The 72,089-nt window shown below is 34.7% G+C and overlaps 5 protein-coding genes and 1 long non-coding RNA gene across 9 annotated transcripts; 4 read left to right on the top strand and 2 right to left on the bottom strand.

Annotated features, from left to right (window-relative positions):
- Positions 1–13,033: 13,033 nt before the first annotated feature.
- On the bottom strand, positions 13,034–16,435 carry LOC128194333 (uncharacterized). 3 transcript variants are annotated; one of them, XR_008245756.1, is made up of 10 exons: positions 15,896–16,435; positions 15,704–15,786; positions 15,519–15,612; positions 14,942–15,008; positions 14,717–14,794; positions 13,970–14,022; positions 13,746–13,808; positions 13,519–13,664; positions 13,358–13,422; positions 13,034–13,253 (listed from the first exon to the last, which is right to left on the bottom strand). It is a non-coding gene; the product is annotated as an uncharacterized LOC128194333 (long non-coding RNA). The 3 variants fall into 3 exon arrangements; XR_008245755.1 differs by having other exon boundaries at positions 13,746–14,022; XR_008245757.1 differs by lacking the exon at positions 13,970–14,022.
- Positions 16,436–19,591: 3,156 nt separating this feature from the next.
- On the top strand, positions 19,592–20,637 carry LOC108337538 (uncharacterized). The gene has a single exon (XM_017574092.2). It carries the CDS (start codon positions 19,718–19,720, stop codon positions 20,399–20,401), a length of 684 nt encoding a protein of 227 aa, XP_017429581.1. The 5' UTR covers positions 19,592–19,717; the 3' UTR covers positions 20,402–20,637.
- A 17,275-nt stretch (positions 20,638–37,912) lies between these two features.
- On the top strand, positions 37,913–38,428 carry LOC108336726 (putative gamma-glutamylcyclotransferase At3g02910). Its single transcript, XM_017573192.1, has one exon. It carries the CDS (start codon positions 37,913–37,915, stop codon positions 38,426–38,428), a length of 516 nt encoding a protein of 171 aa, XP_017428681.1.
- Positions 38,429–59,054: 20,626 nt separating this feature from the next.
- Positions 59,055–59,810, top strand: LOC108336727 (glycine-rich cell wall structural protein 1.0). Its single transcript, XM_017573193.1, has one exon. The coding sequence runs from the start codon at positions 59,055–59,057 to the stop codon at positions 59,808–59,810; it is 756 nt and encodes a 251-aa protein (XP_017428682.1).
- A 1,847-nt stretch (positions 59,811–61,657) lies between these two features.
- LOC108337384 (glycine-rich cell wall structural protein 1.8) lies at positions 61,658–63,183 on the top strand. The gene has a single exon (XM_017573904.2). It carries the CDS (start codon positions 61,715–61,717, stop codon positions 62,951–62,953), a length of 1,239 nt encoding a protein of 412 aa, XP_017429393.1. The 5' UTR covers positions 61,658–61,714; the 3' UTR covers positions 62,954–63,183.
- Positions 63,184–67,022: 3,839 nt separating this feature from the next.
- On the bottom strand, positions 67,023–71,676 carry LOC108338465 (ubiquitin carboxyl-terminal hydrolase 21). Of its 2 annotated transcripts, XM_017575365.2 has the most exons (9): positions 70,960–71,676; positions 70,751–70,871; positions 70,354–70,464; positions 69,976–70,142; positions 69,482–69,811; positions 69,242–69,364; positions 68,214–68,787; positions 67,924–68,121; positions 67,023–67,319 (listed from the first exon to the last, which is right to left on the bottom strand). In XM_017575365.2, exons 1-9 carry the CDS (start codon positions 71,344–71,346, stop codon positions 67,312–67,314), a joined length of 2,019 nt encoding a protein of 672 aa, XP_017430854.1. In that variant the 5' UTR covers positions 71,347–71,676; the 3' UTR covers positions 67,023–67,311. The 2 variants fall into 2 exon arrangements, with proteins under 2 accessions (XP_017430854.1, XP_017430853.1); XM_017575364.2 differs by lacking the exon at positions 67,023–67,319 and having other exon boundaries at positions 67,593–68,121.
- Between the last annotated feature and the right edge of the window lie 413 nt (positions 71,677–72,089).

Below are 72,089 nucleotides of genomic sequence, written 5' to 3'. Positions count from 1 at the left end.
GGTGGGTGAGAAGGGGTAGAATGATACATTTTAGGGTTAAAATAAATAATTAGGATTAAAAAGTAAAAAGGTTATTTTTGTAATTATAAAAGATTAGTTTTGTAATTCTAAAAATATGTAATAAAATTGGGGAGGTGGAGGGAGAAAATGTGGTGGTGGAGGGAGTAACACCCTCTCTTGTTTTGTAGGAGGGCCTAGTCAAAGAAGCCAAGAATTAGTCAAACTGGATTGGGGTTAACTGGGTAGAATTAGAATGGGCCAGTGTCGATTTGAAGTACATTTAGGCCATTTCACTGAATTGGGCTATATTTAGGGGCAAAATCTGTCAGCAGAAGAAATTTGGGCCCCTGCCTTGGATTGGGCTAGCTGTTCTATATTGAAAAAAAAAAAGGATTGGCCTGAACTTAAGAGGGACGACGCCGTTTTGGTGGGAGAGGTTGACACGGCCTTCCTTGGGGGTCCTTACCTCGCGATTCATTTGAAGAAAATGCGACTCATCATCAAGCTAGGGTTTCTTGAGAGCGATTCCAGAGAACGCGAGAGAAAAAGGCTCCACGGCCTACAAGATGTTGACACAGAAGATTGAGCAGCCAGAGAACGTAACCAGAGGATGACTAGAAGCATGTGCGGAGCTTGAACCGACTGCAAGAAGATGGAGATAATTGAAGGACTGTAAAGACTCGAAGCGTTTGTGATCAAAGCGACAAGATGAACTCCAAAGAGGTTCGTGAAGCTTCTAGAGTTAGTTTCTTGGTTCTTTCCCCTTTCCCCTTTTTTCCCCTTTCAGTTTTCCTATAAAATGGGAGCCCTGTAACATAGACTATATGTAGACAAATAGCGAGTAGTGGGTTTTGCCTTTGGCTTTAGGTTTCTAAACTTTCGTAGAATAGATATTCTGTTTACTATACTGGAGTCTTGGAGGATTACTTGGGTGGCAGACATTGAGATTCTCTGTAACTCTGGTACCTTGTATTTTCAATTCCATTTTGCAATAAGAACTTTTATGTTTCGATTTGTTTCATATTACATTTTTTGATTGCCCTTTTAATTTAATTTATATTTCTGCACATGAGTTTACTTTTCCAACACTATTGTTGATTCTATGTTTAATTGTGAGTTCTGATATTATTTTGGATTTTGTCTCTTCCCTTTTATGTATCCAGTAGTAATTTTCCTTGATGAAATACATTCTGAAATCACATCTTTGATTCATATATTCATTCTTGTTTTGTCCGATTTTGTTTGGTTAGATTAGGAAAATGATTGTGTTTACTCTTTTGTATGTCTTAGAGTTTAGGTTATGTTAGATTGGTCATTTTGTGTTACATTGTTTAGATGTTTTGGTTTTAGCCAATTCCAACCAAGATGTCTTCTTGAGACAGATTAAGATTCACATGTATCAAATGAATTAAGTAATCATTTTTGGGGTTGTTTTGTTCTGTGATTTTGAATGCTTTTACTCGATTTTCATAATTTTACATAATTTTGCACCTTTAATTCTGATTTCAGCTTTTACCCATTATTCTCTTATCACTTTTCTTTCAATTTTAGTATGTAAAATCTGTTCTTATTTTTAGCACATTATATACCATTTGGATTCTGGTTAGTTTAGATATTCCATTCATTGTTTCTTAGCATAGATTCTTATTCTTACTTTCTCTGCATCAATCTATATTAGGCATTAACCAATGCTTTGCATATCAATTAGTTTCTTTCTTAGATTTCATTTAATTTTTCTTTTCCCCACCTTGTTTTAGTAATTAGTAAATAATAGTTAGGACCTAATTCTACAATTCTACACTTAACAAATACTGAGTAGTTGGATTGATACCCTAGTTTTCATTATACTACATTAGTAAGATTAAGTTTTGTTATGTTTTTAAACGACAAAAAGCAGTTTAATATTAATCTTCATTACAATTTATATATACATACTAAATTAATATTTTAGAATTTATATATCAATTTACTCCATCTAAATATTCAAATTATTTATTTTTTATAAATTTAAAAAATTAGAAGTGTAAAAATGTAAAAAATAAAATAATTTGAGTATTTTAATAGAGTGATTTAATATATAAATTCTAAAAGAAAAATTAACATGTATATATAAGTTGTGATTAAAATTATTAATTTGGTTTCAAATTCAAATGGACCAAATTGGAAGGTTTTAAAATATAGGAAAACAAAATTGAATAAAAACAATTAAATATAAGAATAAATTGAAAACAATCACTCTCATACTGACACAACCATGACCTAACATGCAACAATTTATGTTTTTTTTTTAAATTAAATAATAATAAAAAATTATTAAAAAATTAAAATTTTTGAAATTTCATGAATTAAAATCTAATATGTATATATAACGTTTACCACAACTTAATGGAAAGAACCAAATTAGATCGTTTTAAAAAATTAAAAGACTAAAGAGACGAAGTTAAATTAACTGAACAAATACTATGACCAAATGTCTAATTAAGCACATATATTTCATAGGGAGGACACTCATCCAATACTCATTCTTTATTCTCATACTCACAAAATATTTATTCTGACTTATCTTTAAATTTCTTACCGTTGAACTTCCTCCCATTATGGCAAATCAGACTTCACATTTGTTTTACATATCAGACTAATCTACCTCGAATCAACCACATAAATTTCCTAAAAGAATACTTCTGAACCCATTCCAACTATTTTGATATATGAAAAGTGATGAAAAAGAAAATAAATAACATGTAAGGTAGTCCATATGGTAAAGAGATTTAGATGTTCATCATTTAACTATAAGTATACTGAGAAATCACGGTGAAGTAAGATGTGAAACTAAATTGCTTGGTACAGTTTCTCATTTTAGAGTACAGATTTTTTTTTTCTTAAATCCACATTTTGTCCCATATTTTGTTATACGTAATTTTAATCACTGTATACATTTTCATGACACATTTCGTCAGTTTTCTAAAACCAATTATTATTTTTATCTAACATTAATGTACTATCTAATCACAAGGACAAAAGTATTGTTTTGAAAAAACTGAAAAGTTAAATATGCATTTAAAATTTTATAAAAATAAAAATTAAAAATTTACCTAAAAAATGATATTTTAAAAGTGATACTCTATTATTTTAATATTAAAAAAGCTTTAATATAAAATATATTGTTATAAACGAGTTTTAATATTTTAAACATATTATATTTTTATATATTTTTTTAGAGTCATCTGCATTTTTTCTAAAGTTCTTGCATCTTGTTCATTTGATTGAAGATCGGAGACCGATTGTGTGATCCTCGCGGTGAGATATTCAACTCTACTTGATCAATTTCTTAAATAGAGTAAGTCAATTTTCTACCTTTCTCTAGCTTCACGTTCTTCAATGCATGTGAGGTTTTTTTTCTTAGTCCATGTATGGTCTAAGCTTTCTTTTGGGTTCTTTACTGATCAGTGGTTCTAATGATATATCTTGATCATGTTTTCGTGGTCTGTAGGTGTCATATGGTCTCTTTAAGCTGGGGAGCATAGTAAGATTCTCTAGAGCCAATTGTAGTTTCTAACAGGTAAGGGAAGTTAATGTTTTATCTTAGTTAAGTTATGATGTATGATCTGCTATTTAATAGACTATATAACTAATGTATGTTATTGATTGTGTTAAAGATGATTGTTATTACGTATGGAGTGTTTGAAATGATGGAAATTGGTTGAATGATGTAGTGTACCTTGTTGTTTATGTTTGGAATTGATTAATTTCATGAATGCTTATGTTGAAGTGTTTGATGGTATCAATTTGGTTAGAAAGTTGAGAAGAAGTGATTTGGACTAAGTTATAAGTCTTTTTTGTATAAAGATGGAGGTTTGATACATGAATTTTAGAAGTACTAGTCTAAGGTGAGAATTGGTGGTAAGGACGTGTTATTTTGGTCATTTGAAACTTGTTATGTCTATGTATTGTTTTTTTTGTTCGATGATCACCTAAATGGTGTGAGCTTATGGAGACATTCTTTTCCGTTGCTCCCAACTAGAGGTGATGATGAAACAGAGGGAAGTCAAATGGTTCTACAAGTGTAGCTCTAGTCCTTATGAAAACTTTAGTTATATATAATTGTTCTATCATCATCTATGTAACGTTTTATTTTAGTAGTATTATATTTAATAAAACAAGATGTCACAATTATTAGCATATCTTATTACGTGAATAAAACAAGTATTTTATATTATTTTGAATTTCATAGAGAAGAAAAGAATAAGAGGATTTTTTTTATATTGTTTTTTAATTTTAATATATTTTCATTAATATTTAGTAAAAATATAATACACATGTTATCACTTTTTTCTTTAAATGTAATTTTTGTTTCTGGTGTGTAAAAAAAGTGAATGCTTTTATTTTTATTTTTTTGTCAACAAGAATAAATATTTTTATTATCATTAAAAAAATTAATTTATAGAACATAAATGGTACCAAATTGTGTTGCTAATGTTTTTCTGAATAAATGAGAAAGAAACGTGTCCTTTTGGTCCAATGTTTTTTTTCCATCTAACACTAATGTGAGGATATAGCTATGTTATTAAATAATAACAAGCTGAAGAACAAATAAGAAACATATAAGTGGTTTAAGCGGAAATGTAATAATAAAGAAATGTACAATTTATTTAAAATTGAAGTCCTTACAAAGGGAATTAAAATAGATTGAAAAACCCTCTAAATCAAACTTTAAACTATGATGCCTTCACGAAGTTATTAAAATTGACTTTAAAAGTAGAATATTAATATTATATTCAGATATTAAAAAAAAAAAGAGAGAGGAGGTTATATGTATGATCAACCTAACTTAGTAGATATAAAGACAATTTTTGGGTCCGTGGACTTCACCAAGTACATGTCTTAGACATTATACTAAGAATAGTCACCATACAACATTTTCCACATTCAGCAGTTAATGTCTACACCTAATGCTGAATATCAAAATTGTATAAAAATTTAAAAAGACAAATCTAAAAGTTGAAGTTATATTTTATAAATTTCCTATACTAGAATGAAGATATAATATACAAAAGAAGAATTTAAAAATTGTAAAAAACGTATTAAGAAAGACAAATTAATTGACGGAATAGGTAATGTATAAATATTGTCACTTAATCAACCAAAAATTTGATGTTATGAAAAGGAAAAGCAAAATGTTGTTTTGATTTGAAGATGGCATTAAAATGTCCATGATTTTGCACATAAACTTTTTTTAAACATTAAATTTATTATTCCTTGGTGGGATTTAGTTTCATCACGTGCGATATCTACACTGAATTAGAATTAATGAAAGGATGAACCTTCTCCCATTGTTGTCATATGGTGAAAACAAAAGAGGAAAATATTCTCTGTCAAAATATTGAATGAGATATTCACCATTCGTAAATTCTAATATTTCTTAAATTTAATACGTATAAGGCAAATATATATCAGGATATTTATTGCATACTTTTTCCTTTTACCGAAAGGTTTCAAGAATAAATATGTTTTAGGTTTTTAAAGTATTATGAAAAATCAAAAATAGTTTCTCTTAAAAATTTGAAGTTGTTTAATGCTTTCTACGTTCAACACACGTGTTTGCCGATTTTTTTTTTTTATGAAATGAAAAATTCATTTTTCAGAATTAAATTCTAAATTTATTTTAAAAAAACTGAAACTCATGCATAGTCCAGACAAAATTAAGTTAAAAGAAATAAAAATCATTCTCATATAAACATACTAACACTGTTCGCATGAACAAATTTAACTATTCATGCAGGTTTGTGAGTGAGGAAAACAAGTGACAGCCCTGTTCGCTTTCGGCGATTTGTGAAGAGGGAAATGAACAGATTTGCGGGATAGGAGGTTTTTCTATCATTCGCATAATTGAGAAGATTTGCGGTGAATTAATAGGAAAAGGATTTTTTGCCCTTAAAACATTTCATAATACCAACTGCTAAAAACAAATATATTCGATTTTTGAAGTGCATAATCGATTCTAGTGATGGGTAATAAATAATAATGCGTAAATAGTGTGAGCATCACGAGTATATATTGTGGCTGACCGGGTTTGTTGGCTTTTGCATTCACGAGTGCACATAGCCTTCACTGTTGGTAATGAAGATGTGTTGAAGATGGGAAGGAAAGCTTGAATCAGGAAGAGACGTTGAAGATGGAGAAGCAAGGCGTGAAGGGTTGTTGTAGAAGTTCGGATGGCAAAGGTGTATTCGGTTACTGGGTTTTGCGTATTTGGTTACGCACAACAGTGAGAGCAAAGCGTAATGTTGTATTCGGTTACGCACAAATGTATTCGGTTCCAGGGTTGGTTTTTGCGTTTGTTTTCGGTTGCAGCCGTTGCTTTATGCAGTTCCAACAACCTTCATCGTTGTTCCACGGTTGCTCTCCTCGGTGGTGTGATTGTTTAAATGGTTGGTGGTGCACGTTGTGGGCGTGAAGAAGGACGACGACATGAAGAGGTCCATGGAGCAGTGGATGCATGAGGGCGAGATGAGGAGGTCGACCAAGGAATAGAGGATGGAGACTGTTTAGAAGCAATGCGTGAGGAAGCGGACGATGCAGCAGAATCATAGATGCAGCAGAATCGTAGAAGCAGCATGAGTATGGAACAACACCGTAACCGTTTCTTGTGTTTTTGTTGCAGGTGAAGGAGTTGTCAACGTTATGGACGTACGTAAAGGTGGTGGAGTTTGGTGAAGCCGAGTGGAGATAGGTGAAGCTGTTATGAACCTTGTACTGGTCTTTCTTTTAGCGTCATCTTCACTCTGGACGTTATCCCAATTCTCTCCACTAATCTTTCCTTTCCATCGCAGTTCATTCCACTCTTTCAAATGCTCCACACTCATCACCTTTAACCTTATCTCCTCTTTCTTTCGCCACAATCTCATACGATGTCATTTCCCTTCCCATCCAGAACTACCACCTCTCGCTCTCCAAGATTTCCCCTTACTTCCATCAAAAGAGGTTCTTCTTCTCTCAGGTTCCACAATCGTGGCCACGCCAGCATCTCAAACTCCATCGCGAATGGCGGAACGGAGCATCAGAAGCAACCGGTAAACAAGGCCTATCCTTTCCACGAAATTGAGCCCAAGTAGCAGCGTTTCTAGGAGCACAATCGCACTTTCCGAACCCCCGATGACGATATCGACACTACGAAGCCCAAAATACTACGTTCTTGACATGTTTCCTTACCCTAGGTTTTCAATCTTAGTTGCTTCGCGCTTGAAGTTTCTTTTTCTTTTGAATTGCGATTTGAATATTCGTAATTACTATTTTTTGCAGTGGAGCTGAACTTCATGTTGGTCATCCTCTTGGATATACCGCCACAAACAGAAAGGGGATTGCATTCCAGTATTGAGCCAGATGTAAAGAGGCTTTTGCATGGGAAGACATGTGCAGAATTGGAGGCTTTACAACATTGAATCAGAAATGCGTTCTGGTACAGCAAAGGTGGTTGAATACTGGGAGGCTATTTTAAAACATCTCCACATTTATAAAGCCAAGGTATTTCCCGTCACATTTCCAATTCTTTTCCATGGCTTTAGGCAATGGTTGGTTTTGACTATTATTAAATTACAATTAAAAATAAATTCATTTTACTAAAATAAAATTTGTGTACAATATTAAAATTAATTTTAATAATTAATATTAATTTTTTACTCTTTATAAACCCTTTTACAATTAAATATAACATTAACAATTATCATTTTATATTACATTAATAACTAGGGTTATTTTAGTAATCTTTAATTTCTATCAATTAAACAAAAAAAAATTATGTCACATCAATCAAATCTTACACTAATTCTCATAAACTTTACTTCCAAATCCACTCTCAATTACCTACAAATCCACTCAAACAAACAACAAAAAATTTACTCTCAAATCCATTCAATCACTCTCCCCCAAATCATCTCCACCCAAATCATTTCAAGAGAACAAAGCCTAAGAGAGAAATCATTGTCATCAACGGTTGCTTTCTTCACTTCCAACCCCAATCCAAAAACAAGAAAATAAATCACTCAATAACAAAACAAAAAGTTGTTAGCCTAACGAGCAAGTACTGCTAGCTCAACCAGTTGAGCAACTCTAGCCTAACCTAAACATTTTGCTAGCCCAGCAAACACAACACATCTAGCTCAGCGAAAGGATTTTATGGCCCAACAAGAGGATTCTGTGGCACAACGAGAGTGCATTTTTTGGAGAGGGTTTTAAAGTGGCGAGAGTGGAAGAAAATGTGAGTTTTGGATGTGGGAACATAGTTGAAGCTTAGGGACGCGGTGTGGAAGCATAGTTTAACTACTGGAATAGAGGGTTCTTGGGGCATGTGGGAACATCCTCTTCTCCCTCCTTCAGTCTCTTTCTTCTTCCATAGTCTCTTTTTATAAGCTTTGAGGCTCTTCATGGAGATGAAGAGTCAAACCCATCTTGTTCAGGGTGGATGTAGCTATTAAACTCTCTTGTACCTTATAAATGCTTTCATTATATATATATATATATATATATATATATATATATATATATATATATATATATATATACATCTTCATTTAAATGCTAATTTCTTGTTTATACTCTTAATGCTTGCGAGAATGATGACATTATTAGCTTGATTTGTGATTCGCTAGGTTTTGGAAAGAATCTAGTGAACCCTATACTTAAAACAAGAAATCTAGTGGGGGCTAGTGTCAAGGAATGGAGCTTAACCCATTAATTGTCTTAAACCTAAGTCCTAATGCGGGTTTGCTTGTTGGGTGATCAAGGGATTGACGATTAGCTAGAAAACCTAGGCTCTCTCACCTAAGGGATTAGGGTTTGACTGTTTTAAAGGATTGACATTGGTATTTGATGGAGATGAGATGATTTCGTGTGTGCAAGAGAGTGAACCCGGTTAAATCTACCCCTAACGTTACCATTCTATACTATTTCTAACATTTTTCCACTCCTAAGTGTCTCCAACTACCAAAATCCACCTTTCCTTGTAAATCTTATTTACTTTGATATAGTTGTAAATTCATGAACTATTCGTTAGTATAGATGAGTTACTAATCATATAATTAACTAGTATTACACGAGTCTCTTGGAAAAATCATACATGGTCTTCTAACCATTGTTTTATTACTTGAACGATTTGTTACGTTTGCCAAATAGTTTCACCCTTGGTCAGTAAACCAAGAGTACAAGGAAAAGGGCAAGCGTAGAGAAACATGGTTCTATATAGATAAAGATCTTTCCAAATAATTTGTAAACATATATAGTACTGAGAGACGGTTGATTCACCTTGTTTACGAGATTGAAGTTCCTCCTAGAGATCTATGATACGAAACTTATAACCATGGCAAAAATGCTGTAGAAGATCGTTCCAAATCTTATAAGTAGAGTCCATCCACATGACAGATTTGATGGGAAGAGACATAGAACGCGAAAGCCATGAGATCACATCTTGTTGCATCTTTTCCATGCTTCTTGAAGAAGAACGTCGTTAGGGGGAGGACAAGGAATGGTACCGAGAAAAAAAAATTGTTCTTGGTTTGTAGGCCCACAAGCATATCATGTCGCTATTGTTGAAAATTGGTGTCCGAGAAAGGAGGGATAAGAAGAATTAGGTATGAGTTTTCTCCAGGATGGAGAAAGAAAGGGTGGGTAAGGTTAGACAGATGATCAGAAAAAGAAATCAGAGTGGCTATTTGAGAAATAGAGAGAGTTTTAATATGATACCATGATAGTGTTTGACAAAATGTTCAAAGTTGAATTTCTCATTATTATTGAACAAAGAAGGAAAAAAGGTTTATATATATACAAAAAGAAAGAAGGGAAAAATAGAAACTAAAAAGATAACATAATCTAATTGATTAATAAATTAACAAAAAAGAGATAATTGTTATCTCTCACTCAGTAATATAAACAAAATCAAGTTATAATAAACTGAATTCAGTTATTATATATGTTAATATGTCCTTCTATTTTAAGCTTATCTTAGTTTTTGTTATGTTCTACATACCATTAGCTTCACAAAAACCTATAAATATATGTTAGATTTAATTATACATTTGGTCTTCATATTTGTTTAGTTGGTTCAATTTCGTCTCCTTATTTTTTTTTTGTTCAATTTAGTCCTTAAATTTTTTGAAACGGTCAAATTTGGTCCTTCTTGTTAACTTGAGGTTAATGTCGTGTTCGTACATATCACATGTCAATTCATGAAATTTTCATTTTTTTAAAAAAAGCATAAATTGTCACATGTCATGTTCATGTCACATGGAAGTGATAGTGGCACGGTCACTTGTGAGTGTTATTGGTAGTGATTGTTTTCAATTTAGTTACAATATTTAAAATTTTGATTCAATTTAATGTCTTTATTTTCTTAAAATAAACTAATTTGATGCTATTTAAGACTAAATTAGTAATTAAGCTTCATTACAATTTATATATACGATACTAAATTAACGTTTTAGAATTTACACATCAAATCACTCCCCCTAAACATTCAAATTATTTTATTTTTTTATAAAAATTACAAGTGTAAAAATGTAAAAATAAAATAATTTGATTATTTAAGTGGAGTGATTTGATGCATAAATTTTAAAAAAAATATGTATGTAAGTTGTAATTAAAGTTACTAATTTGGTTGCAAATTCAAAAGGACCAAATTGGATGGTTTAAAAAAATAGGAAAACTAAATTGCATCAAAAATTTAAATATAGAAAATAAATTGAAACAATCACGGTCATACAATAATGACACTAACATATGACATTATCACAGGACACAACTATGACCTAACATGCTACAATTTATGTTTTTTTTTTAAATTAAAAATTAATAAAAAATTATTAAAAAACTTCAAATTTTTGAAAATTTCATAAATTGATATATAACATGTTAGTATATAACATTAACCCCAACTTAATAGGAAGAATCAAATTGGACTCTATTAGATATATTATCTTTATTTTATATTTTAAGTTAGTTTGTTATTATTTCTAAGGCTTAATATCTCTTTTGGTCCCTCGAAAGAGGTGTTGTGTTCAAAATAGTCTTACCTTTTTTAAAAAGTAACAATTGGTCCCAACTTTTGAAAAAACTGCTTAAGTTAATCCTTTTGAAAAAAAGTAACAATCAGTTTTTTCAAAAGTTGGGACCAATTGTTACTTTTTAAAAAAGGTAGGACTATTTTGAACACAACCCCTCTTACGAAGGACCAAAAGAGGTATTAAGCATATTTCTTATTTGTATTTTGGGCTTAACCCATATTTCTTCTATTATAAATAGAGGACCCTATGTGTATATTCAACACAAGGGAGATTAATCTTATACATACTTTTTTAATATATTTAACATGGTAACTAAAGCCTAAGGTTCTTTTGAGGAAAAAAGTTTATGGTGCCTCTGTCACTAAATTTGTCGTTGTCGGCGGTGGCGCCATCTATTGTCGCCTATGGCGCCGTCATCTACTGCTATTGTATACTGTTGCCACTATCGATGTTCTAATTTTGACCGACGATCACATGGTTTTGATCGTCTCGGCTAGGCGACCATCATGTCATCAACGACGCCTTCATCGGAGCTCATATGCGCTCTTAGCGCCTTTTAATGTTATGGATTTGCTCCATTTTTCGTCGTGCATTGTGGCATGTCTAGTAGCAATTCAAAACGTCGAGATCGCTCATTTTCCTCTTTCAGGTTCATCGTGTGTTGTTGCACGTCCCGTCTCATCTCAAACAGCTATTCAGAGCATCGAGGTTACTCTTTTTCCTTTTTTAGGTGCCTTGATTGGAGAATCTTGGATTTTAATGGTCTCTCTCTCCTGTTCATCCATGGCTTCTTCCAGTGTTGTCTCTTATGACCTCTCTTTTTTGTCACCATTGCGTTTGACCCATCCATATATACTTTTTTTTTCATGGAAAAGATGATTTTTGTTAGTTTTTTTATAGCCGTGGTGGCTTTCCAACAATTACATCTTTATCCACGGGTGGCATTCCTCAATGGCAATTTGCAAGAAGAGATTTACATGGAGCAACCTCCCAAATTTGTTGCTCAGGGGGAGTCTTTTGGGTTGGTATTTCGTCTTCTATGTCGTCTTGCAAATCATTAGCGATTTGGTGTCACTCGAATGCATAAGCAGATATTTTCACTAAGTCTTTATGGATTATATTAGTAACAAGCTTGGTACATATATGCGCCAGCTTGAGGGAGAGTGTTAGATATATTATCTTTATTTTGTATCTTTAGTAAGTTTGTTATTATTTCTTATTTGTATTTTGAGCTTAGTCTATATTTGTTCTATTATAAATAGAGGACCTATGTGTATATTCAAAACAAGAGAGATTAATTTCATATATAATTTTTCACTATATTCAACAGACTATTTTAAAAAATTAAAGAAGTAAATTAAAAAAAATAAACAAATGAAATTAAACCAACTCAACAAATATTATGACCAAATGTCTAATTAAGTACATTGTTACATAGGGAAGATATTCATCCAATACTCATTTTTTATTCTCATATTCACAAAATATTTATTAAAGACTTGAGGGTCAAATTTCTTGCAATTGAACTTCCTCCCTTTAGCATATCAAAGCTCATTCACTACAAGAAAAAATTAAATTACATACCATCAAAATCTGTATATAAAACCCAAAATCCGTATATAATACTTGATTACATACAGCTTACATACGGACAAAAATCCGTATATAAAACTATCGTAGCTAAATTATATACGGATTTATCCGTATATAATTTATATACGGATAAATCCGTATGTAACTTATATACGGATATATCCGTATATAATATCCGTATATAATATATCAAAAAAATAATTTTCTTTTACATACGGATAAATCCGTATGTAACATAAAATAGAGAAAAAAAATATTTATAAAAAACAGAAAGCTTTAAAATAAACAAAAAAAACTTACAAATATAATATTATATAAGGTTATTGCTATTAGTTTCAACTTTCAACAAATGTAAAGAATTTATAATATATAATTATGCTTAAAACAAATAATTAAAACATAAAAATTTTATTGAAAGACTTTATAAATAGAGTTCAAAACAAACCGGCCCTTGTACAATATAGAATTGAATATTAACTAAACTATAATTTACACCTAAAACATAATCAAGCTCTACTCAGAAAGAAACTCTGAAACAATTGTTGCTAGCTCTGCAAATGTTGCACAAAATATTATTGGGTGGAAGACCTTCTTCAAGCTTGATGGAATCTGAAAACAAAGGGAGGGGATAAGAAATGACATAACTATAGTAGACTTGCAAGGAAAGCAGAAAGTAGAGACATCTATATAAAAGAGCCATAGACATTTCTGACCTCTTAGATTGAATCCTTTTGGCGGAACATAAACCAACTTGGGAACATATGTCATCAGGTTTCACCTACAGAACAAGATCAAACTCATTTAGGTCCAAAGAGTGAAAATGCAAATCGAAAAAATTTCACAAACCAAAAACCATGTTCAATTGGATACCTACCCCTGATACCAAGAGAATCTCCAGATATATCGAAGCACATATAGTTGGACTAGCACATCTCTAATAATGAAATTAGGAACAGATGAAACAACAAAAGAAATATTGAAACACACCATAATGGAACAACATTGGCAATTGAGATCATCCTACAGTTCACAGTAGTAACATTGGTAAGCATAGCTATCTACAAATATATATTGAGTGGAAACTCACAAAAAAGTACTCACCAGCTGCTTGACAATAGCGTTGCCAACTTTAATTCCCATAAAAATATTAAATTAAATAAATTCCTACAAAAATATCAAATTAAAATATCAAAGTAATAGGAGCGAGAATTTCTGCTGTGAAAGGAAAAAGAAAGTGAAGACATGAGCTGAGATTGAAGGGTAGTAGAAATGGGAGTGAGAGGTCATGATGAATACTGTGAGAAATAAGTTATTAGAGCAATTACAATGGTTGCAAGAACATGGCAATACACCACAAACACCCTTGGGTTCGTTCTTGCTGAGAAAACAAGTATATGTGAAAGTGGCAACTTTGAATGAAACTTTATTCCAATTGAAAAGTTAACAGCGAGTAGTCTTTAATTAAAAAACAATAATTACAGTCAAACCAATATTGGAAAAAAAGTAATAAAGTCATTTAATTGCAAATGAAATCTATAACTTTTAACATATCAATAACACATTGTTAAAAGAGAAAAGAATTAAAATGTATAATCAAACATTTTATCTAAAAAGAAAGAGAAATGCAACTATTCCATCATGAAATACTTTTATTATTTTTATAAATAATAATACATGATTTTTTTCAAATTTTGGCCCAGAATCCTATTAAAGTTGGAATGGAGACGGTGGTACCTTATATTCACTCCCATTATCTTAATTTTCTTTGTCTATTCATTAAACTTTTAGTAGCATTAGCAAAAAGGATGAACAAGGAAAAAATTAATAAAATACAACTTCATTATTTTTATTTTAATATTGTAGGTTTAATTCATTATTTTTCTAGTTCGTAAAATTAGCATAATTTTTCCTCTTTTTTACAATCATCTTTTTATCAACCTCCAAAAGAAACAAAAGAACATGTGTCAAAATAATTGGGCTAACAATGGCCCATAAAGACAGATAAACATCAAAAGAAAAGTTATTCTCATATTCAAATATCATTATTTACATGAGTTATTCATAATTCTTACCATATCAGGTAATTCTCTGATAGATGAGATTTCCATAAGAAAGCCAATTTTGCAATCAAAAGAGCTAGAAGTAATATCCTGGAAGAAAAGTTAACAGTCAGCTTAAAGTTGATAAGCTTTGGTACTTTAATTTTCAACTAGTTCATGAAGATTTGTGTTACAAGTGATCCCTAACCAATACATGCAGATTTGGCCATGGACATGATTTTTCCCAATTCATTGTACCTGCTGGTTAGCAACAAGGCCAGGGCACTTTTAGTTACTTTTATTTGATATTCTCCCTGTATATAGCCTGCAATCATATGTCACATTGAAGAAAATTGAACTTGTTTATGCATATCTAAGCATACCCTGCACCTTGGTCGATTATGAAATCACATAAGCAAACCAATTGTCATGTCCATTAGCAGGAATTGAGATCATCAAATCATTAAAATCTCCAAAATTAGGATTCAAAATCTCATAGATACAAATTAACTCATGAATCACTATGGTAAATTTCTTGTCTTATTAGTAAAATACAGCAGGGTACAAAAAAGAGTATGAATACTAGTAATGAAAGGTTACTTTGCCAAATTAGCTTCTAGGATAAAGTTTTCTTTTGTTTCTTCATTAATTAGGAAATAGTTACCAATATAACAGGTGGGTTTCACTTCCAAGCATGTTATACTTTTACTTGTAACAACAATGGTCAACTCATTAGGAAATAGTTACCAATATAACAGTAAAAACCTGAAGTGCCAATAAATACCACAAATAAGGCTAGCCACTGAACATGTTAACTCCACATAAAACTCCTTACCTGCATATCGTGTTTGCAAATAAGGATGAATCCATCGACTTGGTCAATTGCACAAAGTTAGGCTCCTGAATGCCCCTAATTAATCCATTAAGACCTAAGAACATGTCCAAACTAGGTCAGAGAGAATGATGAACAAAACAACATAACAAAAACCTCGTGAGAAAACAAATATCACCGAAACATACCTTACTACCACTTCGAATGTTTTCAAAATGCAACACCCTCGCCTCAATCGATATCTGGTAACAATGGAACAACGTCTTCCGAACTACACCACATATCGTTACGTGAAATAGGAAGAAAGAAGAAGCAAATTAGGGTTTTCGAGTTTTGCAATTTTAGGGATTTATGAATCAAAGAAGAAAGGGATTACTTACTAGATGAAGGAACTTTGTTAGCGTGACCGTGAGTGCAAAAAGAACGAAGCGTGATGGTCATAAAAGAGTATTTTCCTCTGGGACAAGTTTTCCATGATCTAAGGCATTTGCTCGTTGGTGATAGAGGTAGGAGCAAGGGTTGAGGTTCTGGCTGAAGAGCATAGCCATGGAAATGTGAGGAACTTCTAGAACCTTCGAGAGCCTCTACGCTAAGAGGTTCCTCCCAGCTCCAGGCTTCCCTATCATCACCCACTACACTCCACGCTTCGGCTTGCAACCCTGTGTGTCAAGCATGCCGTGTGTCGCACACTCCTCTTCTCGTCATCCTTGTAGTAGCACTATGCAACGGCCGTCGATCCAAACCCTCGGTTAGACCGGAGCACGAGGGCCCTCAACGGCACCGCGATCCCATTCCCTTTCTCGAAACCTCATTAACGAAAAACATGTGACGATGGTTTGTGATCGAGAGGGAAAGAGAAGAGAGGGAAAGCTCAGAGCGAAAGAGATGAGAGGGAAAGCTCAGAGCAAAAGAGATGAGAAGGAAAGCTGGGAATGGCGCGAGAACTTTTCAATTAATTCTCAGCGTATTAGGTTTTCACTTAGGGTTAAATTTTTAATTTTTTTATTATTTTTTAACATCCCTACATAATATCTGTATGTAATAGTTTTATTATATACAGATTCAGATCCGTATATAAGAATTCGTATGTAAATGACCTTTTTCTTGTAGTGATTTTTGTTTTAGATATCAGACTAATCTACCTTGAATCCTGATAAATTTCCTAAAAGAATCTTCTGAAATCCCATTCCAACTATTTTGATAAGTGAAAAGTGATGAAAAAGAAAATAAATGACATGTAAGGTAGTCCATATGGTGAAGAGATTTAGATGTTAATCATTTAACTATAACTATAGTGAGAAATTACACGGTGAAGTAAGATGTGAAACTAAATTGCTTGGGACAGTTTTCATTTTTGAGTACAGTTTTTTTTTTTCTTAAATCCACGTTTTGTCCCATATTTTGTTATACGTAATTTTAATCATTGTATACATTTTCATGACACATTTGTCAGTTTTCTAAAACCAATCATTATTTTTATCTAACATTAATGTACTATCTAATCACAACGACAAAAATATTGTTTTGAAAAAACTGAAAAGCTAAATATGCATTTAAAATTTTATAAAAAAAATTGCAAATTTACCAAACTAAAACAGACGAAGAATAAATTTAATTAGATTAATTTATTGGTTTTACTCACTACTAATCTTTATTAAATAATATTAATTATTTTACGAAAAGAAAAAAAAATATCTTTGTTGTATTATTTTCGTTCAGAAAACCTGAGTTTGAATCTCTCGTTTTTAACGTATCCAAACCCTGTTTCGCAGCGACTAATAAACTTTAAGGAATTAATTCCTACAGCATGCACTGTGTACTTAGAAATTATTGAACTGTTGAGATTTTAGGAAAAAGTTAGTGATAAACCGCACAACTAGTGATTCTTATATGTTTACTGATCTGATTATTCATAAAATAACATAACACTATATTATATACTAATATTTATAAATGGAATCATATACGGATACTTCTTTTTAATGAAATTTTGACTGCTATGCATACAATTCTTAAGAGCTTTGGAATTATTCAGTGATATGATGGTTGAATCGGGTGCCACTACGATGAAAAAAGAGAAAAATGTCGTTGTTCGGACCATTTCATCCATTGTCAAACCTTTGAAAATGAATGGTTGATTATAAGATTTACAAATTATTTTATTTGTTTTGAAAAACTCAACAGGTCAAATTTAGGGAACTAATTTTAATCAAAGCTTGTTCAAGAATTCTGGCGTCCAACTTTCGGGCTAAAGCCCGAGTACCACCGTTCAGAGTCCAAGGGCCTAAGCCCGTCCCGGTTCGGTATTTTTGACACGTGCCGACAGAATCCCGTATTGGTTTGGAGGGTGGAGAGGTGTCAGTGTGTTTTTTGCATCACTAGGGTAGAGAGAGAGTGACCTTTGCATGGGACTAAAGGCATGGTTTTGGTTTGTAGTTAGATAAAGTTTAACCATTGTTAATTTGAGTTTTGTAGAAGCGTTAAAAAAAGAGTCCTACAGAAGTAGCAGGAGAAGGAGCTGGATGCGATTTAGTGTACTTTGGGTGGGACATGCTCACAACGCCAAAGTAACAATATCTATTAAAAGCAGGCAAATGTAAACTATTAAACCCTTTACCCTAACCGTCCCTCTGAAAAGACCACCCAACAAAACATTAAACAAAATCCTTGTCGAAAAATAGCAACAACAGAAAAGCTTCCATCTTCAAATTAATGTCCATCACTATGTGGGGGCACCATAATTCTTTTCATACATGTCCACCTATAAATATTAATAGCTACACCACTTATTTCTTCTACTATTACGTTTCAATTTCGAAATATTTCTACTAGGCCTTTGGAAATTTTGCTTCTCTTACGAATGCAATCATAATTATTGGTGACTGACAGACACCGAATCCTGAACAACGCAAAAGTAAAAATGTTGCTCCTTCGTGGCTCCGTTTCTTCTTGTCTTTGCACGTGCACGTTGACACGCTCAAACCGAGCAATTAAGAGACACGGTTATTCAATGGCTTTGACCATTTTGGCGATGAGGCGTACTATATTGAATTTCGTAGGAACAGTTTCACTCATGAGAATTTTCTTATTATCTTTTTGACCTTAGAGGACTCCGTATGCTTTTAAATGCTCTTATTCTGCAATAAACAACTTGTGCTTTAAATAATTTTCATCTACCACAACAAATTCTGTTTTAAATTCAGAAATCCTCTTGTTAAAAAAATTATTCAAATCAGGAAGGAAGAAGACTGCCACTAAGTCAAAGTTTCCTCCACACCTGTTTGTTGCATTCATAACAATCAAATTTAAAATAATCCAAATCATCATCACTTCTGAATTAACAAAATCACAACCTTCATCAAAACAATATATACACGTGTAAAGAAGCTCGCAACTCTGGTTTAATTATTTTTCATGAAAAAGGCATCTAAACTAATTTTCGTTTACTTTCTAATTTGTTCAATTTTAAACAAATATATATATGTTTAGGTAAAGTAAGATATAATTTAAAATAGTTTAAAGTAGATATTTTTATTCATATATATTTGAGAAAGTAAACGCAGATTGATAAATACTAGTTGATCTAACTTTGTAATGTATAAATAGATATTAAAAAGAGTTTAAAAAAATGATGAAAGAAAAATGGGGAAATGTAAGTGTGCATTATTAAGTAATAATCTTGTTGGGAGTGGGACCAGTCCTGAGTTGTTGGGTTGCTTTGTAGTCCCATCTCAGATGTGAAAATGCATTCCTTGTGTCTGCAACGCTGCATTACTTTTTACGACTTAGAAGGTGTCAACACACATCCACTCTCAGCAATCACATTCACCTTTTCAGTTTTTGAAACGCACACACCACAAATCATTTTCTTTTTCTTTTATTTTTCTAATGGCTTTCCCGTTAATCATATCCCCAATTAAGGACCGAATCATAAAAACGCCGCTAACCCACTCACTCATTTCGACAAACCCGAACCGTTACCCAAAACGGGGCGTTTGGTTCCCTAACAGTCACTCACCCTGGTTAAAGTGCGCCCCTCGTAACGCTAACCATGGTTAACTGCACTCCTTTTAAATCCCCTCACCCTCTATGAAAGCGAGAGAGAAAAACAAACAGAGATAGAAAGAAAATTCACCAGAGATACATAGAACAAGGAAATTAAGCTCAAAACTAGAGAGAGAAAAAACTCCAAGAGAAAGAAAATGGCGTTGTACCTCGACGAAGAAGAAGTTTGGAAGTGTCCCAAGCATCCATCCAAGCGAAGAAGAAGCGGAATTTGCCCAATCTGTCTTCGCGACCGTCTCGCAACTCTGTGCCCTGATTGTGCTAACGTGCGCCCTTGTTCCTGCTATGCCACTAGCTCCTCCTCCTCTTCATCCTCCTCCTCCTCCTTCTCTCGATTGCCCGGCGGCTCTGGCAGCGTCGGCGGCGTCGGCCGCGTCCACAACCTCATCGACCAGGAGCCAGGACTCCGGCGCTCGCGCTCCATGGCGATTCCGTTTCTCCGGACGCGGTCGCGGTTCTCCGGTGGCGGCGACCGGGGTTTGGATCTCGACAGCGCTAGGGACTCGCCGGCGTTGAACGGAAGCAGGTCGGCGAGGTCGTTCTGGTCAATGTTCAAGTCGCAGAAGAGCACGAGAGGCGGCGCGCCGGAGCAGGAGTGGGACGCAAAGAAGATTTTGGCGGAGGAACGTGACGGCGACGGGAGCGTAAATCCGGTGATGGTGCGATCGAAGTCAGTGGCGGTTACTGCGGTTTCCGGCGACGGAGAATTGAGACCGCGGACGAAGGGGAGAGGGTGGTTCTTTCCAAGTCCGATGAAGGCTTTCCGGCAATCGAAGGTTTCTAAAGTGGTTCAGGAACGGTCTCCTTTGTATAGAGGTTGAAATTTTGTAGATTAAAAAAGTAATAATAACAATAACAAATACTTTATATAAGTTTATATTAACCAAAATATTAAAGTTTTATTTTGTTTCAGTATGGTCTTGATTATATTCTTCATCATCGTGATTGTAGTGCGATATATTCGGCTGGGAATGTTGAATTTGCAATTAGCAATACAAATACAATGGCAGAATGTGTATTATTATGATATCATTATCATCATTGTTTAGCTTCTAATCTATCTGCTTATGTAATATACTTTGTGATTTCTGAGTTTCAGTGGATGTTCGTAGGAGATTATGCAAAGCTCTTTTTTTTTTTGTGTGGAAAATTTGGCTATTTTCTTATGTTTACTATTATTTGGGTTAGTGCATTATTATAATGTGATAAGATTTATGAAATGATATGATATGTGTATTATATGATAGCACCAACTCTTGGGAGGGCGTGATTAGGGTGTATTGTACGATCTGGTTGTGAAGCGTTAACTGCCTTACGATTCATGCAAATGATCGATTTTTGATATGTTTGGTCCCACGTAACATGTGGTTCCAAGCTGATTAATCAATCATACAGTGGTTTAGGCTTAGTGTTTTTTCTTTTCATGCCTATCTATCTATCTATTCACCTTGTTTTTTAGTTTTTGGGTTTGTGTTATAGGCAGGTTTAGCCTTAATGTGCTTCGGTACGGTCTGTCCCTCCTCTTTTTCTTCCTTTCTTCTTCCTTTTCTTTTATTTCGTACGTCTCATTAACTTTTATTCATGCTTCTAATGGTAAATGTTTTGACTTTTCACTGCATAACCACTCCCTCTGTTTTATTTTATCATTGAATCAGCCCATCACACCCAAGGATTGGTACATAATGCTTTTGACGTCTGTGAACCTTGAGAATGTAAGGGACTTTAATACCATTGTTTGGCTCTGAACTTTTTTTAATGAACGTTGTTTATTACAACAATAGGAGACAATGTTGACTCTCCTATGCTGTCATTCTAAAATGAATAACATCATATCAAATTGACATGAAATAATTTTAAACTTGTTTCAACTTCTTTGACACTGTCATACACTTGCGCAGCAGTACCAAGTGAGCTAAGTTTTTTTCATAGATTCTGCAGAAAAAGGGTAGAACAAACGATAAATGATTCCAGTGGGTGCTTGAATTATTATTAGGTTTTTAAACTAAAAACGGTTGCTCCTATAAATTTTGAATTGGTAAAACTACTGTAATTAACTTTCTTAAATGGATGAATACCGTTACGTCTTTGAAAGTTTAATTATTTAGTTTCGAAAAGGAAAATGATATTTTAAGACATTTAAATTAAATTTATTTGACACTAGTCTTTCTTATTTTTTATTTGTTTCTTACGTTAAGGTTAAGTGGTATCTAGTGGTATCTCATCTTTTACGTTTTCTTTTCTATAACAGTTTACAAGATTCAATATAAAAACTTAATTCTTTAATTTCTTTTTTTTATTACTTCTTTTCATTCCTCCTTTTTCTTATTTTTTTTTATTTTATTTTTTCTCTTTATGATCTTTTTCATTATTATCTTAATTTAGGTGTTTGCATAGAATACCAGGTGAATGAACAGATCATATTTCTTAAAATGTTAATGATTGTTTACAGACAAAACCAAAGGTGTTATTTCAAGAAATTAAAAGGATACGTGGCCACCTTTTTTTAAAATTTGACAATTTCCTATTCTTTTAGAAGTTGCCGTCCATCATAATTTTTTTGCCAACTTAATTACATAGATTAAATGACTGAAGAGTTCAATGACAATTTTTTTAAAAGATTTGATTAAAAGTTTTAACCACGGAGAACTAAGGACCTATGATTAATTTAATCGTCATTTTACCGTACCTAACTCAAAATAACTATAGAAAACTTGTGAGTGTTAGTTTAGAATTATGCCTAAACTGATATAATGCTGGTTATTTAACTGAAGTTAACTAGAATAACTGTATTTAAAAAGGAAAAAGAAAATAATATAATCATGAACCGATTATACAAATTATTATATCAAATTAGGCTAGAGTTTTTATGAATCATGATGGAAACTATAATTAAATGAAACCCCTGATACTCAAATAGCTAGATTAGTTAGATGGAGAGATAAAACGAATGAAGAAAGTCGATACTCCAAGAAATAAAATAAAGGAGTTAAAAAGTAATATAGTGCCTCTAAGTAATTAAAGAAAGACAAAGATTATAATATAAGAATTTGTTTAAAAGAAGGAAGCGGATAGAATGTCTGTAATCCATAGAAAGAGAGAATTTGTTTAATTTCGTAGTGTCAGCGATGTTTTTTCTCTGGTTTGGTTTTTCAATGTGGTAGAATGGTTCTACCACTGAAGTTTGTATTTTTAGCCGTAAATGCATACATACATGATTGAATGATTCGTTGATTCCTCTCATACATCTCCAAATGAGATGTCATTCAACTACTTGGAATTGATATTCATGAATATTTTCCCAGACTTGAAAATTACATGCAAAGTTTGTATAAAAAGTACGAATAGAACATGGAAAGATCCACTCACAGCAATATACGACATTCTATAAAGATTCCTTGAGGAAAACAAGCGCTTTGATATGCATCTTGTGCTCATCTCTATACTCTAAAGGAAAAACTTACAAATAAATAAATGTCTAGAGTCACTTATTTTACCTTTTATCACGTGGGATTGCAATATTTTTAATTGCCTTTGAAAATTGCAAATCTTTAAGTGGATTTCCATCCCTTGGAGTAACACAAGCTGCCACAATATTTTATGCAATTATTTGGAAACTGTGCACATGAATTGGATCATCAAGACGGTTTTCAGATACTTTTTTTTCTTTCCTTGAGTCACATTCTACCGCTTTTATTTTTCAATTAGTACTTTTAATTGATTTGACCAGTGCACCAAATGGTTATGTGAGATAATATGCATTCGTTTGATAACTGAGACATCTGAGAGTAAAAAAAAGGTGACTTTTTCTTTTTTCCAGTTGTGAACAGAATCATAAATAAGCCTTGGTTTATAAAGATTAAAAGAATAAAATTATTAATAAATAATAAAAAATTAAAAAAATATATTATGTTTAAGTTATTTTAATAATTGAAGTCTAATTTTTTTGGTATAAAATTTATTTAATTTTAAAAGTATGTTAGATCTCAATTCTCCAAATAATCCAAATAACCGAAAGTAATATCTTTAAAATAAAATACTTTATTTAAATTAGATTATTATGTTTTAAGTTTTATTATAAGATGTCTAATATTTTCTAAATTAAATAATTTTAAATGAAAAAGTATTATAGGCTTTGATTTTTATTAGAATTGAAGTCTATTATACTCTTCATGCTTCAATTTTGATAATAAAAGAGGTTTATTCTAAGTAGTTTTTTTAAATAATTTTTTGTTTTTGTTTTCTATTTATATATCAAATTTGGAAAAAATCAAAATCAATCAGATATAACAATATAAAATCAGATAGAATCCATATATTATAAATGATACCTAATGTAAAGACCTGAAAAATAGGGTGTTATAGAGCAGGTGAATTAAAATAATGAGATAGATTATTTTACTTTAAAATAATCTTACAATATAAATTGAATTTTTATAAACACACTTCTCATTATTCTAAGAACACTTCATCTCTCTAGAACTCTATTCCTCAGAATTCTCTGACTTCTCTCTACAATTTCTCTCCGCTGAGTTATCTGTTCAATGATCAGGAGGTGCCTAGGCAATCCTGACGTTGAGGGCTTCGTTTTGGACCCATCAATTTCGTGTTCTTCAGCTGGTAAGTGGTTTTCATTTCTGTCTGTTCTTCTCTGGACTGTGAGCATGCAATGATTCTGTATTGCATGTGGTTAATGGTTCCTCTTTCCAATTTCTAGCTCAAATTAGGTTCTAAGTGTTGTTATCTATCACCAATTGGTGAGTTGTAGGTTTCTGTTGAGTTTTCGTGCAGTGCAAGGTACGGTTGGAGCGTTTTTGTGTTTGGGGTTGTTTATCTCTGAGGTAAGGGAATCTAGTTTGTGTTTCAATTATCAAATTGGTAATATATGTGGTAAATGTTGTGTTAAAATGTTGTGTAGTTAAAATTCCAGCTTGTGAGTGTATGTTCTTGAAATGTTAAATTGTGGAAATTTTGGAATGTTGTTGATGAACTGGTTTGGATGAATCTAAGTGCTGTGATTGCGCAAATTAGGAGTGGTTATTGTATATAATCTGTTATGGTGTTGATGAAGTAAAGTGTGAGGTGATTTGAGTGTGTTTAGTGTGTTTTAGAGGAAGTGAAGTAGTGAATTTGAGTAGTAATGGTCAAGGGCTGTTAGGGACTGTTGGGGTAGTGTAGATAGGTCATATGTGATTGGTTTGAGTCATCAAAATGGTCAAAAACAGGTTCAAAGTGGTAGAATTGGTTTTGAGTCTCTAAGTTGATGAATTGGAGGTTTTAGAGTAGAGTTTGGTGCATAAACACTTTAGATTGGGGTTAGGAATGTGTAGAATCATTTAGTCTAGTCCAATTAAGTATATACATCGTATTAGGATTGTTAGAAGTTGGCAAAGTTGAGTGGAATTGGTAAAGAGGGGGTTAAGTTGCATAATTCTGCAGAATTTCGTTCTGCAGATTATGCAGACTCGTTGTGTGAATGGATTCGCATAGCGAGTCACCTTGGCGAGGTGTTCTCTACCAAGACACTCGCATAGCGAATGGGGGCATTGTGCGAGTGAAGTGAGAGGGTTGCTCTCTGTTTGTATATCCGCATAGCGAATCTAATCGCTATGCGACTGGCTGGGGTCTGGAACCATTGTTCTTTTTATTCAAACAGCGAGTGAGTCTCGCTCTGCGAGTGTTTGGGGAGTCAAGTTATGTCTGAGGTTCTCGCATAGCGAGTTGGGACGCTATGCGAGGGGTTGGGGTCTGATGCATTTCACAGTTTATTCGCATAGCGAGTTTAATCGCTATGCGAGAGATCAAGAGTAGTTGGTCTCTGTCTAAGGTTTTCGCAAGGCGAGTTAAGTAGCTGTGCGAGAAGCTTATAACCTCGCTATGTGAAGGTGTGTGCTGTGCGAGAGGTGCATTTCTAGTTCAAGTTGTTGTGTGATCTTATGTTGGTTTTATATGAATCAATGAGGATTGTATGAAGTAAAGTGAAGTTGTAACATGTAATATCTGTGGCTATTGTTGTATGTTGTATTTCAAAGTATGTATAATGGACGTAATTCCATGATCCTCAAGGAGAGGAGACATGGTGGTGCCCTATGTTGTAATTCAAAGTGGAATCTCTAGTTGAGATTCAAGTAAGTTTAGAATGATCTGTATGGTAGCTCAATCTTGGGGGTTTTCCTGACGCTCCAATGGTCTTTCATTCTCAAGTAGAGAGGATTGATCCATGTCGTGAGGAGTAGCAGGAGGTCCTAGTCTTGGGTGCTTCCAGTATGACCCAAGGTGAGTGATAACGGACTAACCTCGTGAGTGTGGTAGGGTGAAACCCATTGGCAACGACTTTGCAAAGCAATAGAAGCCCCCACGAGTGCACGACCCGCCATAACTCGACAATCATTCTAAGTCCGGACAGTCAAAGTCAGTGTGGTGTTATGTGTGAAAGATTTAAGTGATGTGAATGAATAATATGCTTGTTTGGATTTAATTGATTTGATGATTAATTCTGTTTTAAACTAGCTTACCCTGTTGTATGCTTGTGTTTTGTATGATTCTGCTGTTTTTCTTCTGCGATGACCATCCTTTGGATGTGAGCAGCTGAAGAAGAGGTTTCCCTAGAGCAAGCTTTGGATGGAGGTGATGCTGCTGAGTAGTTACCTTAGTTCAGTAGAACCTTGTGTATAGTTTTGAGTAGACTTTAGTCTGTGTATAAAGTTTTAAATTTATAATTGTTTTTGGATGACGGTAAAGATATCACTTTATGTTTTAGATGGATAACTGTACAACTTTATCATGCATGTTGCTTCTCTTTAATATAGTTTACACTATATTTTTTTGGAATGTTACACCTAAAATCAACTGTTATAAAATTTTAAATAAATCACAAGCAAATATATATTTATTAAATAATCAGGATCAAATGTTAAATACTATTATATATCTTTATTATATATCTTGCACTAGTAAGTTTACAAAATCTTTAAAGGATTTGATATACTTTATTTATCTTAAAACTAAAAAGCACTTTAAAAAGTGCATTAGTATTTGATTATTTCATTTAAGTTTTGATAAAATCATTTATTGTATTTTTTTTTTCCTCTTAGCATTTGAACATAGAAAAATTGAATAGTTAAATTGATTTTCGTATAAATTTTATATTGATTAGAGATAAAGATAAAGTCAATTTACAAACCTTATACTTTACAAATTGATTTTATAAAAATGAGTTAAATTTAAATTTTATTTTTTTATCATATTATTTTTTAAGGTGTTATTGACTAATCAACGATGAAGCATATAAACATTTACAGGTGAAGCACTACCTCGGTGTAGGTGGTAGAAAAACATGAAGTGCCAATGGATATTTTAAGCTTATGAACACAATTTACTACAAACTAATAATTTATGTTGCTTAATCTAATAGCAATATTCACATGATGTTTCAACTCAATAACATTTAAAAGTGTTAGAAGATGGAAGAGAGTAGGAGGCTAAAGCCATCAGGATTAGGATCTCTTGAAGTAAGTAATTCTGACACTATAAAGTTAGCTTTTGTCAGGCAATATATGATAATATATATTATATTTTTCGAATAAAAAATTCATGTTTAATTTTATACTATATGAAAACTGTTGGTTCAAAATAATCACATGACTACAAATAAAATTAGATTTTATATGAAAAGCCCTTATAAAACCAGAACTAATATGAAAAAAAAAATCAAGCTGTCTTGTACACTGTAAAAGTAAAATGAAAAAGAAACGTTGGGCACGAGGTAAATACATATGAATTATTTGAGCGACGAGGATGTGAGATTTCGAAGAAAAAAAGAGTGATATATGAAAAAATGTGATGTATTTGAAAAGCTGCGGTATTTGATTGGTAAGATTATGAGAGGATACTGCTGCTGAAGAAAACAAAGACAAGAAAGCAACTCCATGAAAGGGAAACTAAGCTTGAATTCGTTCGTAATCGTTTTCAGTTCAACAAGAGAAGCTTACCGATTATTACTGCTGATTTTTATCTGCATTACCAAACAAATAATTGAGCAAAGTGCCAAGGCCTGACCCTTCTCTTTCTTTGTTACAGAGAATAATCAATAAACAGAACTTGTTCATTTTGTTCGATGCTCTAACAAACAAAAAAATGTTACATTTCCAATATTGTCATCTTATAAATGTTAAATGTTCTGTTTTCCATCCTTAATCTGTGCCAAATGAGAAAATAACAGAAGAAAAAATAGATAGGTTAATGTTGTTTGAAAAATGATATTTTGACACACATGAATTTTTTATATTTAATATTAATTTTTTATTTTTTGAATATCATTATTTTTTAAGAACTAGGAGGTTAGGTAAAGAAAAAGTAGGCGTGGGAAGAGAATCTTGGGTCTGACACGTGTGGAATGAGTGTGTGGTTAGAAATAGATGTATAGACGAAAATGTAGGAGGGGAGAATACGATAGGTCATGCCCCAATCTACCAAATAGCTTCATCAAAAGGCGTATACATGTTGCCCTTCTGCACCAAAAGCCTGAATCGATCAACATGCATATCCAGGCCATCTGTAACATGTTACGTAACCTGCTATATAAAATACACGACATAAGAAGTTTACAGTGATGGTTACCATACTTTTTTTTTGTTTGACTCTAGGGTTTATACTTACATTTTCTTCTTTGTCTTTCTTACGTTATTTCATTCTAACATTTTGGAGATGAAAACTTAAAGTAGAGCTTGGTCTGATATTGAACTTTGTGTATTATGTTAAACTGTTGAATCAAAGTTTCTTTGAAGATTTTATTTATTTATTTATACACCAGCAATATGCGCTTTTAAATTTTAGCCGTCAGGCTCGTTGAATTCTTCAATCAGATTGTTCTTAGATCTAGAAGGGTTTGCAATTGAGCGAGGGTATTTATTTAATGTAAAGTTTGATAATTAAGTTTAATTTTTTATGTCAAATTAGCCTGGATCACAGTTTTATATAATTAAAATATGTAGCGCGTGACCATAATAATTTCTTTCATAGTATTAAAAACAAAACAAACGTTACTATTTGATAATTAATTTGCTGTATTCTTATATAGTTATTTTGTCCACCAAATTATTACAAGAACTCTTTAATTCTTTTTTTCCTAATATTCACTAACATGACGTGCATTATTTCACTTTGATATTATTATTATGCTTTCAGAAAGATTGAAACCAATTTACTGAAATTATTTTTTGGAGATTCAATAACAATTGCACTAGAATTGTGTATTAAATGCTAACCAAGCAAAAAATGGCTATATATTTCTTCGGTTTGAATTGAAATTTTGGTTTTGAACCTTATACAACAGGCCACACCACATGGCGTGGAAAAGGCAAACTATTAGGATGTGTCTTTCATTTTAAGGGAAAGGCAGAAAAATGTCTTGTTTCATAGTCAATTACCGTCAGTCTTTCTGTCGGCCAGTTTCTATATTCATACGTCCAAGTCTGAAATTCTTCACATTATTTACACATGGATTCAAATCACTTCTTTCATTAAACTTGTTTTTCATTTTCCTTTTTTTTCTTTTCTAACTAAAAAACAAAAAATTATTGAAGAGAGGATAACTTTCCCTTTCTGAATTAATAATTGTTAGTTTTTATGAGATGCTATTTTTTAATTTAAGAGACAGCAAATAGACAGAGATGATTCGAGTCACATACACATACCTCTTCTGTCTATGCTCTTAGCTATTTTTAAGATAAAGATGTTCTGGTGGGCGTTGACATATACAATGTATGCATACAGCTGTTCAAGTTGAGGAATAATTAATCAATCCAATGCCCATAAAAACGAAAAAAGAAAAAAAAAACTTGATCAATAATTTATCTCTCTCTCTCACTATAGTAAGATAAGAGAATGAAGAGATCTTCTTGGTTTTGTTCTGGGACAATTATTTTTGTTTTCTTTTTAAGGTAAGTAGTGGATCCCATATACCCTGACCAGATTGTATTCATCATACTTTTGGAATGCGAAGCACTCATGATTTCATTTACAATTAATTTTTTTTTTCTCTTTGGGATAATTGTCCAAGTTACCTTCACCCAACACCCCTACCCACAAGTTTTTCTCCCGTAAGGAAGACCATAAAATATCTAGGACAAAGCAAAATCGTAACCATAATGTTTGGTCGTACCAACACTTATGCATGTTTTCAAAATCCAAAATCCAAAACCAGAAGTATCAGTACAACACAAACTTAATCTTTTGTTTAGACGAGAGAAGTGTCTACAAGATGCTAGCTAGGAAGATCTTCAAGCAAAATGTACCTACGTAAATTATTAGATATAGGCAGTGACTGAAACACTACAACATGGGAAGTGTTGCACATAACTTTCAACCATCATTATTAGATGGTGACATATATGAAGGGAGTCTAGAACAGCATAGGGGATATTTAATACTGGGCGAAAGTGACAAAAAAACTATGATCAGCATATATTATATGTAGATATAAAGTGATTTAAGTGAATACATGAGTTAACTTATTCGTTGTGATGTTGTTGGTAGTATGCAACAGTTTTAAAAGATAGAGTGACAGTGAATGGTAATTATGGAGGGTAGAGAAGGAAGATGCAGGAACATAGGTAGAAGGCGTGAGGAATAAGGTTGTGATTTTATGTTACCCCAAATCCAAGTGTTTGTCCCCACGCCGTGACTTGGGCCCACATTAAGCCAGAACATCTCATGTGCTTTCTTACTTATCTTACTCCAACACGTGAAGCTGTCCACGCTGGATTCGGGAATGCATGTATACCCTTACGTTCTTATTTTCTTTTGGATCATATAAATTTACATTTCATACGTATTATATAAACGTAAAATAATTATAAAAAAATTAACTTTTATATTTTTAAGTAAAAAATAAAAATAATAGTGTAAAATGAATGAAAAACATTAAAATAACATGATAAATGTCATAGTTACCTCTATGACTGATTGGATTCTGAATTTTGTTTGCAGAATGGTAAGTTCATTCGCAAAGGGAGTGATTATGTTTGTCTAGTTGTGGTCTTATAATTAAATATTACAGTAAAAAACGTTATATTTATATTTTCTTCACCAGAACTATCATAAAAAATGTCTTTATTCGGAGAATATGACAAGACTCTCACGTGATGCTCTCCATCCAGCTTATCAGTTTTCCCAGACGGCTAAGGATTTTTTTTAGGCGTAAGGCAATATTAAAATCAGTAATGGTAGGATGACTCATGCCTTTATATTCATGATACATGAATAAAATGATAATAAAAAAGTAAATATTTTTAATTTTTTTAAAAAGGAATAAGAAAAAGTAAAAAGAAAAGTAATATCAAATAAATACAAAAAGTTTATGTGTATCAAAAAAATATTTTTCTATTAAAGGTATTTTTTTCTCTTACTCAAATAATTTATTTAAATTTTTATAGTTATATTTTTTTAGATTTTAATTGTGATGTAAATTTACGTCTAAAATTGTTAGAATTAATTTTATTTAACATTTTTTAAATACTTAGTTCATGTCCTTTAATCTTTATTAATATATAATTGATTTTAAAAGTAATTTTTTATTAATTTTATATATAAGAATTCATTTTAACTTCAATAGTTAATATGATTCTATAAATTGTATTTATATTTTTAAAATAAGCTGTATTTTTATTTTTTATATATATAATTGAGAATGTCAATTAATTAATTTATCATTTTTAAGTCCTGTAATTTTTTTAAGATAGAAAATAAATCTAATATATCAGTATTTAAGGAATTATCCGTTTTCAAGATTTTTTTAATATTTAGGCTTTTCTTTCAAAATTATATTATATAATAACTTTATTATTTAATATTAATTAATAAATAATATTGTTTCGGTTATGTAGGGTCGAGGGACAGTCGTCCTGTCCTATCTTGCTCCGTATCATGATCGATTACGTCTCTCTACATGTAATTTCTAAATTGATCGGTGTTTGATCTGTAGAAGAAACTCTAACCCTCAAGTTAGACATGTTTCTCCATAAAGTCTTAAAGAATTGAATTATGTCAAAAGTCTTTGACATCAAACTTGTATTTATAGAGTTTATGGTAATCAAACATATTAATTGACCATTATTTACCGTTAATGTATCTATTAACCGTCCATTAATGACCGTTACGCAATTAATTATCATTTAACTACCTTCAACGGTTGTCTGTCCCATCGATCCTATTCTATCAATTGACAGTTCATCTTACTCTGTACCACCCGACTCATCATATAGTACAAATATCTTTATATATTTTAAATTATTAAAATTTATTCTGAAGTGCGATAAGTAATTGTTTCATAATGTATAAAAAAGTAATCAATATGAAATTTTGGAAGAGATTTTACAATGTCAAATTCAATACTTTCACCAAATTGTGTGTTTTATATAATTAATATGAGTTTTTCAAAGAAGCTTAGGTTTTATATTCATTTCAAAACCAATTTTTTTTAGAAAAGTCAATGAATTGTCAAACCCGATTTTCCTATACCTTTCAACAAAAATTGAAAAATAAAACTTCTTTTTAATTGTTCAATAGTCTAATTAGAGAAGACAATAGGCGGATGTGAGTTTAATTATTACATTATATTCTCAAAATAAACATTCATCTTTACTCATTCATTTGATCTCATATTCATTTGAATAGAAAATTACTTTACTCATTCATCATTCTATTATTCTAAATATAATTAAGTATTTTAATAAACAATAAAAATCTCAACTTAAAAATATGATATTATTAAATATTTAATGTTAGAAAAACAACATATTTTCTTTTTTCGAAAATCAAATGATTATAATTATATAAATATTAAATAAGAGTAAAAAATAATAATTTTCCATACCAAAATTAGATATTACTTAGACTTGTACTCAATCAGATCATTTTTAGTTAAAATCAAAATGAACTTCTGGTCCCTAAATCTAATTAATGCACACATCTACATTAGTTAATTGTAACTTTCAACTAAAAAGGCTAGTTGCAAATAATATATCGTACCAAGCAATCACTTTAGACAAATATTCAAATATTAATATCCAGATGTTTTGTCTTGCTCACCCATGTTTCCTTTCATATTAACGACCTTATCATATTCTTATTAATATTAAGCACAACAAGTTTTAATAATAACATCAAGAAGACTTTTTTTTCCAGTTGTTTAATTTCTTTCTTAAATTCTAAAAGATTACCATTAAATTTTACGGAGTTAATGAAATATTACTTAGAAAAAACTGACAAATTACTATAATTTTAGTCATTAATGTTTAGTGACCAAATTAATCGTAGAAACAAGTGGTGAAAATCTCAGACGAATTTAGAGACAAAAATTAGTGGGCAATTTGATGGCGAGATGAGTAACTAGTTTAGCACAATAGCGACTAAATAAGACCAATTTAGTAAACAAAATTACTGACATAAATAGTCAACATTTTTTTTATTAATTTAGTGATGAAATTAAGTCATTCACTATATTAATAACGTTTAGTGATTGATTATAGATAAAAAATTAGTGATCAAATTTACGGCGGAATAAGCAACCAGTTTTCTTGAAAAAATTGGTGACTAAAATTAATTATTATTTAAGTGATGATAAAATTAATCAGTTTTTACATTCTTATCATGTTACATTGTATGTTCTATATAAAAGTGGATAGCATACACACATTTACTACTTATGATTGAATAAAATAAATTTAAAAAATATTAATAGTAAAATAGATAGTAATTTATTATTTAATATTTATTTGAAAGATTAATTAAAAGAAAGTAATGCGATAAAAAGAATGTTATAGTATTTTATATTGAAATCATAATATATAAAATTAATAAATAGTATTGTAGAGAATTTTATATGTTATTTGATCACTAGTTTCATGACAGTATATTTTATTTTTTCTGTGATTAGAAAAAGCTGAAGATTTAAGTTATTGAGAAAGAATAAAGTGAAAATAAAGTACATGATTGACTGATATTACAGATGCAGGCATGAGGCACTAAAATTATGGTTGCTTTTTACAGGGCACCAATGTTCTTGAGACCAAGAACAACCCCAATCCCAATGATGTGGCAAATAGATCCGCAGGCCAAGGTGTCAGCAAAGCAAGGGTGAACCCACAAATCTCACCAGTCTCACCAGTCTCAGCAGGAGCAAACAGCATCAGGCTTATGCAATCCGCAATTCACAAGATAATATTGTTGCATGTATAAACAATATCTTCTTATGTACCCACCCACTAAAAATTCAATCTACTGTCTATTATGCTTTGTGAAGTACCCAGATGAAACAACAAAGGGACGAGGACACTCAGAAATTACTCAAACTCATATGATCCTACCAGATCAGTGGATGAACCAGTGTAGTCACATCTAGCTCCCAAGGCACCCTTCCCCTTGCGCCTCGTGGTTAGGACATCAACCTCATCCAAAACAGACCCAGTTATGACACTCACGTATCAGATGCAAGTAATCCATCAGAAATGGTCAAAGCAAAAAGATCATCTTCCAACTGGGTCTAATATATATATAAAATAAATAGGACATGGTAAATGTGTTAGATAAAAAACGGTAAGCTTTGCACAGGGGCAGCTGTAATGAGAAAATAAACCAAGAATTATAACAACTTAACAAAGAGTAATAATGCACCAAAAATTTAATCTCCTTTCTTGTGAAAATACGTAAGAAGCACCAAACAAATAGAAAAAAAAAATCTAAAACATAAAAAGACATTAACAATTTTTAATTGAAAACTCCTTAATGGAAGAGTAAAAATTAAAAGTCTTTTAGATCAAAGAAAAATTCACTTTTCAATGATAAAGTACAAAAGAGTCTCCAATAAAAATCTCAAATAGTGTTTTCAATTAGTCAAACTAACTAAGCATAAATGTTTACAATTGAGAACAATGAAGATGAAAATTCTCCAAAATAGAGTTGTATGCAATATTGTTTTCTTCCAACCTAGACCTCTAATTGACGATTTGAACAATCAAAATGAAGAATCATACGTCTAGAACTCATTATCTAAAAATCAACTTAATCCAACAGTGAACGACTTCACAACAATGAAAACACCAATTAAGACTTTTTGTTATGCAGGAAAGACTTTCTCTCATCATTTCTCTCTCACTTGGTTTTTCTCTCTCTTCAAATGACTTTACTTACTAATTTGACCACTCTCCACTAAAATAAAGTAAGACACAATGGTCTATATCATTTCGACTTATTTTCTTCGTAAGAAGGGAGCCCCAGTAACCCACAAATTTCTCCCTCACATCTGCCAATCGGCGATCTCACAACAAGCTTCAAACTTTCCTCTTGGCAATGTCTTGGTCATCATATGAGCACCATTATCATCTGTATGAAATTTAGTTAATTCCGATAGCTTAGCATCCAAAACATAATGTATCCAATGATACCTCACATCAATATATTTGGGATTTAGAATGAACAGTTGGATTCTTACGAAGATGGATAACACTTTGACTAGTACAATATAACGAGTATTTTCCTTGCACAAAACCAAGCTCCTACAAGAATTTCTTCATCCATAAAAACTTCTTACAAGTTTCGGTAAGTGCAATGAATTTTGTCTCAGTAGTAAACAACACTACATACTTTTACAACTTTGATTGTCAAGCCACAACTTCATCTACAAACTGAACCAAATAGCCTAAAGTGGACTTTCTGGAATCAATGTCTCCAGTCATATTTAAATAAAATAACCCACCAAAATAGGCTTATCACCTTGAAAACAAAGACTCAAATCACTAGTACCACAAAGATACCTCAAAATTCATTTCACAATATTCCAATGTTCTCTACATGGATCTGACAGAAATTTACTAATTATACCAACAATATGTGAAATATCTCACCTTGCACGTAGCATTGCATACATCAAACTATCCACTACATAAACATAAAGAAGTTTCCTCGTATTTATCCAATAAATAAAAAACTCTTATATAAATTTAAGTTAAGTATTTTTTTTTACTTTGTCTATTAAATCTTCCACCTCGATAAATTTATACATTATATTATTACATTTAAAATTAAATTACATGTTATAAGACTAATGGTAGAATATATAAGATAAAAAGTATAAAAAATGAAAGTAAACAAACTGACCAAATAATTTATTTAAAAATTTTAAAATTAATTAAAAATTCATATATTTGAAATTCATGATTAAAATTTAAACTATTTCGTATGTGATATTACTTCAACATCTATTTCTGTCAATTTTATTCACGAAGTTCTTTCATATATAATTTTGTCAAATACTAATAGTTTTCACTTAGTTGTGTTACAAAAATGATTTAGTTTATAAATTTACCCAGACTACGTTTTAATAATAAAAAAAAAAGTAGATGTATCTAAAATGTGATGTGTAAATCCTAGATTGTATCAAAAAATCTTAGTAGGAAGTACTAAAATTATTGTGGCAGTGGCATACCCGCATTATTGTTGAGTTTGGTATGTTGTTGTGTGCGTGAAGGGCGGCAGTTTCCAAAATCAGTTGCGGTCCTTAACTTTTTTGTAGGAAGAAAACCACAAAAAATTTCCTACCATTAACGGTAACATCAGAGAGATGAGATCCAAGGTGTTGGACTCAATAATTTCTCTGCCATGCCATCAAATCAGACAAGAAGCAATGAATCGAAGGAGACAGAGAGAGAAGAGTAGCCGAGTTATCCACATGCCAATCCTTTTCTCTCAACCTTTTCTGTACGCGTGCTAACCTAGATCACCACACACAACACTACCACATTCTCCAAACAAAAATACAATGTTTGTTGTGCTATCGTATGTACTTCCATGATATATATATATATAGGATGACATTACTATTCATTTTTCGGCACAGAAACTTCATCCATCAAAAATCATTATCCGCTCTCCATTATGTCACACCTATTTACTTAGCTCTGCATGCCACCCACCACATGCAATGTTCAATCCACCCAAGTTCGTTGCACTTTACTCATTTTTATTCTCAATCAAAGTTTCAGCGGATTAGGATCTCCTTCTCTTTCCATTTTTGTTTTTACTTACAAAATCCTCATTTCTTTTAATATTAGAATCAAAATATTTTCGAAAAACGGTGGCTTTGATTAACTCTAGTTAGGTATGTATAGTCTTCTCCCTGTCCAACCCAATCTCTGCTAACTTTATATGGGCCAAAATCCTTTGCGGCCTAGGCCCACAGAAAACGGAAATGGGCCTGAAATAGAGTTAAAAGATTAGAGGGTTACTCCCTACACCACCCCACTTTGCTTCCTCCACCACCACATTTTTTTAAAATTCCAAAACTATCCTTTATATTTTAAAATATCCTACACCCCATCTCTTTTCTTCAACGGATGTCAACATCCGTTGAAGAAAAAATGCTTCCACGGGTGCCACATCCGTTGCCTTTTTTGTTTTTTAGCTTTTAGTTTTTTTATTTTTTTTGTTTTAAATTAATATATAAATATTATTTAATTATTTTAAAATTATTACTTAATTATTTATAAATTAATTTTATTTTATTTAATAAAATAATAATTATTAATTTTAATTTATGTATTATTATTTAAATAATAATTAAAAAATTTATTATAAATATATTAAAACGGATGTGCCACATCCGTTAACGGATGTGGCGACATCCGTTGCATTTTTGTTTTTTAGTTTAGCTTTTTTATCTTTTTTGTTTTAAATTAATATATAAATATAATTTAATTATTTTAAAATTATTACTTAATTATTTATAAATTAATTTTATTTTATTTAATAAAATAATTATTATTAATTTTAATTTATGTATTATTATTTAAATAATAAGTAATTTTTTTTTATAAATATATGAAAACGGATGTGCCACATCCGACATCCGTTGCCTTTTATGTATTTTAGTTTTTAGTTTTTTAATTTTTTATATTTTAAATTAATATATAAATATTATTTAATTTTTTAAAAATTATTATTTAATTATTTATAAATTAATTTTATTTTATTTAATAAAATAATTATTATTATTTTAATTTATATATTATTATTTAAATAATAAATAAATTTTTTTTTTAAAATCTATTAAACATTTTTTTTTAAATAAAAATAATAAACTAAAATATAAAATATGTAAATAAATGTTACGGATGTCAACATCCGTTGAAGGTGAAACGGATGTTGACATCCGTTTTATAGAAGGGCAAATAAGATATGGGGAGGTACTGGGAGTGGTTGGTGGTGGTGGAGGGAGCAACTCTCAAAAGATTAAAGAATATGAAAGAGATGAAGAGAGAGGAGGAAGCGAATGTGTGGTGATGGAGAGAGAGAGCGAAAAGGCGAAACTGAAAACCCACTTGATATTCGCGTATGGCACGTTGAAGCGAGGATTCCCCAACCACTATCTGATGGAGGAGCTTATGAACCAGGACGACGCCGTTTTGGTTGGAGTCTACATGACTGAGGATTATTACCCGCTGGTGTGTGGACCTCACGGCATCCCTTACCTGATCAACCTCCCCGGGTCGGGGCACCGGGTGAAGGGCGAGGTTTATGCTGTGTCGGAGAGCGCGGTGGCTAAGCTGGACGAGTTCGAAGGCGTGAGTGCCGGGTGCTACGAGAGGTTATCGGTGACGGTGGTGGGGGCGGTGGAGGTGGGTGGGGGAAGGGTGGAGGCGGAGGCGTATTGGGGACACAGGAGGTTCGGGGAGGTGCTGTGGAAGACGAAGGGGGAGGTGGGGTTGAAGGAGTATGGGGAGAAAGAAGCGAAGGAGTACCTGAGGAAGGAGAACAGACCGGGCGGCAGAAACACTATTCTTGACCTTGTTCCTTAGTTTCTGTATTGTTTGTTTGTTGGGTCATGAAATAATCTGGGATCATTTCGCCCCAATCTTGATTTTTTAGTGATTGGTGTTATTTCTGAGTTATATAAATTATGTACACCTTGTTTGTCCATTTCTTAAAGATCAAGCATGAACATTAATACTCCCTTATGCAGTAGAATTGAAGGAGAGATTGATGGAATTATTTATATCATACATGCTGAAGCCCAAGGTTTTATCTGGGGCTGGGATTTCCCTGCAGAAAGAGTTGCTAAACGTATAAGCTCGCAGCATAGCATCAATGATATATTTCAAGGATGGTTGAAAACAGAGCAACAGTATTGGTGACACAAGTTACTGAATTTAATTAAAACGATAGACGGATTGCAAAACTGCAATTAGAGACTTGTGAGAATCCTGAGATTGAGAGACTTCTTCGCATGGGTGGAGCTCTGCCACTCCATAGTGTCACATGGATGGGGATTTGGCACAACGTTAGAAAATAATTAAATAGTAAAAAAATTAATACATAATAAAAAATATATTAATTAGATTCACTGAATATGTGTATCCTCATGTCAATCCTATCTATTTAATTATTGTATATGATTAAAGACTTTCAAAATTAATAATTTAATTATAAAAATAATTTTATTATTTAGTGTTATGTAGTAAGATATTTTAGATATTATATTACATAAAATATCTTAAGATATTTATAAAGCCACTAACCACATTTTTAGGTAAGATGGTTATTTTTATTTTTGCTTATAAATACAATGACTGGGCAAAAGTTCAGGTACGTTCTCTTTATGTCTAGAGACTCCAAATAATATTTCAGAGCAGTATCATAATCACTCTCTTGAGAGCTGAGGCTCCATAACTCACATCTGACTTGAGCGTCGGAGTATCTTTGCAGGTACCTCCCCCTCCTTTGGCGAGTATGAACAACAACAATTGGAAAAGAGCAAGCATCCCAGACAGCCAGGAGCAACAAAGACACACCGGACAAAGTTTACACCGAAACATTTTGGCGCCCACCGTGGGGCCGAGTGCCAACCCAAAGAAGCCACAAGAGGAGCCTCGGCCTTGACGAATCCCTTCTTCAGATAAAGCTATTGTCGCATCACCGCCAGGAATCTCCTCCGCGAGCCATTGACGCCACCGCGAGCATCTCTGCGAAATCGCGCCAGTGAGCACCTCCGCAAAATCACACCCCCTTTGCGGGTCAGATCCAGCGCAGAAACATACCTGTTCTATAGGCTCGTACCTCTGTATCCTTAAGTTCTAAGGAAACAGGAACTGAAATCTGGTGGATGAACAAAGACTCTGTGATCAGAGCGTGATTTACAGCTACATGATCTTCTCTTCCGTTTAGTGAAATCCCTAGCTGCAGAGGATCGTTTCTCAGCAGGCGCAGGAAAAAGTGGAACCCTAAATCCCCAAATTGAGCTCAGGTTCTCACTCTTCGTCTCCAATGGCAACCTCTCTTCTGAAAACTACACCCAACGTGTTCCGAAGACAGCCCCCAAATCGGGTCCGCCCATCAGCCTCCGTCGCGCCACCAGGCGCTGCCGTCACAGGGGCACCATGAAGTCATCCCCATCGTCTCCACGATCGCACAATCCGCAAACCGAAAACCCTAAATTCCCAAATCAGAGACAAGCCCTTTCGGCACCTCCAAGTCCGCCGCATTGTCCGACCCATCTTCCGCATCTTCCACAGCACCCACGGCATCCACGTGCCGTTTTGTTTCTGCCTCCACAACGTTCAGATTTCTAATCCCCATATGTCATCGACAATTTAGGGTTCCCGAATGAATCTCGGAGCAGATGGTTCCTTCTCTGTCATGGAAGGTTTCATCCAATCTCTCCTCTGTAGGGCCTCGGCCACCGTTGCCGAAATCCGTCGTCACCCATTGTGAACGCAGCAACTAATTTGGCCTGAACCCCACTTTTACTGAACCGTCCGATAAGTCCGACACATGGACTCAACGTCCCTCCAAGGTCGTCCATCTCCGATCGGCAAAAAGACTTCCTCATTGTCGTTCGACAATTTCCAGGTCGACCATCTCCTTGTCGTTCGACCATTTAAAGGTCGATCATCAAAGACGCGCCACCCTTCAAGGTCGTCCACCTTGGTCGACAGCAAGACTGAGTGTCGACCGTGACCGATCGACAAAGTCTTCCTCATTGTCGTTCGACAATTTCCAGGTCGACCATCTCCTTGCCGTTCGACCATTTAAAGGTCGACCATCAAAGACGCGCCACCCTCCAAGGTCGTCCACCTTGGTCGACAGCAAGACCGAGTGTCGACCGTAACCGATCGACAAAACCTTCCTCATTGTCGTTCGACAACTTCTAGGTCGACCATCTCCTTGCCGTTCGGTCATTCAGATCCACAAGTGTTCGCCCATTCGACTAAACTGATGCTCGCCCAATCGTCCTCAATGACGTTCGGCCCCTTGGCCTCCAACCTTTTGCCTCGATCGTTCGGCCATTTGCGTCTCAAGCAATTCCAGCATTTGTTTTCACGGCCGTTCGGCCTAAAGCGTTCGGCCAATTTCGTCTCACACGTTCGAGCATTCGTTCTCGCGGCCGTTCGGTCTAGAGCGTTCGGCACTTCGCTCGTCATTAACGTTCGTTCTCTAGCGCTAAGCCTCACGTGCCACTCGACCGCTCAACAACCAACACGAGCGCTCCAACATTCGGCCATACTCATAATCGGCCTTCTGACGTTCGGCACCTAGGCCTTAACCATTCGACACTTCGGCCTCCCTGACCATTAGCCATCCGGCCTCCCTGGCGATCAACCATCCGGCCTCCCGAACGCTCAACCTTTCACCCATTCGGTCTCATTTGTTCAAACATTCAACCTCGAACGTTCCTGCTTTCGGCCACTCAGCCTCATTGACTCTCGGTCTTTTGGCCTCTACCGCTCGACCATCCATGTGTACGAGCGTTAAAACAGTCGGTCGTTCGGCCTCAAAGGTATTCGCCATTTGGTATCAACCGCTCGACAATCCATCTGTACGACCGTTCAACATCTGTACGAGCGTTCGGCAACCTATGTGTCGAGCGTTCAAACCGTCCTCATGTTCGGCCTCCCTTCGGTTTCAACCGCTCGACTTCACATGCCACCCGGCCGCTCGACAATCTATGTGTCGAGCGTTCAAACCATACTCATGTTCGGCCTCCTGACGTTCGGCACCTCGGCCTCTGTGACGTTCGACCATTTGACCTCACCGTTCGACAATCCATGGTGACAAGCGTTCCAACACTCGACTATTGGGCCTAACTGACGTTCGGCCCTTCGGCCTCTACGGCTCGACCATCTATCGAAACGACCGCTCTACCATGAGATCCTATTGACGTTCGACCGCCAGGTTTAAAACGCTCTATATTTTTACATATTGTATATCTTATGCAGGTCACAGTAGACGGCCAACAGAAAACCGAGCGTTCTACGGGATACACTCCCTCTGGTAGTTGTTCGCCCAAGAGCACCCAGAACATCAACCGCTCGACAAACCATCTCCACGAGCGTTCTACGGGATACACTCCCATGGGTAACTGTTCGCCCAAGAACACCCAATACATTCGGGATACACTCCCATGGGTAACTGTTCGCCCAAAGAACACCCAGTACATTCGGGATACCCTCCCACGGGTAACTGTTCGCCCAAGAACACCCGGTATACCCTTACTTGACCCTCACCCTCGACAACTCATGTGTACGAGCGTTCAAGCAATCGGTCGTTCGGCCTCAAAGGTATTCGCCCTTTCATTTCAAGCGCTCGACAATGCACGACCATCCATGCGTACGAGCGCTCAAGCCGTTGGCCGTTCGGCCTCAAAGATGTTCGACCTTTGCTTTCAACCGCTCGACAATCTCTGTGTACGAGCGTTCAAGCAGTCGACCGTTCGGCCTCCTATTGGTTTCAACCGCTCGACAATCTCTGTGTACAAGCGTTAGAGCAGTCGACCGTTCGGCCTCCTTTTGGTTTCAACCGCTCGACAATCTCTGTGTACGAGCGTTCAAGCAGTCGACCGTTCGGCCTCCTATTGGTTTCAACCGCTCGACAATCTCTGTGTACGAGCGTTAGAGCAGTCGACCGTTCGGCCTCCTTTTGGTTTCAACCGCTCGACAATCTCTGTGTACGAGCGTTCAAGCAGTCGACCGTTCGGCCTCCTATTGGTTTCAACCGCTCGACAATCTCTGTGTACGAGCGTTAGAGCAGTCGACCGTTCGGCCCACTTTTGGTTTCAACCGCTCGACAAATCTCTGTGTCCGAGCGTTCAAGCAGTCGGCCGTTTGGCCTAAAAAATGTTCGACCTGTTCTTTCAAACCGCTCGACAATCTCTGTACGAGCGTTCAAGCAGTCGACCGTTCGGCCTCCTTTTGATTTAAACCGCTCGACAATCCCTGTGTACGAGCGTTCAAGTATTGTGTACGAGCGTTCAAGTATTCGGCCGTTCGACGCCATTAATGTTGTCCATTCGGCCTCAATGACGTTCGTCCGCTTGGCTTCAGTCATTCGGCCTCACATGCCACTCGACTTCTACCGTCCGTGGCCTCACGCATTCAGCTCCTATGTCCGCTTGGGTTCAATCATTCGGCCTCACATGCCACTCGACCTCTACGTCCGTGGCCTCAAGCATTCAGCTCCTATGACCTTCGGCTGTACAGCCCCTACCGCTTGGCCATCCAGGTCCTCACGTTCGGCCTCACTAATTCCCGCTTTTTTGCCGCTCGGCTTCACATCTTTTCGGTCCTTCAAACTCAACCGCGCGGTCATCCTTGGTTTGAAACATTCAGACCACAGCAAATACAGCCTCCCCCCTCAAACTCATAAGTCCTATAGTTACCACGTCCGTAAAACGGAATCGTTAACTCGGACTTGGGGGGCATGTTATGTAGTAAGATATTTTAGATATTATATTACATAAAATATCTTAAGATATTTATAAAGCCACTAACCACATTTTTAGGTAAGATGGTTATTTTTATTTTTGCTTATAAATACAATGACTGGGCAAAAGTTCAGGTACGTTCTCTTTATGTCTAGAGACTCCAAATAATATTTCAGAGCAGTATCATAATCACTCTCTTGAGAACTGAGGCTCCATAACTCACATCTGACTTGAGCGTCGGAGTATCTTTGCAGGTACCTCCCCCTCCTTTGGCGAGTATGAACAACAACAATTGGAAAGGAGCAAGCATCCCAAACAGCCAGGAGCAACAAAGACACACCGGATAAAGTTTACACCGAAACATTTAGTAAAACTGTGAGAACCAAAAAAAGATCTAATTCTTTTTTTCATTGAGAATTCTTTTCACTTTTATTAAATAGATATAAAGTTTTTATTCTAATATTTTCATTTGTATTCTGCAATAAATACATATTGCTGGTTTTTTTTTCACTCTTATGATAAATTTATAAACTAATTGAAAAATCTGTTAGATATAATTGAGAAAGAGATAATCTTTTTACACAAAAATGAACAATATTTTGAAGTTTTAACATATCCCAGTAGCGTCCAATTTTGTGTGGCCGAGGCCCTACATGTTACTAGAAAAGAGGAAAAAGACGAGTGTTTCTCTCTACACCTCACTGATTTCATCCTGCACCTCATTAATTTTGATATTTCTAATTTCAACCCTATCAGGAATATTTTGATTTTCAAAAAAGTTGACTCATCCATTGAATAATAAAAAGAAGCAAACCCTACACTCATTTCTCCACTCCAGTGTCGCATTTCACATTTTGAAAATCTTACACCCCTTTTTTCTCCCTTCTCCTCTTGTGTCGAATTTCATGTCTCACCCTATACTCCTTTGTTTCTCCTCTCCCAACTGTCGTCTCCTCCTCCCCTCCTCTCTCTCTCTCACTACTTTCACCATTTAATTTGAACTCATCCTCCCCTCCTGTCTGGTTTTTCGTTTGGTGGTTGTTTGGTATTGATGTGGGTGTGTGGTGTTATTGTGGTGGTGAGGTCTAGCATATCAGTGGTTGTTTTTCTTCGAGCTTAGCTTTGGCGTCCAGGTTAGTTGTTGTGTGATTTCCTGCTGCTCGTATATAATCCATGATTGGTTCTGTTAATTGTTGTTATTATGGTATTGGTTGGATGTTTGATCTGGGGTTGGGGTTGATTGATCTAGGATGTGATGTTTGGATCTAGGGTGGGAAGAGTATACGAGAGGGAGGGACGCCTTAACCGCACCTATAATTGCGGTTAAGGCACCGCCGCACATGAAAGTGCGCTTAGTGCTCGCGCAGAGCCGCACTTGGATGTACGGTTGAGGAGCGCCGCAGTTGGAGGTGCGGTTGATGCTGTTGACCGAAGTTCGCAAAGTGCGGCTCAGGAACGGCGCAGTTAGAGGTGTGACTGGTGTTCGCCGAAATTCGTGAAGTGCGGCAGAGGAGTGTCGCAATTGGATGTGCGTTGGTGATTCGCCGAAATTGGAGTTGCGAGTGTTGTTGTGCCAAGTTGACCTGCGGTGAAGTTTTTTTTTTGTTTTCTTTTCTTATGAAAAATTACGTTAATATATTAAATTAATTTTTTTAATATTATATATATATATATATATATATATATATATATATATATATTTGTTAATATGTTTTCGTAGTATGTTTTTTTATTTGTTTGGTAGTTTTTTCAATTTGTTTTTCTTATAATTTTAAATTTTGTATATAATATTTATTGTGTATATTTTGCTGTTTTATTTTATTTTATTTTTTTCTGAATTTGTTATTTATTTCATTAAATAATTATTATTATGACTAAATTTTTTATTTTTGACTTATTATTTTGTTTTTTAATTTATTTTTTATTTTTAATGTTTGTGTTATAATTTGTAGTTATTTAAGTATTATTTATGAAGTACTTTTTGTTGTTATTAATTTTTTTTTTCATTATTTTATTATTAATTTTTTATTTTTTATATTATTTATTATTTGTTTCAATATTTATTATTATGTAATTATTTTTTATATATAATTGGTTAATGATATAATTTGTTAATAATATAATTAGTTAATAGAAATTGTTAAAACTAGAGGTGTATCATCTTCTCATGGTGAGACTTCATCTTCTCGTGGTGAGGCTTCATCTTCTCATGGTGAGCCTTCATCTTCATCACATGATGAAAGGAGACGACCTACAGCATCTGCTCGTAGAAGACGCGTACAAAAATATCGTGTGGATGTTATTCATGAGGATGAGTATGAGGAGCTGGACGAAATTATACAACAAGGATATGGTGAGGACGACTATGTTGAGCAGGAGGATGTTCAACAACAGGATGACTATAGTGAGGAAGAAGATGAAGATGAAGATGAAGATGAAGGTAAAGATGAAGCTGAAGATGGTGGATTTCCAGGAGGTCCATGTGATACCTCCTTGCTTACACATTATATACATCATGTTGCATTTGCCATATGGCAAGGTCGAGTTAGTCATCAACCTAAATGTTAATTGTTCATTAATTGTTTATTTATTTTTGTTATATAATTTTTGTGTTTTTATGTAGGATCGAGGGGAGATCAAAGTGATGTCACATGGTAAAAAATTAAAACATTTTGGAATGTACCATGAGGCTATTGAGCCTTATGTCTGCATGTCGGGGTTGGCTTTCTTAGTCAACCTATCATACGAGTATGCCGACCATGGATTGATCGTTTCCGTTGCAGAGAGGTGGCATCTAGAGACGAATATTTTCCACCTCCCGGTAGGAGAGATAAGTGTCACATTAGATGATGTTTACAATCTGCTCCACCTACCTATCATGGGGTAATTTTGTAAGGTGGAGGAGTTACAATATGATGAGGCTCAATCTCATCTTATGGACTTAATTGGCGTCGACCGCGCCAAAGCTTCAGCCGAGATGAAACAGTCACGCAGTCCAAAAGTTAGGCTTAGCTGGCTTCGCGAGGTCTACCAGAAGTGCATTGGGCAAGAGCTTTGGGAGTGCGCTGCTCGCGCCTACTTGTTGCATTTGCTTTGATGCACAATTTTTACGAATAAGAGTGGGACATTGATTCAGGTCTCGTACCTCCTTTTGTTTGCGAGACTTGAATGCATGTGCAAGATATGTCTGGGGAGCAACTGCACTGGCACATACTTATGAGCAGTTAGGAGATGCTAGCTTCACTGTTGTCAAGCAAATAGCTGGATATTCCACTCTTCTACAGGTACATTTTCGTTTAACCAATTTTTTTAATATATTTTAGGAATGTATAAAACAATTTAAGTAATGTTTTTTGTAGAGTTGGATATATAAGAACGTTTCTGGCATGGGAAGAAGGCGAGTGCCGGAGAGTTACACAGAACTCGATCCACGGGCTTTACGATATATAGCTTCGAGGTAGGGTTGGAGTCTGACGGAGGAGCGGGCATATCTGGATGGGCTCACTTATGATGCAGTCATCTGCATCCATACATTTCGCACAAACATACTTGTCAATTCATGACCATATGTATGTTTTCAGGATGGATTTGACTAGGCGACATGATTCACCGACATTTGCCTGAACGTGTGTTATGTCAGTTCGGTTTTCAGTAAATCATACCACATTCGCCTAAGAGCCTTCTGATGCCAGACATTCCTACGATTGATCCAAATTAGTTGAGGTATGTAGAGCATGCCATTACTGGTGTTGCTGAAGCTCATGAGCCCTTTGCGTATGTTGATGGCTAGTGTGGTTTAGACGGGTGTCCCACCCGTACATCACTCCAACTAACGATGATGACTGACCCAGTCTTGCACCGCGTACAATGAATTAGTATAAAACATATTTACATTTGAAAAAATAAATTACTACAAAACAAACTTAATTTCAGTCTTCTCTAAGATCTACATAAGTTTTATTCACTTCATTAACTCCATAAATGATTGCATCGTATGTGTATAAAATGATGACCATGATCACGCCTCTGGGTAACAATGGTTTGAGGAAATGATGTCCACCATGGGTAACGAACAACCATCTTGTAATTGAACCTGGAAACTTAATATTAGTAAATGAATCATAATGGGTAACGATTATGGTATAATAGAAAGGAAAGTTTACTTGTACGAAATGACATCCATTAACAAATCCCATGCATAAGATTTGATGTTGTCTGATATCAGTAGGCGGTGAAGTGCATAATGAGAATATGGTAAAACTTTGAACATAGGACAAGCATATTAAGATGACATTGTATCTATTTGCAATGGCATAGCCAATGTCTGGTATTGTCATCCACTTCTTAGCATTAACATGTATTGCTTGAAGGTAAGTATTTATGAAAAGCAATACAAAATAACAAATAAGTAATGTTTATGAGGTAAATAAGAAATACCTATGATCGATTGTGGACAAGCAATGACTGTAATAGTTCTTCCAATTGATCGTAGCTTCCTACTAATTTTGCGTATACATCACGCCACTGAGTTAGTTCTTGATAAAGGTCATGTCATATAATAGGCCATGCCTCTTCACCTAGACCTAACAAAGCAGCAATGCATCGATAACCGCAATGACCATCAGCAACAACATCGACAATGTATGGATGACAGATCGAATGAAATTGATTTAACATCGGTACTGGTCTTCGCGCAACTTCTTTTGGCTTCGATTGGACTTGTGATTTTCGTGATGAAGGCTCTGTCCTGGAATGAAAAGTGTCAACGTGCTCAAAATATGATGGGTCTTGTTTCGTAGACCTCTCATGACGTGCAACTTTAGTCTTCTGTGCACCTTTTGTTTTCACTTTATGCGAAGGAGCAACCATAGATGTCATCTCTGGGCAAGCAATTTCTAGAATCTTCTGCTTGATGTTGACTTTTTCATCAATGTCAACGTTCTTGAATCGTTCATGTACCAGTTGAACTTCACGATCTAAGCTAAACTCTGGAAGCGATTCAGTAGACACAGTACTTGAAATGCTTAAACGGGTCCACATAACATGTATTTCACCCAGAGGAAATATGTCAGGATCATATCGTGCTAATACATAAGCACATGGTAGGCCATACGTTGAGCTCAAAATGCATCCACAACAACCACTATCCAAACTTATTTTATTCACTCGCTCAACTTCATCGGCAATAAGTTCTAAAGTGTATCGTGAAACACGTCCAATAAGTCTTCTATATCTCAATCCTTTATAAGCATCACTCATTACGTTAAGACTTTGTTCAAAGGACGCTATGATCTTATTATGTTGTAGGACAATGACGTTATGCATAGCATCCCAACACGAGCATAGGTCTCTCATACTAAACCCCAATAATCTCTTCTGGTTCCAATGTGCAGACTCAACCCTGTCACAAAACACATTAATGCTATCACAACAAATATGAAATATATAAGTAAACAATTTACCAATAACAATTACCAGTTTGTTGTAGTGTTTCCTAGATGCATCACTTTGTTCGTCCACGCCTTGACGAAGTATGACTTCTACGGAATGATCCAAGTATGGCTCACACAATAAAAAAATAGAGGCCATGATGCAGAGGCATACTCAAAACGATGAACATAGGCATCAAACATCGACTGGTCGTCACAGTCCATCACATTTTGCCAAACTTCCATCAACACATCCCGTGCCTCAACATTATCCACTAACATCTTACATTTCGCTTTCACATTCTTCATAATGTGGAATGTAAAAAGCATATGATACGTCTCAGGAAAGACATTGCTAATGACATTTATCAAAGTAAGGTCTCTGTCAGTGACAACAACGCAATGCAAAGGCGGTTGTGAATGTCAATCCAGTGGATGTGACTCCTACAATCTCAAGCAACGAAAAACGATATTTCTTTGTCTTGTACGTCGTATCCATTAAGAAGACAATATTAAATGAATTTACCAGGTGCACTGAATCGGGATGTGTCCAAAACAGGTCACTTACTATGTCCAAATCGTCCAAACATCTACTTCTCTGGATGTATTTGTCTATATCTAACAACATCATCAACTATTGCATTTCCGTTCTCGATCCTCTCAAAGATCGTTTGAAAGTGTATCTCGCGTTATATATTTTTTTTATTGTCGTCACGTTATCTTCTTTATGTTCTTTAAGAGTCAAAAGAATATTTGAGGGCTTAACTTGACTCTTAGTCATTTCAACAAGAATTGACTGTTCAGCAGCATTTAACCTCCCCTCGAAAGGATGACCAACCAAAGTCTCTACTAATTCATGGTTGTGATAGTCGCACATAACCTTTAACACTCAACCGTGTCCTTCATAGGTTTACCCCTTAACCTAAACAGACACTCACATTTTCTTGTGTCAGATACACTAGGCTGAACATCTGGCTTATACTTCCTTTACTTCCCACTCCTTTCACAGCCTAACACAATGAATGTCTTTCTTCCAGCTTCACTAGTTGTTGTGTCAAATTTTATAATCACGACAACAAATCCAAGGTCGAATGCAATCTTTTGAACCCATTCAATTAAATCGACGCGTGATGGGAAGATTTGATCAGTGAAAAAGTTATCTGTATAATCACCCTCACCGACTTCATTTAGAAAATAATAAAATTATGACATAAAATCATAATTTATTTGAGAATCGATAAATGAATAGTTATTCATCTTATATAATTAAATACAACCTACAATAAACATTATAATATTAAAATTTAAGAAATAACAATTAAAAAATTAACGAAAAATTTTAAAATTTAAATAAAAATTACTAAATATAAACATCTTATAAATTAAATCAAAACTTAAAAAAATTAACACATAAAAATTGTATACAATAAATAAAAAATAACAAAAAATATTCTAAACTAAATACTAAATAAAAAATTTAAACTTATTCTAAATTAAATATAACTTCACGTATAAAACATTGAACAATTAATAACAAATAAAAAATTTAAAAAAAAATATTAACTATTACATAAAAAATACACTTAAATTACTAACTAATACATCAAAAATTATTACAATACAATATAACATAAATTTTTATAAACTAACTACTAAATAAAAAAATTAAATGAAATAATAATTCATTAACACGTATAGTTTAATATTAATATAGTTTAAAATAACTTTAATATGTTAAAAGTCTATCAAAATTTGGTAAATGAATTTTTGTTTCTAACACCACTTCATAAAAAAATAGTTGAACACTTCCTTAGTTGCTTCAAATTTACCAATAAGAAATATAACCAAGATGACTAGTAATATCTAATCTAAGAGGACCATGACATTCCATCTAAAGATTAAAGTCATATCAATAGGTATGTCAAAACTCCAAGTTAAAAGACACTAGGTAAATGAGTCTTGGATATGAAGCCAAGATAAAAAATGGTAACATAACAGTTATGCTTAGGTCTCTTTTTAACTTTTTGCTCTCATCTTATTGTCAATCTAACATTAGCATGATGTAAATCAAACTGGATATCATACATACTCAAACATACTATAAGTCATAATATAACAATAAACAACAATGAGACATGATCCATAATACAATATGCAAATAAAGATCATAAGCAAGCATAAACCATAATATCACAGTAAATAAACAACAAAAATGATAGAGGATTCAGAATGCAATATCCTAATAAACATAAATTGATAAGCATATGAAGGCTCAGTTAAAAAAAAGCCTGCACAGTGAAACCACACTTGGAAGTGCGGCACCCCTAAACCGCAGTTCGAAGTGCGGTTGGGGGTAAGCCGAAATTCGAATTTCAGCCTGGTGTAATCGGCGTTCGAACTGTGCCACTGTTAACCGCATCTCCAACGACAGTTTACTTCAAATAATTTACTAACATGTGAGCTTTCGCTGCTTTCTTCCTCCTCCACTGTCCACAGCACCACCAACACTGTGCTTTCTTCCTCCTCTACTACTATCACAACACCACCGGGCACAACCACTACAACTCTGAATCTAAAAACAATATAACAGTACGGTGAAGAATGAAAGTAAAAAAATAACAACAGCGAAGGGAGTGCATGTAGGGCAACAAATAATATTTATGGTTTATATCATTTATGGTTGTTGGGGTTAGGAGGGTTGCTGGTGGTTAAAGATCATTAATTCATCATTAATTTTCATTTAGCTTTTAATAAATGAAGAATAAATGTGTAAAATAGGAGATGCAAGAAGAAACAGGTGAGACGTAGAGATCATTGAACGCAATTATATAAATTTTAATAAAAAGTGTCAGGACAAATCCTATGAATCCTTTTGAGTCATCTTTTTCAGTAAAAAAAAACGGTCTGTTACTTTCTGCACTCCATCAAAAAATTTCCTAATTCATTATTTCTAATTTTATTTTCCAAAACGTATTAAATCACTTGCAGAAATATTTCTATGGAAAACATCCACTCACTTTTTTTTCTGAATACACTCATCAATTCCTATTATTATTATTATTTTCAGAAACTTTGATGGGATACAGGAATTAACACCCACAAAAAGAAAACAAGGGACAAACGTGAAAACATTAGCGAATGTATTTGTTTAAATCTCTTCTGAGGTTGGGGCTTACGCACACAATGGGCCTTGAAAATGCAATGTTGGGAGCTTCTCCATATACGTTTAAGTTATCTCCCTGCGTCTCACAATTTATAGTTTTGTCTTCACTAAAAATTATCACTAAAAATCAAATTTAGTGTCCTTACATTCCAAGTCTTCATATGTCCTAGAACTGATCCTATTTTGAAATCTAGTTTAATAAATTAATAAGTTTTAAAATTTAATTAAAAAAATCATTGATCTTCGAAATTCAGTAAAAAAATTACTAAATTTTTAAATTCAGTTTAAAAACTCACTGAATTTCAAAATCATATTTAAAAAATAACTACATTTCAAAATTTATAAAATAGCAAAATTTGATTAATAATACATCAGATTTTAAAATCTGATAAACATTTTTTCCAAAATTTCAAAATTCAATAAATATTTCAATCTTAAAATCCGATTATCATTTTATCGATTTTTTGAAATCTAATACATAGGTTGGAATCAAGCACATTATTTATTTATTTCTTTTTTTTTAATTTTTTATTTTATTTTAAATATGTTTTACTTGTTTTAGTTTAATAAATTATACTCTAAAATATTAAAATATTAAGATATATTAAATTATACTAATTAACATATATTAAATAGTAATAATAATAATAATAATAATAATAATAGTAAATTATGATAAAATAATTGGTTTTGTCAAAATCAAAATAGTAAAATTTAATATATATTAATCGATTAAAATCCGGTTAACACATTTTTCTAAATTTTGATTTCTAAGTTAAAACTTAATAAACATTTAGTTTAATATAATATTTTAAAATAATAATATAATAATAATAATTTATTATTATTATTATTATGATTATTGTTATTATTATTATTTTTTTTATTATTATCATTATTACTATTTTTATTATTATTATTATTTTTTATCATGATCATCATTATTATTACTATTTTTTATTATTATTATTACTATTATTTAATATATGATAATTAGTATTATTTGGTCTAATATTTTAACATATCTTAATATTTTAATATTTTAAAATATAATTTAATAAATTAAAACAAATAAAACATATTTAAAATTATATTAAAGAAAATTTAAAAAAAGAAAAATAAATAAATAATGTGTCTGATTTCAACATAAACCAGATTCTGAAAAGATTGATAAAATGAAAACCAAATTTCAAAATTCAGTAAAAATATTTACAAAATTTTTGAAATTTGGTGACCTCCCTAATCAAATTTCAAAACTTGATAAGTTTCTTAATTGAATTTTAAAATCTAATTAAATTTTAAAATTTTACAATCTTTTAAATCAAATTTTGAAATTTAATAATTTTCTTAATCAAATTTCGAAATATAATTAGTTTTAAAATTTAGTAATTTTTTAAATTGGATTCTAAAATTCCATCAAGTAGGGAAATACGGGACTAAGAAAAAACTAGGTGGTAGATGGCTAGGATATTTATGGAAGAGAAAAAAACATCATTCTTATGAAAAGGGTAGTTTAGACATTAAGAGAAACTGGGAGGTGAAGGAAGAAAGCTTAGATGTGAGGGAGAAACACTGTGCGATGTTCATACTTGGGCTTCAAAGGACACGTAGACCCAGAAGGTAAAATGCGCATCCAAATTCCACGACAGTTAATAACCACATGTCGACATCACACGATTGAGGAAATTTTATAACTCTATATTTCAATCAAATTGCTAATTTGAAATTTAGTCACTTAAAACAGTAATTAAATCTCACTATTTAATTTTAAACTTAGCAATTACAATCGTAATTTACAGATTATTAAAGATGGTAGGTAGAAGATCAAATATTGAGTAGGAAATAAGAAATAAAAATTTAATCGCAGACCCTAATAGATAAGTATTTGTTGTCAAGAATTATTTCATTTCACATTTTATACTTAATCTTAACAAAATAAAATTTATATTGGATGACAGGTTGGTTATCCAAGTCGTATATCTGATATAGAAGCTAAGTGTATATGGTTATATTTGAAGGTTATGGAGGTGTGTGTGTCAAATTTACTCATAATTAACTAACATACAAACACATAAAAAGCATAGAAAGTGTTGAAAAAAGAAGAAGAACTAACTAGGTTTAAATGAATTGTTAACAAACTTCAATCTATCCACAATTAAAATTTACTAAATCAATACAAGAGAGAGTTTTCTCACTCAACAAACTTTTCACTCAAGAGAACTCAAACATTACAACTCCTGGTTAACCAAATACAGACTATGAGTTATATATGAATTATGTTATAATTATCAAACATGAGACGCAGCATGAGAAGACACATGTTCAGTGCTCTAAGTCACGTGAGTATTTCTAATATAACCACTAAATAATATCCTATCTAATTAGGATACGAGTAAACTGCTAAACGATATAAGATTAGTAGTCTAATATTACAGCATGTAATTACTAATCATATCTCAATCGTGTAAGAACCTCTTACACAAAATCATTCGCCAAATCTTCACACTAGGCCTTCAAATTGGTTGGAAGGTGGAAATTTTCAGAATGCTGAACTCAAAGATCTTTAATTAATTATAAACAACAGCCTATTTAATACTTGGTATAAGGTTACCTTACAATAAAGAGAAGGTTAGCATTGGGTATCAAACAAAACTCCATGTTCCAGTGAATATATAAGCTACTTGGAAACTTTATATAGATTAATAATTTAGTTTGAATTAATATATTAAACATGGTCGAACATACAACACAGTCGTGGAGTCGATAACTCTTGTAGTGGGCAACACATTGCTGCTAGAGTCAAACATTTCTGGTGGAAGATAAGAGTGAAAGGAAAAAGGGAAATCCACTATACTAGCAGAAGATGATGGGTGGATCCCGCAATCTTCTAATTTTCATGTGATCATCCACTATACCATACTTTCAATTTCATGTACTGCTACTCTAGAAGCTGCTTCCCCATTTTCAATGTTAGTGATATATAGCTGGAGTAAGGTAAACAGTTTCATGCTTCATACCTTATAATCCACTTCACACATGCCCACATGCAGAAAGGCTCTTCTTATTCGATTTTTGTTTGCCAATGCAAACAAAAATTGTTTTCTTTTACATACTGCTCTCTACGTCTTGTTCTTCGTAGCAGTAATTTTAATATATTTTTCCATAGTTAAAAATCCCAGTTCAGAGTAAGACCAATTGTTTAATTTTTAGGAAGAAATCTTTCCACTCCGTCATTTATAATGAATTATAATGTCATTCTACCGGTTGAATCAAAACCTTATATAATATTCCAATGAACAGCACATTAATACTATGATATATTATATGTGTACCTTCAAACAGTATATATCTGGTACAATATCTTCAATTCGTTCCAGACACACTAACCTTTCCGACGTGACTTTGCAGCTTCTGGATGACTTTGTCGCTCGCTCTCTTGCAATATAGACTGCACGCTCGTCCTTCGATGGGTCGCTCACGCTCCTTCGGTTTGTACTGTTCGCTCTCTTTCACCAGCAGAGGGGAGAGGTACCTGCAAAAGATACTTCGACGCTCAAGTTAGGTGTGTGATTTGAAGATCCTCGGTTCTTGGTTGAGTATTTAGTGCATGGTTATCACTGTTTGAATATTTGAGAATATGAGTTGAGTGTGAGTAGACTTTGAAGGGAGTCAGTGGAATGTACCTGTCTTTTGATCCTGTCATTGTATTTATAAGTACTTCATAGACGAAATAATAACAAACTTACCTGAAGATTCGGTTGGTTGCTCATAAACAGCTTTATGAATATCTTTAATCAGATATCCTTGATTATTTTATCCTCTGCTAGATTATTAGTCCAATATATTAAATGTTGGTCCAATTGTGGCCCAACATCATTTAACCTGGTTTGTTGACGAGCACTGCTACAGTAGAGTTGACGAGCGTTGCTACAGTAGATAGACCGATCGATCCTAAGTGGATGGACCGAACAACAGATAGACCGATCGGCCTTATTCCATGATCGCTCGGTCTACATTACATCTGATACATTATGCCCCCCAAATCCGAGTTAAGCGTTCGGCTTTAGCCGTGGTTAACTATAGGACTTATGAGTTTGAGGAAGGTTGTTTTTAGTCGTTGCTCGCTGCAGGCGAAATGGTGGACTTTATAACTTCTCTTTTGAATTTCAATAGGCTGAGCGGCCATTTTATAAGGCCGGATTAGATTCCACAAATAATGTTTGTAACCGTTCGGCTTTGTAGGAGTTTTTCCTAGAGAACGGGCTTTACCGTTCGGCTTTGCACTAGGAGTTCTTGGAGAACTTCCTAGTGAGAGGGCTTTACCTCTTTGCTTTGACTTTGACCTAGGAGTTCTTCCTAGGGAACAGGCTTTACTGTTCGGCTTTGCACTAGGAGTTCCTGGAGAACTTCCTAGCGAGAGGGTTTTACCTCTTTACTTTGACTCTGACTTAGGAGTTCTTTCTAGGGAACGGGCTTTACCGTTCGGCTTTCCACTAGGAGTTCCTGGAGAACTTCCTAGCAAGAGGGTTTTACCTCTTTGCTTTGACTCTGACCTAGGAGTTCTTCCTAGGGAACGGGCTTTACCGTTCGGTTTTGCACTAGGAGTTCCTGGAGAACTTCCTAGCAAGAGGGCTTTACCTCTTGGCTTTATGACTCTGACCTAGGAGTTCTTCCTAGGGAACGGGCTTTACCGTTCGGTTTTTAACTTCAGTTTGTTGGCGAGAGGGATTTACCTCTCGGCCGAGTGGGATTTACCTCTCGATCTTTGACTTCAACCTTCTGGCTAGAGGGATTTACCTCTCGGTCTTTGACTTCAACTTTATGGCGAGAGTGATTATCTCTCAGCCGAGAGAGATTTACCTCTCGGTCTTTGACTTCAACTTTCTAGCAAGAGGGATTTATCTCTCAGCCGAGAGGTCTTTGACTTCAACTTTCTGGCGAGAGTGATTATCTCTCAGTCGAGAGAGATTTACCTCTCGGTCTTTGACTTCAACTTTCTAGCAAGAGGGATTTATCTCTCAACCGAGAGGGATTTACCTCTCGGTCTTTAACTTCATCTTTCTGGTGAGAGGGATTTACCTCTCGGCTGAGAGGGATTTACCTCTCGGTTTTTGTCTTCAGCCTTCTGGTTGACGAGAGGGATTTACCTCTCGGTCTTTATCATCAGCTTTTTGGTGGACGAGAGGGATTTACCTCTCGGTCTTCAACATCATCGAGAGGGATTTACCTCTCGGTCTTTGAGCTAGGAGTCCTTCCTAGTGAATGGACTTTACCGTTCGGCTTTGCACTAAGAGTTCCTGGAGAACTTCCTAGCGAGAGGGTTTTACCTCTTTGCTTTGACTTTGACCCAGGAGTTCTTCCTAGGGAACGGGCTTTATCGTTCGGCTTTGCACTAGGAGTTCCTAGAGAGAGGGTTTTACCTCTTTGCTTTGACTTTGACCTAGGAATTATTCCTAGGGAACGGGCTTTACCTCGGCTTTGCACTAGGAGTTCTTGGACAACTTCCTAATGAGAGGGCTTTACCTCTCGACGTTATGATTTGTAGGATTCTATCACCTACACCTGAGCCCATGGAAGGCCGAGTAGTGGAGGCCGAAATGCCGAGTACCTTTGAGGCCGAATGGTCTAATAGTTGAGGCCGAAGAGCCGAATACCTGTGAGGACGAATGGTCGAATTCTTGTGAGGCCGAACGGCCTAATACTTGCGAGGCCGAATGGCCGAATTCCTATGACATGGTTGAACACTTGATGCCAAATTTGGCTAAGTGGTGAGTGCATCATTGGACTCTTAATAAATCTTGAACAATATTATAATATTGAATTAATATATTTAAATTAAATCATGTAAATTAAATAATAAAATGAATCTATATCAAAATAATTATCTGTAAAGCCGTAGAAGCTTGTTGACGTTAATGGTGAGACTGCATCCTTGTCCGGTTCCTTGTGGTGATAAGGGATGCCCCCGGCCCCACGGTGGACGCCAAAATGTTTCGGTAGATATTTTTGTGGGACGGAGAGACGAACCTTTCTGACGTGACTTTGCCGCTTCTGGATGACTTTGTCGCACGCTCATCCTTCGATTCGCACCGTTCGCTCTCCTTCACCAGCAGAGGGGGGAGGTACCTATAAAAGATATTTCGACGCTCAAGTTAGACGTGTGATTTGAAGAGCCTCGACTCTTGGTTTACTATTTAGTGAATGGTTATCACTGTTTGAATATTTGAGAATATGAGTTGAGTATGAGTAGACCCTGAAGGGAACGTCAATGAAACGTAAGTGGAATGTACCTAGCTTTTGTCTCTGTCATTGTATTTATAAGTGCTTCATAGACGAAATAATAACAAACTTACCTGAAGATTCGGTTGGTTGCTCATAAACAGCTTTATGAATATCTTTAATCAGATATCCTTGATTATTTTATCCTTTGCTCGATTATTAGTTCAATAACTTAAATGCTAGCTCAATTGTGTCCCAACATCATTTAACCTGGTTTGTTGACGAGCGCTACTACAGTAGAGTTGACAAGCGTTGTTACAATAGATAGACCAATCGATCTTAAGTGGATGAACCGAACAACAGATAGATCGATCAGTCTTATTCCGTGACCGCTCGGTCTACATTACATACGATACATTTTGCATTATCTAAAGAAAAGGATACAGTGTGTTCATAAGCCAAGTGATGTATAACAAGCCAAGTGATGTATAAGGATAAGTCCACATCATGATCAAGTTGCTGAACTTGAAATTTGAAAGAAAAAGAGAATTGGTTCCGGTGGTCATGGTGCTAAGTGTGAACATCCAAGATGAATGATTCCGACATTCTAAAGAGAAAACGGATATAGGTTTTATCAGAGAAAGGAGAATAGGTTAAGAACATGATCTTGCGTAGGTAGCACAGTGATAAGTGAGAACATGATCACTGTAATGGTTGTGGTGGTTGACAGCAAAAGCACAGCAGTGGGTCTTATAGTGCGATTTTCTGTACTTGAACCCAACCAACTACTGCATGTGCAGTGGGCCAGACTTCGAGAAATTAAAATACACTTTAGGGCCCCTCCATTTGTGTAATGGGCCAGGCCCATTACTATATATACACAAGCACTTAGCATTCCAAAATCACACTTTGCCATGGCAACTTCTAAAGTAGTTCTCGGTAACATTCTCTTTGTGTTTGTTTGTTTAGGAATTTGCTCTGCTGCAAGAACACTCCTCACTCTAGAGGACCGTGTCAACTTGCATGTTGGCACTGTTGTTGGTGGATATGGCGGTGGTGGAGGAAGTGGCGGCGGCGGAGGAGGAGGTGCTGGAGTAGAGCACGGTGCTGGTGGCTACGGAGAAGGAGCTGGAGGAGGTGAAGGTGCCGGTGCTGGATATGGGGCTGCGGGTGGTGGACACGGTGGTGGTGGAGGAAACGGTGGTGGCGGTGGCGGTGCTGCTGATGGAGGTGGATACGGAGGAGGGGCCGGTAAGGGTGGTGGTGAAGGATATGGCGGAGGTGGAGCAAATGGGGGTGGTTATGGTGGTGGAAGTGGGGGAGGAGGAGGCGGTGGTGCAGGGGGTGCTGGTAGTGGTTATGGAGGCGGGGAAGGGAGTGGGGCTGGTGGTGGCTACGGTGGAGCCAATGGTGGAGGAGGAGGAGGTGGAAGTGGTGGGGGTGGTGGAGGAGGTGCTGGCGGAGCAAATGGAGGAGGATATGGTGGTGGTGAGGGAGCTGGACAAGGAGCCGGTGGAGGATACGGTGGTGGAGCAGCTGGTGGGGGTGGGGGTGGCTCTGGTGGCGGTGGCGGTGGAGGCTATGGCGGTGGAGGTGCACGTGGGGGTGGGTATGGAGGTGGTGGTGGGAGTGGCGAAGGTGGTGGCCACGGTGGTGGATACTACCCCTGAGATGAATACATTACCTGAGAAAATATGGTAGCTAGCTCGGTGTGGCTATAGTAACAATAATAAGAAAATGTAAGGGTACGAGAATGCTGATAAACTATTTATGCATTCTATTCTAATTTATGTTTTACATATAAGTCGAATGGGTTGAAGCTCTGCAAGATTTACACTAATATTGATGTATACACGCAAGACTCTTTACGATATTTGATTGGTGATGTATTTATTAATCATATACATGCAAGACTACATTGCCCTATTCCATGAACTTCCGTTATGAGTGTCTTTCTTGCGAGAAACTAGGTTAAAGAAGCCATGATGGAAAACATGCCAACTTGAAGACTTTGTTATAAAAAATAAATACGAACTTGCATCATTTAATAAATTACTGTAATATTTAAAACATAAAATAGAAACAAAAGTGCAAAAACAATAAAATTGATAAGATGAAATAAAGAAAAAGAACTGTACAGTAATATATTTTTCACTTTGAAAATGAAATGGAAAATATATTTATCATCTGTATAAAGAACTATTTTAACTACTTTTTTTAATAATTTTTCTACAATAAATTATGTATCACCGTTTTATGAGTTTATTTATTTGAAATAGATGAACAAACTATCACGTAAAAAAATTGTTAAAAAACATTTTTTTTTCTATAAAAAAAAGACTATTCTATTCATTATATAACATATTTAGTGTATGCTCAACTAATGCGAGATAAATCTTCCATGTGAATTGAGAATTTGCAGAGATGTTAAACTAGACTTGTTATAAAAATATAGATTATATGATAACACGTATATGAAGTCATTGTAATGCTGTAGTTATATAAGGAGTTAAATATTGATCATAAGTATGAATAATGTGTATTTAGTTGTATAAGCGAAACTGTGATAGAAAATATTACTCTTTTTTTGGATATAGTCATTGTTTGTCGAGTTTCAATATAAAAGAATCTTCAACCAGTTCGCATACAAATATAATGCTTGGAAGAAAATGTTTATATGATGACCCTTAACTAAAGTCACGTATTTTTAAGAAATACAATATTTTGTACAGTGTGTACAAAGCTCGGTACAACACGTATAAATCTTATTTGTCTTTTAGTCACGTTTTTTTTTCAATGCAGCAACTTAACACTAATTAAAGATTCATAACCTCCTTCTGCTTTTCTGGTTTTCTATTTATCTTTTCTGTTTTCAGTGTTTCCTTTTCCTATATATGTAATCCTTATCTGCTTGTATAAAATATACAATACACAAAATACACAGAGACTTCTTTTCTCTGCTTCCTTCTCTATTTCTCTTCTTTCTTGTGCTTAGGTGTTTGTATCACAGTTTGTTTCTTAACCACTTAATAAAATCTTGTATCTTGTAATTCATCGAGCGATTAACTAATTAAAGAAAAAATAAGGTAGTACTATTAGTAGTAAATTGGTCTATTATAGTGTTATTAGAATAAGAGAAATTAATGGTGGATGACAAGTGTGGTAGGGCATGAAAAAGGAATGGAAGAAGAAGATTATGAAAGTAAAAAAACAGTGGTGAGTGGCGGTGGGAGGTATAGGTAGGTAGGCATATAGAAAAAGGGTTTGTTGAAAAAAGAAAAGAAAAAAGCGTAGGTTTGTTGTATGGATACTGCTGCATATTCCGTTGGATGTGGAAGACAGCAGAAGCACACAATGAGAATGGTGTGAGGGTAGCTCCAGTATGAGTGCTTTCAGTGTATCTTTGTACATGTTTGCTTAATGGACCACACTGTGGGGACATCCAACTTTCATATCCATGTGCTTCAACCACTCTTTGCTCTCAACGCGCCTTCCCAATCCCTATAAATACCCTTCAACCTTCGTCACTTCTAAACCAACCTACCTTCTGCGATTTCATCTTCACTTCAATCCCATGGCTACTATACACGGATTTCCCACTTTTCTTTTCTCACTACTGTTGGCTCTGGGTCTATGTTCTGCTACAAGGACCCTTCTCACCTTTGATGCTGGATATGGTGTAGGCCATGGCATTGCTGGTGGTTATGGTGGTGCTGCTGCTGGAAGTTATGGAGCTGGTGGAGGTGGCGGCTCGGGTGGTGGCGGTGGATATGGTGGGGAGCATGGAGTTGTTGGGTATGGAGGTGGTAGTGGCGGAGGACAGGGTGGGGGAGTAGGATATGGTGGTGATCATGGATATGGTGGTGGTGGTGGAAGTGGTGGCGGTGGCGGTGTGGCTTATGGTGGTGGGGGAGAGCATGGTGGTGGTTATGGTGGAGGTGAAGGAGGTGGAGCAGGAGGGGGATATGGAGCCGGTGGGGAACATGGCATTGGGTATGGAGGAGGTAGCGGTAGTGGTGCTGGTGGTGGAGGTGGGTATGGTGCAGGAGGAGCACAGGGAGGTGGATATGGTACGGGTGGAGGAGCTGGTGGTGGTGCAGGAGGACAGCAAGGGGGCAGTTACGGGGGTGGTCAAGGAGGTGGAGGGGGAGCAGGTGGAGGATACGGTGAAGGTGGGGTACATGGTGGTGGTTATGGTGGTAGTGGTCAAGGAAGTGGAGGTGGAGCAGGTGGAGGGTATGCTGGTGGTGGTGGACAAGGAGGTGGAGCTGGTGGAGGATATGGTGCGGGTGGAGAGCATGGAGGTGGATATGGTGGTGGACAAGGAGGAGGAGCTGGTGGAGGATACGGTGCGGGTGGAGAGCACGGTGGAGGATCAGGGGGTGGTCAAGGAGGTGGAGCTGGTGGAGGGTACGGTACCGGTGGAGAGCATGGTGGAGGATATGGGGGTGGCCAAGGAGCTGGAACAGGCGGAGGTTATGGTGGAGAGCATGGTGGTGGCTATGGAGGAGGTCAAGGAGGTGGAGGTGGATATGGTGCTGGTGGAGATCATGGTGCTGCTGGCTATGGAGGTGGTGAAGGAGGTGGAGCTGGGGGAGGGTATGGTGCCGGTGGGGAACATGGCATTGGGTACGGAGGAGGTGGTGGAAGTGGAGGTGGGAGTGGAGGAGGTTATGGTGATGGAGGAGCCCATGGAGGTGGATATGGTGGCGGCGCCGGTGGAGGAGGTGGGTATGGGGCAGGTGGAGCACATGGTGGTGGTTACGGAGGAGGTGGTGGAAGTGGTGGGGGCCATGGTGGCTATGTTCCCTAAGAATTTGTCTACAAAGCACACTAGATTTCGAAGTGAAGCCTTGGAAAGAATAAGCATGATGATAATAATAATAACTTAACAAGCACCTTTTTATAAACTAAAGATTTTTATGTACGCAAATATATCTATAATTATTAATTGCATTACGGTAAAACTATTCTCTTCTTCTTGTACTTGTTTTTCTATTTATATGGAAGAAATATGCTGAGTTTGAGAATCTCTTTCTGCTCCATCTTGGTGCAAACAATCACGTTCAATTACTAGAAAAAAAATATTAGTTGGTACTAATCTCTAAACTTACTCTCACCAAATCACATTATACCTGATATCCTACTCATCTAATATAATGAATGCTTATTTATTTGTTATATGGAAATGATTATTCAACGTGTTCAGTAAAAGTAAGATAAAACAATACATAGTAAATATTTTAACTAATTAAGAAAATTATACCAACTACATTCAAATGTATAGGACAGAATATACTGATCATTTAGTATTTAATTCCATTATAAGTTGGAGTGGTAAGCTAGAAAGTTCTATAAAAACAAAGGAGAAAAATATGATGATATCCAGGAAAAGAGAGAAGAGGGAGAAAAAATAGATACAATAATTGGTGATATAAAAGAGGAGAGTGAATAATAGTAATAACAATAATAAATATTATATGACTGTGAGAAAAATGACCGAATGTCTCCAACTGGTATTAACGTAAAGAAAATGCTAAAATGTCATAAAAAATTTCTAGGTCAGCAGACATTAAGATTATTGAAATATGAAGAGTTCAGAAATCCAAATTCGTATTCCCATACCATCTTGTGCTTTACAAATAACAAGAATAGTAATAACAAGATATATATTTATGTTTATTTAACATATATTATAGGAATAAAATGATTATATAAAATGAATTTTCATATTTAATATATATATATATATATATATATATATATATATAAATATATATAAAAAATATTAAATAACTATGAAAAAATTATGTGTATCAAAATATTATTTTTCTAAAAAAATAACATGAGTACCGAAAGTCAAATGCTTACACTAGTAAGAAAAGTCAAATCCCTTATACATCATTTAATATACAATTAATGAGTGGATTTTCTTTCGTCTTAACCAGAATAGTAATTATTAGTGGATTTTGGTAAAGGAAGTAATGAACATTACTTTTAGATACAAAATTAAACTACGTCGATTTTGCTAATTAAAGCGATAACATTTAAGTAGGTTAAATTATACAAGTGGAATGCTAAACCGTGACATGAGTCTAAGAGTGACATATCTGTCACAACCACAACATTTCTATTGGTGTTTGATTCCTGGGTTTCAAAAGGCATTAAAAAGGACGTTTTATCCTCACCTCCAAGAATTTCATCTTATATCCTTAAATTTTATTAAAATGACCATTACATCCCGAATTAAAAGGCAAAATAATTTTAAAAAGTTCGAAAAAAATCATTAATCAGATTATTTCTAAACCTTAAAAACTCTTTCTCTCTCTCACTTTCATGTACATTGACTTTGTTCTCCATTCTCTCGTTATTCTCAACTTCTTTTTTACTTCTTCTATTTGTTTCTTCCATTTCTTTCATTTTCGTTTGTTAGTCATAGATCCAACTTCCTTCCTCTTCCTGATTGTTATTTTTCATTGCATTTTCATTGAAGGTTGATCCTCTTTTCCCTTCAAAGTTCAATTTTTTGTTGATTTATTTTATGTTTGTACGTGTAGAATTAGATTGCATTTGTAGAATTAAAATTTGTATAGTTAGAATTTGTGTTTGAAGTAAATGAGTGTGAAAAAATAGATTAGAAAAGAGTTTTGGACAAGAGAAAACATTAATCTATAAATGAGCTTTCGTAAAATCAAATTTGAAAATTAAATCTATCTTCATCATATTTAGAAATCCGATTTTGCTTTCATCATATTTGGAATCCGATTTTGTCTTCATTGAATGTCGAAATCCAATAAAGGTAGAATCGAATTTTCAAATTCGATGAAAGCAAAATCAATTTTCCAAATTATTACAAATATAATTATGTAATTATAAAATACTAATACATTATTACAAATAAAAACTTTAAATTCAAAAAAATTAAAAAATAGTAAATAATTACAAACAAAAAAGTTTACTTCAAAATAAATTTAATTAATTAAAATATTTATATAATTATAAAATCTTAATATTTTATTAAAAAAAATAACAAAATATCTTAAAATTAAAAAACTATAAAACAACTAAAACATTAAACAATTCAAACATACAAAATTTTAATAAAAACATAATTAATTAATTAAAATAATTATATACATATCAAATACTAAAATTTTATTAACAATAAAACAAATTCTAATTATATAAAAATTAAATAACTATAAATCTTATTTAAAATAAAACTAAATTATTAAAAAAATTAAATTAAAATTAACAAGAATTGAATTTCTAAAACTGATTCTGCGTCCAGCGAATTTGGAAATTCAATTCTGCCTTCATTGATTTTCGAAATTTGATAAAAAGAAATTAGTTTTCCAAATCCGATAAAGACATATTTGCATTTTCAAATTCGATTTTACAAAAAACTCATGTCTATATTAATGTTTTCTCTCATCCAAAACTCCTTTCAAACCTATTATCTCACACTCATTTACTTCAAATACAATTTCTAACCATACAAATTCTAATTCTATATATGCAATATAATTCTACACGTACAAACAAACAATAAATCAATAAAAGAATTGAACTTTGAAGGGAAAGGAGCACCAACATTCAACGAAAAATGCACCGAATAACAGCAACCAGGAAGAGGAAGGAAGTTGGACTTGTTACGAACAAACAAAAGTGAAGGAGGTGGAAGAAACAAATAGGTGATGGTAAACTCATAGCCCAGGGTCCAACCACTAGAAGTATGGCCAAGCTCCTCCAAGAAGAACCATCTTTAGAAGGAAAAACAAATGTTTGCTTCACTTGGGCCATCATGGAAGAAGAAGGAGTAGTGTAAGATTTAGGCCTTGTATTCGGCCATGTAGTGTAGGTTTGATTAAGACTTGTATTAAGGCCTAAGTAGCATAAGATTTTCCTTAAGTTAGATATTCAAACCAAGTGGAAAGTGTGTGTCATGTGTCCAGCTTCCATTAGAGAGGATTTGTTTTTTAGAAGTGGTCACATGACACCTTAAGAGTGGAGATAATTTCTTTTTGTAGTAGCCACATGTCTCTCCACCATTGGAGAGGATTTGTGACACATGTCTCCCTCCTAATGGTGAACAATATTCAACCAAAGAGTGCATGGTGGCTAGGTTTCGCTTTAAGGTTTTCAAAAGATGCTTTTATGGTTAGAAGGAGACGTCATGGGCCTATAAATAAAGGTGTCCCCACTCTTGTATTTCATCTTGGATTAATGTGATGTTATGCTGTCAAATTATGGTCATGCACTTCCTAGATCAAGACTAGAGCAACCCTAGAGACCCCTCTAGTCACTTACCTCATGGAGTTGGCATAACCTCTCATTAAACCATCAAACTATTCACCATCTTCACCATATAGCCCAAGACTGTGAGTTATCTCCTTCACCACCACCATGGGTGCATCACGTTACCTTATCTTACCCCATTTTCGCAACTATACCGTCTATTGGGACCATCCCCTTGTTTCTTTCTAAGTTTTGGCCCAACCTAACTGAAGAATGTTACTATCAATAAGAGAAGGGAAAAAGGAATTGAGAGCAATGAGAGAGAAGCGTTAAAGTGAGAGGGAGAAAGAGATTTAGAAAGAATCTGATCAAAGATTCTTTTGAATTTTTATAAATTTTTGTACCTTTTAACCTCGAAATGGCTAATTTGATAAAATTTGGAAGTGTTGCGTGAAACCCTTAGAGATTAGGGGTGAAATGCCTGTTTGGAAGAGATACTCAAAACTACTATATGTTTAGGCTAACTAAGTGGTCCACTTTATATATAATACAAGAACAAATAATCGTAGAAAATATACATATATACATTATATGATATGTTTATAAAACTTGTAATAAATTAAAGTATAAAAGAAAAATAAATCCTATAAGATACTCTGAGATAACATTAGCTTGTTAGAAGAAAACAATTTATTTAGCCCCAAAAAAGATTAAAGAAAAACAAAAATTGAATAAATTTGAGGCCAGAAAACCCTAGAAAATGTTTAGCAAGTGCGCCTTGGAAATGCTGCGACTGATGCATCTCACAAGTGCGAGACCGATGAGCTTAAAAAGACCAGTGCAGCCAAAAAGAGTAGAGGCCAGTGCTCCACGAAAATGTGGATGCCAATGCACTTGAGAAAAGCCAGGGATGAAATGAAGACATTAAGAAGCCTAAGCATCTGTAACAACCAAATAATGACAACAACGAATCAGATAATTAGACAAGAAAAGAATAACAAACTCGAGTTCCAAATTTTTGTTTAGAGGAACTCCACTGCTAAGCATGCCTCACAGAATAGTATAATTACATATATCATCTTATAAAATAGATTTTAGTTTTAATTAAATCTCAATTGATTTATAACATGAACCTTGCCCTCCTCACTTATATAAGTTATTATATGTTATTAACTCATGCATATCTCTAGACCGGATTTAATTACCAACAGACATAATCAACGTCAAGATTATCTTATTTACGATGTTACTATTTATTATACATTCTTGTCCTCACTGGCTACATGTTACACCTGTGCAGAAAGGGAACATATACGGATAACCAGTACATCCATCCACTCTCTCTCGAGTGTGAAACTATACAATTCGGTGGTGATATTAAGAAGTCTAAACATATATATCACTCCTTCAGGCTTTACACCACAACAATTCAAGTACATAAACAAAACACCAAAAAGACCATTCACTGTGAAATTCCAGCTGCCACAGGGCGGCTGACAGATGTTTGGTTTGATTTTTTGCGATCAAGAGAGGTGGTTTTCTTACACTGCAATGAATCCACTTTTTTTCTCTTGTTTGAAGCTCCATCTTGAACATATTTCAAAAGTTCCCCTCTCCTTGAACCAGTCTTGTTCAGATATTTCACAGCTTCTTGTCGTTCAGGATCCTTGTTACACTGATTGAGTGGTCTTCTACGGCTCTGCTTACTCTCCTTCGATTTATCACGTAAGACACGAAATTTATCTGACAAATCCAACTCAAACTTATTAAACAAACAAATCATCCATAGAGATAATGCTGAAAAAAAAGGCAATTAGCATAATTATATTCACTACCTGAAGCATCATCAAGAGGGGAGGTGGGCGGAGGCGAAGGCAGAGATAGTGAACAAGCACTCTCTCTTAAATCAACAACTTCCTCACAATCATAGTTATTATCAAGACTAGCATTCTCCGTATAAGATTTTCCATCAATCATGGAACGACCATCCAAGGTCACCCTGTTCCTGGAAAACTTTTGGGTTTCAACATCTTTAGAGCTGCTATGGAAAGAAATGCTCTCCTGATTTGACCCGTAGAGAAGTTGTCCACAGCCATGAGTAGCATCTTTAGTGTCATTTGTTTCAGAAAAAGCAAGTCTGTCTGAACAAAAATAATCAAACGGAGGATCAGAACATCCTTTGGATACACCAGCCCCACCTTCTTCAGTACTTGGAACAAAACTGGGATTAGATTTAGCCATGTCATCACCAACGTCTAAAACAGACGTAGGAGATGTACTTGAAATATTTGGATCCAAACATTGCTTTTGAGATTCCATGATACTAGAAAACCATGGAGTACCCTGTCTTGCATAAAACAGTATGTATGCTTCCTGAGACCGTACAGAGTCTCCCGATACCTCAGTAACCTGAAGAAAAACCCCAGATACACATGTTTTAACTTTAGAATGAACATTAACCAACACAATAATTACAATAGCACAAACCACATGAAAAAGAAACTACAGAAGAAACGAACTTGTTTAAGCTATGGAAGACTAAATGTTGGGAGAATAGAACACAGAATGTTACCATAGTTCAATCATAGCAATTTTACATGCTTATATAGGAAACAAGGTAATATTAAACTAAACTAAACTATTTATGGTAGTATCACTTTTAACTACAGGAAACTGTATACTGAACATGTCAAACCAAAAGGCATGAACTATCAAACAAAGGTCAAATATATTTCTCTAACTTAATAACACAATAGCCAATGAAATATCTAGTACCATGAAGAAACATTAGGAAGAACTAACATTTTAACATCGAACACGTACACAAAATATCTACGAACATCTAAAGGGGAAACAATAATACCATTGAATCATCCAACTTGTGCCATGTGTCTGGACCAGAGCGAATAAAGCAGAAGTAATGCCCTGAAGTAGAAGAAAATCCAGTATGCACAACAATGGCATATAAATCATATTTCATCAGTACCTATCAGCATAAAAATGAGTCAGAACACAGAATTCATGAGGGAAACAAAACAACCAAAAAACTACACACGTGCAAAGATCTAGTAAATGTAAGTTCGGCAATAAAACCACAACTCACATCATTGTTTTGATTAGAAATGGTGTATGGTTGCAAGTCTAACTCCAATGGGAAATCAATATGCTTATCAATCTTCTCAACAAGAATCCCATCGGTCTTAAATCTTTTTAAATGAAATGCTGCAATTGATGGTGTCAAATCCAACATAAGCTGCTTCTCCATGGACACTTCTTCCTTGCAGCTATCACATCTAAAATTTGCGTCAATCTTTTCCACCTTAGTAAAAGATTCCAGAGCACTTGGAAGAGAATCTACACTTTCTATCTCTAAACTCATGTCAATTAACGGCTCATAAGTGTCAGAAGTGCAACCACAGCTACAACATTGAAGCTAAAACACAAACAGAATGAACAGATAAATATTAGCAATTTAGCAAACACAACATTGTTAATCAAAACCAAAACAAAAATTCCAACAAAAGATAACTATGCGAACACAAGACAAATAAAGGTGCCAAAACCCAAAGTGTTTAACAATGTACTTCACTGTCATACTTTGCTTATGAGACGACCACCAAATACTTTCTGTACAAGATTATCATCTTCAAAATTTAAATCGGTCTTCTTCAAATCTAGGAAACACCTTTCCAGTTTATCTAAAGCACACTGCATGAATTCATGGGCATCCTCCTGCTGATATCTTCTAAATCCAGAAGAAAAAACTGTAATGATGATAGTTATGGATTACAACAGTCATAAGTGAAAAAATAAATCAATCTTGCAGTGTTCAAAAGTTATATTTCACAAGCTAATCATGCAAAAGTTACTACTAGTAACAATCCTTAATTCTTCCAACCAAGTGAGTGGGCACAGATCCACATTAGACTGCGAGCTAGTTAAACAATCATCATGGAAGTCATAATAGAAGGATACAACTTAAATTGTTCACGAATTTCAAAGGTGAGAGAGTCCGTCCACATGCGGACAAGGAACGTTCAACCTGGTCACGAAAAGTGCATATAACACAGAAGCGATCCATGTGACCTGAAATTTCCAATCACAAAAATCAGAATCTATACAAGAGAAATAGACAGATACTCAAACCATACACACAACAGCAAGGAGCAAACAGATGTAAAGGCGCTGCTTTAGAAATTTCAATCCTAAAGATAATCCACCCCGCTCAATCAGTCAACCACAAAAGTAATGAACAAAGAGCTGATCATCAGTAACTGACAGGTCCCTCAACAATACTACAGATCACCCAATACACTAGAACTAAACACGTATAAACAACACCAAAATTAAAATTCAAACAAGCATAACTCACCAGGGCAGGGGAAATTATGAGTACACGCACGAATACCCTGAACTAGAGGCACTGTATGTGTAAAGCATTGCAGTATAGCATTGAGAAAACACGTATTGCCGAGATTCGAAAGTCCTGCTCCCTGTTAAACGGAACACAATATCATCAGTATAAAAATTAAGAGAAAAAACCATTAAAAAAATAAAGCCAAAGAAAACAACGACCACAACCATGTTAGAAGGCCCAATTGCAAAGACAGATTCTGCACCCATTGAACCCTCGTTCTCATCTAAGAGCCAGTTCCCTTGGGTAGTAACCCACGATTCCGGCGCCACCGCCGAGACGGGTGAACAAGAAGTCAACAGCAGAGTCGAATCGTTGTTGAGCTGCCGGAACTGCGTGTCCGTATTACAATTCTCTTGCGCAGCGTCCTCGCCGCAAACACCGTAACCCACCGGAAGAGTAGATTCTCCGACGGCCGATAACCGACCAGAATGATCGCAACAATCGCCGACCGATTCAGGGGGACATAGAGTTTCGGAAACGAAATTAGTAGCGGGAGAAACCTCCATTGGCCCCTCTGCGGACCTAGCGGGTGAAGGGAGTGAGAAACACATTGAATTTCGCGAGGCGGAGAAAAGTTAGGGTTGAAAAGTTTGGGGTTTAAATGATGTTGAACAATTGAACAATGACTAAAAATGAAGGTGGAGGCTTTTGAACTGAAAAAAATTGGGGGGAATTTGGATTATAAATCAAAGGATAACAAATTGGGAAAGCGGGGTTTGGGGGTTAGGGTTTTGATACGAAGAAGAAGAGGAGGGAAGGTGAAATTCGTTTGAAATGAGAGGGAAAAGGGGTTCAATGTTTTGAGATTTTGGCACCAAAATCATTTTAGCGAAAGTGACATCGCGGCTATGCTCTCTCTCTCTCTCTCTCTCTCTCTCTCTCTCTCTCTCTCTCTCTCTCTCTCTCTCTCTCTCTCTCTCTCTCTCTCTCTCTCTCTCTCTCTCTCTCTCTCTCTCTCTCTCTCTCTCTCTCTCTCTCTCTCTCTCTCTCTCTCTCTCTCTCTCTCTCTCTCTCTCTCTCTCTCTCTCTCTCTCTCTCTCTCTCTCTCTCTCTCTCTCTCTCTCTCTCTCTCTCTCTCTCTCTCTCTCTCTCTCTCTCTCTCTCTCTCTCTCTCTCTCTCTCTCTCTCTCTCTCTCTCTCTCTCTCTCTCTCTCTCTCTCTCTCTCTCTCTCTCTCTCTCTCTCTCTCTCTCTCTCTCTCTCTCTCTCTCTCTCTCTCTCTCTCTCTCTCTCTCTCTCTCTCTCTCTCTCTCTCTCTCTCTAATAAATATTATTAACCTATTTTACATTATTTA

Source organism: Vigna angularis, chromosome 10, assembly GCF_016808095.1.
Source record: "Vigna angularis cultivar LongXiaoDou No.4 chromosome 10, ASM1680809v1, whole genome shotgun sequence".
NCBI classification, from domain to species: Eukaryota; Viridiplantae; Streptophyta; class Magnoliopsida; order Fabales; family Fabaceae; genus Vigna; species Vigna angularis.
Note: the sequence above shows the minus strand (reverse complement) of the source record. Positions and strands in the feature narration are given on the sequence as shown.

Coding starts and splice junctions, on each gene's coding strand:
- LOC108337538 (XM_017574092.2), top strand. CDS start 19,718: ATGGCGTTGTACCTCGACGAAGAAGAAGTTTGGAAGTGTCCCAAGCAT.
- LOC108336726 (XM_017573192.1), top strand. CDS start 37,913: ATGGAGAGAGAGAGCGAAAAGGCGAAACTGAAAACCCACTTGATATTC.
- LOC108336727 (XM_017573193.1), top strand. CDS start 59,055: ATGGCAACTTCTAAAGTAGTTCTCGGTAACATTCTCTTTGTGTTTGTT.
- LOC108337384 (XM_017573904.2), top strand. CDS start 61,715: ATGGCTACTATACACGGATTTCCCACTTTTCTTTTCTCACTACTGTTG.
- LOC108338465 (XM_017575364.2), bottom strand. CDS start 71,346: ATGTGTTTCTCACTCCCTTCACCCGCTAGGTCCGCAGAGGGGCCAATG. Junction 69,812..69,975: donor GTGGTCGTCTCATAAGCAAA/GTATGACAGTGA, acceptor TTTGTGTTTTAG/CTTCAATGTTGTAGCTGTGG. Junction 68,122..68,213: donor CCCTCTTGATGATGCTTCAG/GTAGTGAATATA, acceptor TGGATTTGTCAG/ATAAATTTCGTGTCTTACGT.